Source organism: Delphinus delphis, chromosome 1 (genome assembly GCF_949987515.2).
Source record: "Delphinus delphis chromosome 1, mDelDel1.2, whole genome shotgun sequence".
Lineage (NCBI taxonomy): Eukaryota > Metazoa > Chordata > Mammalia > Artiodactyla > Delphinidae > Delphinus > Delphinus delphis.
Genome location: NC_082683.1, coordinates 117,288,134 through 117,358,132, shown reverse-complemented (window position 1 = coordinate 117,358,132; position 69,999 = coordinate 117,288,134). Strand labels below are relative to the sequence as shown.

The 69,999-nt window shown below is 38.4% G+C and overlaps 1 protein-coding gene across 1 annotated transcript; it reads right to left on the bottom strand.

The window, feature by feature from the left end:
* Positions 1 to 19,992: 19,992 nt before the first annotated feature.
* On the bottom strand, positions 19,993 to 46,500 carry UHMK1 (U2AF homology motif kinase 1). The gene is made up of 8 exons (XM_060033265.1): positions 46,082 to 46,500; positions 44,460 to 44,752; positions 43,634 to 43,825; positions 41,637 to 41,731; positions 34,980 to 35,056; positions 34,731 to 34,829; positions 30,913 to 31,001; positions 19,993 to 27,119 (listed from the first exon to the last, which is right to left on the bottom strand). The coding sequence occupies exons 1-8, from the start codon at positions 46,347 to 46,349 to the stop codon at positions 26,973 to 26,975; spliced, it is 1,260 nt and encodes a 419-aa protein (XP_059889248.1). The 5' UTR covers positions 46,350 to 46,500; the 3' UTR covers positions 19,993 to 26,972.
* Between the last annotated feature and the right edge of the window lie 23,499 nt (positions 46,501 to 69,999).

The following is a 69,999-nucleotide window of genomic DNA, read 5'->3' as shown; positions in this document are numbered from 1 at the left end:
AGAAGACAGCAATAGTAATAGTAGTAGTAGCAGGAAGAAGAGGAAGAGGAGAGGCACTACTAAAGCAGGCATACCCCCAAATTAGCAGAGACTGAGAAAATAACCAGGAAGAATACCGGCAGCTTCCCATTTTTGGTTCCAACCTCTGTGTAAGACCTGGCTGTATTGCTACTCTTGTATTTCATAAACTCAACTGTGTCCTTATGATACATTCTTTTGTTTTTTGGTCTGTTCAATTCAGCTCTCTTTTATGTGCCATACAGGGATAAAGACCGCATACTGGGTTTTGGACATATCAAAATTTGAAGTATCCACAGGACATCCAAGTGAAAACATCTAGTAGGATGTTTGATACATTAGTCTGGTGTGCAAAAAAGCGGTGGAATGGCTGGGATGAAATACATATTTGCCTGTGTTTGGCATATAGGTTGAGGTTGAGTGAGAATGGTTATGGTCACTTAGATCATGGGAAAGGAGATAAATATAAGCTATCTAGACATTAAAATGATTCTGGAGGAAAGTTAAAGGCTTGTTATTTCAGAGGGAGTAGAAAAGATCCTTTGGTTATTGTGGTTAAAAATAGAATCTTCCCTAATTCTTAGAATTATTAAGTATGATTAAGGTCTAAAAACATAATTAATCTAATAATACTGTAAGTGATGAGTAATAGCAGACATTATTAGAAAGAAACCTCTACATGCAAACTTGACATAGTAGTATTTACTCCAGTGGAGCAAGAATGTTCATGCAGTGCCTTCCATTTCCTTTCAGGAAAACCCAACTACTACCGGACAACTTTGATGACCCTATCACCTACTTCACAGAATGCAGAAATTCAGGATGCAATACAACTGATTTGCTAAAGAGATTGGGAAGGATTTCTTAGTTTAGCTACAAATGAGGACCAGAATGCCTCGTGGAGTCAAAACTTTACCACACCTACTAAATTAGCAGTGGCCCTGGGATGTGGTCTGGGATGATGTCCAAACAAGTGTTAAGCATTATTTGTCATGGACTTTGGGCAATAAAATGTTTAACTTTTTTATTAAAGATCACTAAGACGTTTGTCAGTTATGATGGTTCCTTGGATCTTACTTGTTCCTTCTTTTTCCTTTTAAAGTCACACATTCCATTAAAATATTGTTTTAAAGTTTAGGCCCTGAAGCATATGCCATTTTCAGCATGCCATTCTTCTGTCCCAAATCCATAGTTAGTGACATAGAAAAAAGACAGGAAGGAAACATTTTAATTCTTCCAAATTTTCTTTGACCATGGAATTTGTCATTAGAAACAGAATTTTTAAAAAAATCTACTGTTTTCCATACATTGTTAGCAATTAACACATACTAAATTTAAAAGGCATGGTTTTGGGACTTCCCTGGTGGTCCAGTGTTAAGACTCCCCCTTTCAATGCAGGGGGTGCGGGTTTGGTCCCTGGTTAGGGAGCTAATATCCCACGTGCCTTGCGGCCAAAAAAACAAAATGTAAAAAAAACAGAAGCAATACTATAACAAATTCAATAAAGACTTTAAAAAAATCGTCCACATTAAAAAAAAATCTTAAAAAAAATTTAAAAATAAAAGGCATAGTCCTGAAGATAGTTAATTTTTTTGTATGATATTTACTATTTTGTCAGGCATATTCAGGTACTTAGTAATGATAGCTCTGCTTTCCCCTGCAGTCATAATTGAGAAATCCAAAGGATAAAATATACAGTTCAGGAAATATTGTTTCCCCTAAAAAAATTTTTATTTTAAATTTATTTTTATTTTTTGGCTGTGCCATGTAGCTTGCGGGATCTTAGTTCTCTAACCAGGGATTGAACCCAGGCCCTGGCAGTGAAAGCACAGAGTCCTAACCACTGGACCACCAGGGAATTCCTGGAAAACACATTTTAAATGAAGTGTTAGCATTCATTAAATTACAAGAAAAGGGACAGATTTAAATATACAATCTAAGCTACTTTTTCCCAAACTCAGTTCTGCAGAACACTAACATCCCACAAATTCCCAACAGGTATTTTAAATACAAAAGAGTATTGATTGGGTCCTGGGGAGGAGGAAAAACATGTTATAAAAGACATTGAGACAATTGAGACAGACTGAATATGGACTGTATATTGAATATTTCTGTATCAATGCTAAATTCCAAGGGTGCGATAAAGGTTTCATGGTAATAGAGGACAATGTTTTTATTTATTTATTTATCTATTTTGGCCGCACCACGTGGCATGTGGGATCTTAGTTCCCCGACCAGGGATTAAACCCATGGCCCTTGCATTGGAAGTGTGGAGTCTTAACCACTGGACCGCCAGGGACGTCCCCAATGTTTTTATTCTTAGGAGAGTCATGCTGAAGTACTTAGGGGTCAAGTGTCATGATATCTTCAACTTTCAAATGGTTCAGAAAAAGAGAAATTACCATTCACTTATGTATATAAAGGGGGAAGAGCAAGAGATAAAACAAATGTGGCAAATTCCTAGAGGGGGCCGGATCAAGATGGCAGACTAAAAGGACATGGAGCTCACCTCCTCCCAAAAACACATCAAAAATACATGTGGAACAATGCTCACAGAATACTTGCTGAACGCTGGCAGATCTCATAAAACAAAATTGCAAGAAAGATCACCAAGTAACTGTGTAGGATGAAAGAAAAAAAAAGGAATCGGGACCGGAGGAGGAAACTGTGAAAGAGGAAATGTTCCCTCACCCTGAGAAGCCCCTTCACCAGTGGGGACATCAGCCAGGACAGAAAGGAAGCTTCAGAGGCTCAGAGGAGAGTACAGCAGCCAGCTTGCAGCAGGCAGAACAGAGAGAGACCAGCACAGAGGGTCTGTGCCACCTCTCTACACTCCCCAGGCCCAAGACGTGTCTGCTGGTGCACATGGGGGCTGGATGTTGAAACTCTGGCTTCAGCAGGCAGACCCAGGGAGAGGGCTGGGGTAGGCTGCATGGAGAAGTCTGAAGGAGCTGGAGTGTGGTCTGGGCCACACCCAGGGTGTGTGCAGGAAGGAGCCCAGGTCCGCCACTGAAGCCCCATTGTTAATTTGCGTGCTCAAAGGGAGGGGCTGGGCCCACCACAGCAGCCTCATTCTCGGCCTGCTCACAGCTGGTGCAGTTCCACCTCTAAGAGTTCTGGGACCATGCAAGCACTGGCGGCTGTCCCCATGCAGAAGCGGAGCTGAAATCCTAGCCCTGTCTCAGCGGCTGTGCAATCCATAGATTTATGTGCTGGCAGTGTTTTTGTAAACTCATTGCCCGCGGGACATCCAAGTGGATTACTGGTGCTCCTGCAGCTGCACGGGTCCAGCAATGGTGGCTGTGGGCTCTGTGGGTGCGCACATGCAGAGGCAGGGCTGGTGTCTGGGCAGACTCAGTAGCTCCCACTGCGGGTCCAGATGCGTTACTGCAGTGGTCCCTGTGCCTGACCTCAGCAGTTCCGTGCCAACAGATCTGCATTTGTGGCTTTGTGTACAGTGCCTGAGGGAAAACTAGTCCGATTAGCTGAATTCCCACAGTTGAGGCAGGGCCGATGGCAGTGCCAAAAACAGTGTACTTTGTGAGCCCACACAACAGGTGACAGGTGACACCACAGAGCACACTTCCCGGTGGACAACTCCTGTGAAGGAATACTCAGTGGCTCCTCTCTCAGCAGGAACACTCCAGCCCCACCTACCTCACACCGCAGCTCAGAAACAGACGTGGGGGAGTCTACTCCAACAACAGGAGAGCAGACCTGTCTCCACAGGTCTGTGACAACCACAGAGCAAAGAGGAGGCTCCATTCAACAACCAGTTCAGGCTCTGGTCATCACAACAACAATCACATCCCCTAACAAGGGGATAACGGCCAGCACACACTGAGGAAAAATGAGGCAGGCATCCATACTAAAAACAGCCCTTGCACCAAAAATATTGGACTCATGGAGGCTACACAGGTACACTCCTATATAAAAACAGCCCTTCAAGACCACAGTAGATAACAGTTTCTCCTAAACTCATATAGAGTCAGAGAAATATAAGTAAAATGAAGAAGAGGAACCACTCCAAGTTAAATGGTCAAGAGAACTCCCCTGAAACAAACAATGAAACAGACCTCTTAAGTCTGGTAGACACCAAGTTCAAAAAAGAGATAATTAAAATACTGAAGGAATTAAGAAAGGCTATTGAGGACTTCCCTGGTGGCTCAGTGGTTAAGAATCCACCTACCAATGCAGCGGACATGGGTTCGAGCCCTGGCCCAGGAAGATCCCACATGCTGTGGGGCACATAAGCCCATGCGCCACAACTACTGAGCCTGTGTTCTAGAGCCCGCGAGCTACAACTACTGAGTCTGCATGCCACAACTACTGAAGCCCATGTGCCTAGAGCCCATGCTCTGCAACGAGAGAAGCCACCGCAATGAGAAGCCCGCATACTGCAACGAAGAGTAGCCCCCGCTCACTGCAACTAGAGAAAGCCTGCACGCAGCAATGAAGACCCAAGGCAGCCAAAAATATAATTAATTAATTAATTAATTATTTTAAAACAGAAAGCCTATTCATAGAAATACGGATCACTGTAAAAAGGAACTAGAAACTATAAAGAGGAGCCAAGAAAAATTAGAAAACTCTGTTGCCAAGATGAAAGCTGAGCTAAAGGCAATGAATAGCAGAATGAATAACGCAGAAAAATGAATAAGTGATCTGAAATATAGAATAATGTAAATCACCCAACAAAACAGCAGACAGAAAGCCAAATGAAAAAAAAAAAAAACAAAGAAAAGCAGCATAAGAGACTTATGGGATAATACAAATTGTGCCAATCTGTGCATAATAGGAGTTCCAGAAGGCAAAGAAAGAGAAAATGGGACTGAAAATGTACTCGAAGAAATTATGGCTGAAAACTTCCCAAACCTAAAGAAGGAAACAGATATCCAGGGACAGGAAGCACAGAGGATACCAAACAAGATGAACCCAAACAGACCTACACCAAGACATTATAATTAAAATGGCAAAAGTTAAAGGCAGGATTCAAAAGTCAGCAAGAGAAAAACAGAGTTAATTACAAGGGACCCTCTGCCATAAGGCTATCAGCTGATTTCTCTACAGAAATGTTGCAGGCCAGAAGGCAAGGGAGAATGCCAAGGGAGTGGCAAGATATATTCAAAGTCCTGGAAGGGAAAAACCTGCAACCTGGGATCCTCTACCCAGCAAGATTATCATTTAGAATAGGAGAGAGGAAGAATTTCCCAGACAAGCAAAAACTGAAAGAATACAGCAATACTAAACCTATCCTAAAAGAAATATTAAAAGGTCTTTTTGAAATAGAAAAGAAGCAAGAATCTATAAGAAAAAGAAAACGACTATAGAGTAAATCACTTAAATAAGTCTGTACATAGATTATCAAAAAAAAATTTTTTTTCAAATTTTTGTGGAAGTGATGAAAACTACAATGAACAGCAAAAGGATAAGCATGAAGATGTAAAGGAGGGCATCAAAATCATAAAATGGCAGGGAGGAGAGTAAGAAAATGTAGATTTTCTTTTCTTTTTTTAGAATGTGTTTGAACCTATATGATTACCAGTCTAAAGCAAGTAGATATAGTAATGGGTTAACATACTTAAAAAACAGGGGAACCAGGAATCAAAAATATACAATAGATTCACAAAAACCAAAAAGCAAAGAACACAAGCATAGTACAAAAGAAAACCATCAAACCACAAAAGGAAAAAGAAAAAGGAACAAAGAAGAAATACAAAATCAACTGGAAAACAAGGTATAAAATGGCAATAAATACATATCTATCAATAATTACCTTAAATGTCAATTACCTGAACTAAATGCTCCAATCAAAACACATAGAGTGGTACATTGGATAAAAAACAAGAGCCTACAACATGCTGCCTACAAGAGACCCACTTCAGGGCAAATAACACACATAGATTAAAAGTAAGAGGATGGAAAAAGATATTTCACTCAAATGGAAATAAAGTGAGGGTAGTAATATTCATATCAGATAAAATAGACTTTAAAGCAAAGGCCATAAAGAAAGATAAAGAAGGACCTATATAATGATAAAAGGATCAATACAAGAGGATATTACACTCATTAACATATAATCACCCAATATAGCAGCACCAAAATACATAAAGGAAATACTAGCAGACATAAAGGGAAAAACTGATGGGAATACAATAATAGAAGGAGAATTTAACACCCCACTCACATCAATGGACAGATCTTCCAAACAGAAAATAAGGCAACAGAGATCCTAAATCATACAACAGAACACTTAGGCTTAATTGATATTTTCAGGACATTACATCCAAAAAACAAAAAAAAACAATACACATTCTTTCCAAGTGCACATGGAACATTCTCTAGGATTGATCACATACTAGGACACAAAACAAGCCTCAACAAATTTAAGAAAATAGAAATTATTTCAAGCATCTTTTCTGACCACAACAGCGTGAAATTAGAAATCAACCACGGAAAGAGAAATGAGAAAAAAACAATTATATGAAGACTAAACAACATGCTACTAAAAAACCAATGGGTCAACAATGAAATCAAAGAGGAAATTTAAAAATACCTTGAGAAAAATGGCAATGAAAATACAACCATATAATATCTATGAGATGTAGCAAAAGCAGTCCTAAGAGGGAAGTTCATAGCAATACAGGCCTTCCTCAAAAGACATGAAAAATCTCAAATAAAAAACCTAACCTACCATCTAAAAGAATTAGAGAAACAAGAACAAACAAAACCTAAAGTCAGCGGAAGGAAGGAAATAAACATCAGAGGGAATTAAATATTGATAAAGTAGAGATTAAAAAACAAACAACAACAACAAAAAAAAACCCAAGAGCTGGTTTTGTGAAAAGGTAAACAAAATCGACAAACCTCTGGCCAGGTTTACCAAGAAGAAGAGAGTGGACTCAAATAAACAAATAAGAAATGAAGGAGGAGAAATAACAACCAACACCGCAGAAATACAAAAGATCATAAGAGAATACTATGAACGGTTATATGCCAACAAACTGGATGACCTAGAAGAAATGGACAAGTTTCTAGAAATATATAGCCCACCAAAAGCAAATCAAGAAGAAATAGATAATTTGAACAGACATATCAATAGAGGTGAAATAGAATCTATAATAATAATAATAAAAAAAAACTCCCTGCAAACAAAAGTCAAGGTCCAGATGGATTCACTGGGGAATTCTACCAAAAATACAAAGAAGAAATACAAAAATATACTGATCCTTCTCAAACTCTTCCAAAAAATTGAAGAGGAAGAAACACTCTCAAAGTCATTCTATGAAGCCACCATCATCCAGATATCAAAATCAGACAAAGACACTACCAAAAAAAAAAATTACAGGCCAATATCTTTGATAAATATAGACTGAAAAATCCTCAACACAAAATTAGCAAACTGAATCCAACAACATATAAAAAAGATCATACACCACGATCATGCTGGCTTCATCCCAGGGTCACAAGTATGGTTCAACATACGCAAATCAATCAATGTGATACACCACATCAACAAAAGAAAAGACACACCACATGATCATTGCAATAGATGCATAAAGGCATTTGATAAAAATTCAACATCCATTCATGATAAAAACTCTTACCAAAGTGGGTATAGAGGGAACGTACCTCAACATAATAAAAGCTATTTATGACAAACCCACTGTCAACATAATACTAAAAGGTGAAAAGTTGAAAGCCTTCCCGCTAAAATCTGGAACAAAACAAGGATGCCCACTCTCTATTTAACACAGTATTGGTCCTAGTCACAGCAATCAGACAAGAAAAAGAAATAAAAGGTATCCAAATTGGAAGAGAAGAGGTAAAACTGTCATTATATGCAGATGACATGATACTATATAGAGAAAACCCTGAAGACTGCACACAAAAACTACTTGAACTGATAAATATATTCAACAAGGTAGCAGGATACAAGATTAGCATACAGAAATCTGTTGCATTTCTTTACAATAACAATATCAGAAAGAGAAAGTAAAAAAAAAGAAAATCCCTTTTAAAATTGCACCCAGGGCTTCCCTGGTGGCGCAGTGGTTGAGAGTCCGCCTGCCGGTGCAGGGGACACGGGTTCATGCCCCGCTCCAGGAAGATCCCACATGCTGCGGAGCGGCTGGGCCTGTGAGCCATGGACGCTGAGCCTGCACGTCTGGAGCCTGTGCTCCGCAACAGGAGAGGCCACAGCATTGGGAGGCCCGTGTACCGCAAAAAAAAAAAAAAAATTGCACCCAAAGAAATAGTTAGGAATAAACCTGACCAAGGAGGTGAAAGACCTATATGCTGAGAACTATAAAATATTAATATAGGAAACTGAAGATGATTCAAAGAAATGGAAGGATAGCCCACTCTCTTGGATAGGAAGAATTAACATTGTTAAAATGGCCATACTACCCAAAGCAATCTACAGATTTAATGCAATCCCTATCAAATTAACCAGACATTTTCTGGTTAATTAACTAGAACAAATAATCTTAAATTTAGATGGAACCATAAAAGACACAGAATTGCCAAAGCAGTCCTGAGGACAAGAACAAAGCTGGAGGCATAACCCCCGCCCCAGACTTCAGACAATACCAAAAAGCTACAGTAATCAAAACAGTGTGGTACTGGCATAAAAACAGACACATGGATCAATGGAACAGAATAGAGAGCCATAAATAAACCCACACGCCTACAGTCAATTAATCTTCAACAAAGGAGGCAAGAATATACAATGGAGAAAAGACAGTCTCTTCAGCAAGTGGTGTTGGGAAAGCTGAACAGCCACATGTAAATCAATGAAGTTAGAACACACCCTCATATCATACACAAAATAAACTCAAAATGGCTTGACTTAAATATAAGACACGACACCACAAAACTCCTAGAAGTGGACATAGGCAAAACATTCTCTGACATAAATCACATCAATGATTTCTTAGGTCAGTCTCCCAAGGCAATAGAAATAAAAGCAAAAACAAACAAATGGGACTTAATCAAACTAATGAGCTTTTGCACAGCAAAGGAAACCATATGCAAAATGAAAAGACAGGGCTTCCCTGGTGGCGCAGTGGTTGAGAGTCCGTCTGCCGATGCAGGGGACACGGGTTCATGCCCCGGTCTGGGAAGATCCCACATGCCGTGGAGCGGCTGGGCCCATGAGCCATGGCCGCTGAGGCTGCGCGTCCAGAGCCTGTGCTCCGCAACGGGAGAGGCCACAACAGTGAGAGGCCCACGTACAGCAAAAAAAAAAAAAAAAAAAGAAAAGACAACCTATGGACTGGGAGAAGATATTTACAAACGCAACTGACAAGAGCTTAATTTCCAAAATATACAAACAGCTCATACAACTCAATAACAAAAAAAAAAAAAATCCAATCCAAAAATGGGCATAAGACCTAAATAGACATTTCTCCAGAGAAGACATACAGATAGCCAATAGGCACATGAAAAGATGTTCAACATCATTAATTACTAGAGAAATACAAATCAAAACTACAATGAGGTACCACCTCACACCAGTCAGAATGGTCATCTCTACAAATAGAAGATGGCGGTGTGGGAAGATAAGAGTTAGCATCTCCCCACAACTAGGGCACCTGCCTGCCACTGGTGGGAGACTCTGACCCCCAAGGAGATGGGAGGAACCCCAGAGTGAACTGGTAGAATGTAGGAGGACCGAGGCGGGAGGAGAAGTGGAGGCCAGACAAGATAGCACCCCTGAGGCCAGGGAGATCAAGAGAGGCAGGTGGGAGGGACTCTCTGGGAAGAGCAGGAGAGGAGTGGAGGGCGATCTCCAGGCCCACTCGGGCCGGGGAACTTGCTGAGCCCCCAAGCCGGTTGCCGTGTCTCCAAAGCCCCATCCAGGCCACATGGGTCCTGGGGGCATAGGAGGGAGGCCAGGGGAGATCAGGAGTGGTAGGCAGGAGGGGACACCCAGAAGGAGCGGGAGAGGAGCGGAGGGTGACTGGCCTGCCCACTCAGGCCTGGGGAGCCTGCTGAGGTCCCAGGCTGATCCCCCGCCCTCCAAAGCCCCCTCCAGGATGCATGGGTCCTTGGGGGCACAGTAGGGAGGCCGGGGTGGGGGAGGGGGTTACTGGATCAGGAGAGGCAGGTGGGAGGTGCCCTCAGGAAGGAGCAGGAGATGAGTGGAGGGCGATTGCCCCACCCACTGGGGCCCAGCAAGCCTGCTGAGCTCCCAGGTGGATGCCCTGCCCTCCAAAGCCCCCTCTAGGCCATGCAGGTCCTTGGGGGCATAGGAGGGAGACCAGGGAGATCAGGATAGGCAGGCAGGAGGGGCCCTCCCAGACCCCAGACCTGAGAATCAGGAGAGGAGGGCATCTGCCCCACCCACTTAAGCCCAGGAAGCCTGCTGGGCTCCCTGGTGAGGTACCCTGCTCTCTAAAACCAGGGGTGGGGGGCACGCCTGGGCCCCTTATGTTCCTTGAGCCTAAACTCCATCCCCCACATCCCCCAGGGCCTTTTCCAGCCCTGTGGGTCCTGACCATTGGCCCCACCGACCATCCAAACCTTGCCCTTGCTGTAGGCCCCACCCTCCACAGCCAAGGCCTTCCCCTCCCCACCCTTTTTTTTTTTTCCTTTTCCCTCCTGCTCTTTTTTATTATTGCATTACTGATGTACCTTCTGGTTGTTGATTCATCTATATTTTTATTTTTACATTCTTTCTAACATATCTGTTAGCTTCCTAGTCTAATTTTAGTTTTTACTTTGCTATTGTTGTCTTTTTTTTCTTTTTTGCTGCCCCACGCGGCTTGCAGGATCTTGATTCACGAGCCTGGGGTCGGGCGGAAGCTCCTGCAATGGGAGCTCTGAGTCCAAATCACTGGACTAGCAGAGAACCTCAGACCCCAGGGAATATTCATCGGAGTGAGGTCTCACAGAGTTCCTCATCTCAGCACCAAGACCCAGCTCTACCCAATAGCCTACAAACTCCAGTGTTGGAAGCCTCAGGCCAAAAAACCAGTAAAACAGGAACACAATCCCACTCATAAAAAGAAAAAAAATGAGAAGGCCAAAAAATATGTCACAGATGAAGGAGCAAGGTAAAAATCTACAAGACCAAATAAATGAAGAGGAAATAGCAATCTACCAGAAAAATAATTCAGACTAATGATAGTAAAGATGATCCAGAATATCGGAAATAGAATGGAAGCACGGATTGAGAAAATACAAGAAATGTTTAACAGAGATCTAGAAGAACTAAAGAACAAACAAACAGAGATGAACATGAAATGAAAAATACACTAGAAGGAATCAATAACAGAATAATGGAGGCAGAAGAATGAATAAGTGAGCTGGAAGACAAAATGGTGGAAATAATTGCTGAGGAGCAGAATAAAGAAAAAAGAATGAAAAGAATTGAAGACAATCTCAGAGACTTCTGGGACAACACTAAATGCACCAACATTTGAATTATAGGGATCCCAGAAGAAGAGAAAAATAAAGGTTCTGAGAATACATTTGAAGATATTATAGTGGAAAATTTCCCTAACATGGGAAAGGAAAGAGTCACCCAAGTCCAGGAAGCACAGAGAGTTCCATACAGGATAAACCCTAGGAAAAACACACCAAGACATGTATTAATCAAACTAACAGAAATTAAATTCAAAGAAAAACATATTAAAAGCAGCAAGGGAAAAACATACAAAGGAATCCCCATAAGGTTATCAGCTGATTTTTCAGTGGAAGCTCTGCAGGCCAGAAGGGAGTGGCAGGATATGCTTAAAGTGATGAAAGAGAAAAACCTACAACCAAGATTACTCTACCCAGCAAGGATCTCATTCAGATTCAATGGAGAAGTCAAAAGCTTTTCAAACAAAAGCTAAAAGAATTCAGCATTACCAAACCAGCTTTACAACAAATGCTAAAGAAACTTCTCTAAGCAGGAAACACAAGAGAAGAAAAAGACCCACAAGAACAAACCCAAAACAATTAAGTAAATGGTAATAGGAATACACATATCGATAATAACCTTGAATGTAAATGTATTAAATGCCCCAACCAAAAGACAAAGACTGGCTGAACGGATACAAAACAAGACCCATATATATACTGTCTACAAGAGACACACTTCAGACCTAGGGACACATACAGACTGAAAGTGAAGGGATGGAAAAAGATATTCCATGCAAATGGAAATCAAAAGAAAGCTGGAGTAGCAATATATATATTAGATAAAATAGACTTTAAAATAAAGACTATTACAAGAGATAAGGAGGGACACTACACAATGATCAAAGGATCAAGCCAATAAGAAGATATAACAAGTATAAATATATATGCACCCAACACAGAAGCACCTCAATACATAAGGCAAATGCTAACAGCCATGAATGGAGAAATCGACAATAACACAATAATAGTAGGGGACTTTAACACCCCACTCACACCAATGGACAGATCATTCAAACAGAAAATAAATAAGGAAACACAAGCTTTAAATGACACAATAGACCAGATAGATCTAACTGATATTTACAGAACTTTCCACCCAAAAGGGGCAGAATACACTTTCTTTTCAAGTGCACATGGAACATTCTCCAGGATAGATCACATCTTGGGTCACAGATCAAGCCTTGGAAAATTTAAGAAAACTGAAATCATATCAAACATCTTTTCTGACCACAACGCTATGAGATCAGAAATCAATTAAAAGAAAAAACTATAAAAACCACAAATACATGGAGGCTAAACAGTGCGCTACTAAATAACCAAGAGATCACTGAAGGAATCAAAGAATAAAGAAATACGTAGAAATAAATGACAACAAAAACAGGACGACCCAAAACCTATGGGATGCAGCAAAAGCAGTTCTAAGAGGGAAGTCTATAGCAATTTGATCTCACTTCAAGAAACAAGAAAAGTCTCAAATAAACAATCTAACCCTACACTTAAAACAACTAAAGAAGAACAAAGAAAACCCAAGTCAGTAGAAGGAAAGAAATCATAAATATCAGAGCAGAAATAAATGAAATAGAAACAAAGAAAACAATAGCAAACATCAATAAAACTAAAAGCTGGTTCTTTGAGAAGATAAACAAAATTCATAAACTCTTAGCCAGACTAATCAAGAAAAAAAGGGAGAAGACTCAAATTGATATAATCAGAAATGAAAAAGGAGAAATCACAACTGACACTGCAGAAATACAAAGGATTATAAGAGACTACTACAAACAACTATAGGCCAATAAAATGGACAACCATGAAGAAATGGACAAATTCTTGGAAAGGTACAATTTTTCAAGACTGAACCAGGAAGAATCAGAAAATATAAACAGACCTATCACAAGTAATGAAATTGAAGCCATAATTTAAAATCTTCCAACAAACAAAAGTCTAGGACCAGATGGCTTCACAGGCAAATTCTATCAAACATTTAGAGAAGAGTTAACACCAATCCTTCTCAAACTCTTGCAAAAACCTGCAGAGGGAGAAACACTCCCAATTTCATTCTAGGAAGCCACCATCACCCTGATACCAAAACCAGAAACAGATATGACGAAATAGAAAATTACAGACCAATATCACTGGTGAACATAGATGCAAAAATCCTGAACAAAATACTAGCAAACAGAATCCAACAGCACATTAAAAGGATCATACACCATGATCAAGTGGGATTTATCTCAGGGATGCAAGAATTCTTCAATATACACAAATCAATCAATGTGATACACCACATTAACAAATTAAGGAATAAAAACCATATGACCATCTCAATAAACGCAGAAAAAGCTTCTGACAAAATTCAAAACCGATTTATGATAAAAACTCTCCAGAAAATGGGTATAGAGGGAACCTACCTCAACATAACAAAGGCCATATATGACGAACCCACAGTAAACATCAAACTCAATGGTGAAAAACTGAAAGCATTTCCACTAGGATCAGGAACAAGACAAGGATATCCACTCTCGCCACTCTTATTCAACACAGTTTTGGAAGTCCTAGCCACGTCAATCAGAGAAGAAAAAGAAATTAAAGGAATATAATTGGAAAAGAAGAAGTAAAACTGTCACTATTTGCTGATGACATGATACTATACATAGAAAATCCTAAAGATGCCACTGGAAAACTACTACAACTAATCAATGAATTTGGTAAGGTTGTAGGATACAAAATTAATGCACAGAAATCTCTGGCATTCCTATACACCAACAACGAAAAATCAGAAAGAGAAATTAAGGCAACACTCCCATTTACCATTTCAACAAAAAGAATAAAATACCTAGGAATAAACCTGCCTAAGGAGGTGAAAGACTTGTACTCAGAAAACTATAAAACACTGATGAAAGAAATCAAAGATGACATAAACAAATGGAGAAATATACCATGTTATTGGATTGGAAGAATCAATATTGTGAAAATGACTATACTGCCCAAAGCAATCTGCAGATTCAATGCAATCCCTATCAAACTACCAATGGTATTCTTCACAGAATTAAAACAAAAAAATCTTACAATTCGTATGGAAACACAGAAGACCCCGAATAGCCAAAGCAATCTTGAGAAGGAAAAACGGAGTTGGAGGAATCAGGCTCCCCAACTTCAAACTATACCACAAAGCTACAGTAATCGAGACAGTATGGTACTGGCACAAAAACAGAAATATAAATCAATGGTACAGGATAGAATGCCCAGAGATAAACCCATGCACATATGGGCACCTAATTTACGACAAAGGAGGCAAGAACATACAATGGAGAAAAGACAGCCTCTTCAGTAAGTGGTGCTGGGAAAACTGGACAGCTACATGTAAAAGAATGAAATCAGAACACTCCCTAAAACCATACACAAAAGTAAACTTAAAGACTTAAATGTAAGACCAGACACTATAAAACTTTTAGAGGAAAACATAGGAAAAACACTCTTTGACATAAACCACAGCAAGATCTTTTTTGACCCACCTCCTAGAGTAATGGAAATAAAAAGAAAAATAAACAAATGGGACCTAATGAAACTTAAAAGCTTTTTCACAGCAAAGGAAACTATAAACAAGACGAAAAAGACAACCCTCAGAATGACAGAAAATATCTGCAAACGAAGCAACAGACAGGGTATAAATCTCCAAAACAAACAGGTCATGGAGCTCAATATCATAAAAACAAACAATCCAGTTAAAAAGCAGGTGGAAGAGCTAAATAGACATTTCACCAAGGAAGACACACAGATGGCCAAGAGGCACATGAAAAGATGCGCAACATCACTAATTATTAGAGAAATGCAAATCAAAACTACAATGAGGTACCACCTCACACCAGTCAGAATGGCCATCATCAAAAAATCTTCAAACAATAAATGCTGGAGAGGGTGTGGAGAAAAGGGAAGCCTCTTGCACTGTTGGTGGGAATGTAAACTGATACAATGACTATGGAAAACAGTATGGAGGTTCCTTAAAAAACTAAAAATAGAACTACCATATGACCCAGCAATCCCACTACTGGGCATATATCCTGAGAAAAACATAATTCAAACACAATATTCATTGCAGCACTACTTACAATAGCCAGGACATGGAAGCAACCTAAATGTCCAACAACAGATGAATGGATAAAGAAGATGTGGCACATATATACAATGGAATATTACTCAGCCATAAAAGGAAACGAAATTGAGCTATTTGTAGTGAGGTGGATGGACCCAGAGTCTGTCATACAGAGTGAAGTAAGTCAGAAAGAGAAAAACAAATACTGTATGCTAATGCATATACATGGAATCTAAAAAAACAAAAATGGTACTGATAAACCTAATTGCAGGGCAGGGATAAAGAGGTAGACATAGAGAATGGACTTGATGACATGGGGTGGGAGGGCGAAGCTGGAGCGAACTGAGAGTAGCATCGACATATATACACTACCAAATGTAAAATAGTTGGCTGGTGGGAAACAGCAGCACAGCACAGGGAGATCAGCTTGGTGCTTTGCAATGACCTAGAGGGGTGGGACAGGGAGGATGGGAGGGAGGCTCAAGAGGGAGGGGATATGGGGACATGTGTATGTATACGGCTGATTCGCTTTGTTGTGCAACAGAAACTAACACAGTATTGTGAAGCAATTATACTCCAATAAAGATGTATTAAAAAGATAAAAGTCTACAAATAATAAATACTGGAGAGGGTGTGGAGAATAGGGAACTCTCCTACAGCGCTGGTGGGATTGTAAATTGGTGCAGCCACTGTGGAAAACTGTACGTAGGTTCCTTAAAAAACTAAAAATAGGGCTTCCCTGGTGGCGCAGTGGTTGAGAGTCCGCCTGCCGTTGCAGGGGACACGGGTTCGTGCCCTGGTCTGGGAAGATCCCACATACCGTGGAGCGGCTAGGTCCATGAGCCATGGCCGCTGAGCCTGTGCGTCCGGAGCCTGTGCTCCGCAACGGGAGAGGCCACAACAGTGAGAGGTCCGCATACCGCAAAAAAAAAAAAAAAAAAAAACACCTAAAAATAGAGTTGCCATATGGTCCAGCAATCCCACTACTGGACATATATCCAGACAAAACTATAATTCAGAAAGATACATGGTCTCCAATGTTCATGGCAGCACTATTCACAACAGCCAACACATGGAAGCGACTTAAATGTCCATCAACAGATGAATGGATAAAGAAGATGTGGTATGTACACACAATGGAATATTACTCATCCATAAAAAGAATGAAATAATGCCATTTGCAGCAACATGGATGGACCTAGAGATTATCACACTAAGTGAAGTCAGTCAAAGAAAGACAAATATCATATGATATCACTTATATGTGGAATCTAAAATATGGCACAAATGAACTTATTTATGAAACAGAAACAGACTCACAGATATAGAAAACAAACTTACGGTTACCAAAGGGTAAAAGGGGTGGGGGAGGGATAAATTAGGAGACTGGGATTAGCAGATACAAACTATTATATATAAAATAGGTAAACAACAAGGTCCTACTGTATAGCACAGGGAACTATATTCAATATCCTGTAATAAACCACAATAGGAAAGAATATGAAAAAGAATATATATATATATATATATATAACTGAATCACTTTGCTGTACACCAGAAACCAATACATTGTAAATCAACTATACTTCACAAAAAAATTTTTTAATGTGGCAAAATGTTAACAATAGGTGAATTTAGGTGAAAAGTATATTGGCATCAACTTATACTATCCTTCTAACTCTTTGTTTAAACAGGCTTCTGTTCAAGACTTCTCTAATAAAATTGGGAAAATGTATGCAGCATATCCAACTTATTTAATCATGGAATATTTTCATCCTACCCTGCTCCCCAAAGCTTCTCTTAATATCATACAGCATGTTAGTGTTCCAAGGATATAGTCTGGGAAATGCTGAACTAAACACTAATAGACTCTTCTCTAAGTTCAACTGTTCAGTTCCTGATTAACTAAACTTTGGCTTTCATTCTTAAAGATGAGCCTTTGTATGTTTGATCCTTTCTCTCATAACAGTTTGTCTAAACATGCTCTGAAATGCAGGTTTGCCTTTTTAAACAAACAAAAAATATGGCATGGAAAATGGGCTTTTGGAAATGGTTTAGTAATTATGTGTTGCAAACTCTCTTGTTCTATCCTGTTTTATAAGTCAAGGATTCTTATTAAAAATTGCAGAATGGTGGCGAGAAGTACAAATTACAATGAAACACCTCATGTTTTTAAACTGGAAATTTGCTTTGCTTTTTAATATAATCATGCTAAGACTCAAGGATTTGGGTTTTTCAGACATACAGTTTTATGCAGTAGAAGGAAATGAAAAACCCAAATTCCTTAACTGTGGGACCACATACACTCTTTCACAAAAATAATTAGCCATATCTTTAAAAAGTCCAAAGAAAGTCTACCCTTCCAAATTCAATAACGTGATTCATTGCCAATGTTATTATTCACGTGTCAATAGGTTAACATTTTATAACTGTTCCCTTTTGCTTTGTAATTGAAGTAGAAACTACCAAATTGTCATTCTTTGAAATCTTGAAGTCATCCATAACCAACTGGCCGCCAGTTCTACAAACTCATTTTCAAATCAACAAACGTTTATTGGGCAATTACTGTAGTCCAGCATGGTGCTAGGTGCTAGGGATACAGATCAGAATATGGTGACCCAATGTCCTCAAGGAATGCACTTTGGGCAAAACAAAATGGTAAGTCTAACCACATTGGAAATACATGTATACAAGTACGAAGTTGGCACAGAAGCATTAATGATATTTTGGGGGGAGGTGGGAAGTTGGGGGTGGAGTTTAGGGAAGATAACTTGAGAAAGTGACAGTTGAGCTGTTTTAAAAGATGAGCAGGATTTCATCACACAGGTAAGGTGGGGGGACAGAGAATTGAATGACATTTTGATAAGAAGCTCAGATACAAGAAAAAGGTCTTTGTAGAAAGATGGATAATTTAGTCCAGACGAAGCATAAAGTATAAACAGAGAGGAAATGCAGCAAGATTTGTAGGAGGAGCCAGATTGTGAAAAATCTTATATGCCAATCTGAGGGAATTAGATATTATTTTGAAGGCAAATGGGCAGGAAAAGAAATAGGAAATAATGTGAAGAATTTTTGAAGCGGGGAGTAGCATGATCAGGTTTATTTTTAAGAATGAAAACTGTCAGCATTGTGAAGCAGAGGCTGGAGGGCATGAGACTAAAGATGAGGATCTTGTGAGAAGCTAGAGTAAGGAGGAGAGATCAAGGACTAAACTAAGTAGTATCAAAGGAAATGGAAAAGGGAAGATGGATCAGAGAGGAATTACTGGGTTGACTAGAAGGCAATCCAGCATAGTGGTGTTAAGAACATAATTTTAGAGCCAGACATCCATTTACCCACTATGTAACCATAGGAAGTAAGATCATCTAAATGTTCATTTTCCCAACCATAAAATGAAGTGAATACCAGTACCTTCCTCACAGGTTTGTGATTAAGGATTTAGTGTGGGGGAAAAAATGATAATGAACAAAAAGCATTTAGCACAGTGCCTGGCACAAAATAAGTGCTCAATTAGTTACTATTTTTACTGCAACTATCAGGGAGAAGGAGGGATTGAGAACGACGGACTCCCAAGTAGCTTTTCAATCCTACAGCTCAAGTCCTTTGTTTAGATCAGTGCTCCTCAAAGTACGGTCTCCAGACCAGCAGCAGCAGCATAATCTGAGAACTTTGGTAGAAGTGCAAATTCTCAGACCCAGCAAGAACTACAGTTATAAACTTTAGAGGTGGGGGACCTGCAATCTGTATTTTAACAAGCCCTCCCAGGTGATGCTGTTATATGGTGACTGTGAGAATTACTGATTAAACATTCATTTTCTCAACTCTGAGCTCTTAAAACAGTCTCTTAGGGTATCCGTCTCAGCAGTCTCTTTCCCTTGAATTCATCATACAGAACAGCCATAGGCTTCCTAAAAAACATGCCACTACTAGAGAGACCAGTATATGATTACCACCTCTAAGTCACAGGAAATGTTGGGCAAGCTTATTTAACCTATTTGGGCCTCAGTTTTCATATGTAAAAGGGAACATTAAACATGACATAAACTATCTAAAATAGTACCATCATCTAGGAGATGCTCCACAACTGATGGCTGAACCTACTATCTCACACTGTTGTCAGAAATCAAGTCACTTGATTAAAGTCATCCAACTTGATAAAAGAACCAAGATTAGAACACAAGTCTCCCAACTATGAATTTTGGTTCTTTTCCTGAAACAAGGCTGTTTCTAAATTATCAAGAACATTTATTCCAAAAAAAAAAATATGTTTCAGTATTGTCAGTTTGATGTACTATTTTCAAAGATGAAAAATCACATTCTTTAGAAATGAATGAATGAAGCTACATGGAAATTTTTCAATGGTAGCTCTCAGTAAAAATGAAATCGTAAAGTAAGTATACTTACCTGTTATCTAAACTTGAATATTTATACTAAATACAGAAATATTTGAAATAAAAAAGCAATTCCTTTATTTTTAAGCTTTATTTTATCACCCTTATCAAACAAACACACATCAGAAAGCGTATCAACAGTGCATCTTATGGTAAGTCAGTTTACAACAAAACTGAACAAGGCAATTGTGTTTACAGATAACGTTTGCAGCAAAAAACTATATGCAGTACAATTAATTGAAACGCAGTGTCCATACTTTTTAGGTATATAGGAAAGTGGAAAATAAAAGTTCTTTGCTACTCAGCAAGAAAAAACAGGTTTAAAAGACTTGAAATCAGAAATATAGGGATTTGAGAAAAGAACTTCTTGGTACTGATACACATCTACATTTATAGTCCCACTTAGTTATTAAAAAAAAAAAAATCACAAAATAGTAAGACATCACCAAGAACAGAGAACCATAGTGCCAAGAAATGCCAAGACCAATACGCTATTGAAACAACTGGTAGAAATGTTACAGACAACTATGCACTATGTACTGTAATATTCTTGTAGTTCTGAGGTGAAGGTAAACCAACAGGAGAGAATACTCCTTATAACTGGCTTTGGTTTAAGTGATCGTTCACATTTTTTCTAACCATACCTTCTAATCAAAAACATAGCAATTACATGTTATTGAGGGAAAATAGTAGTAGGTTTTAATATTCACAACCAGACACTCCAGTGCTGATATGGGAAGCCATAAACTGTTAAAAATCTATTAATCATAACTGGATTTCAAAGAGTGACCAAAAGATAACAAAGATGGAGCCCTTTGGGGGGAAAAAAAAATCCCTTCTACCCCAGATTTGCCACTGTTAAGAGGATATAAAGGAATGTTAAATTACTGAAGATTTTTTTTTTCAAAAAAATTAAGAATGAAGGAGTTAAATCCTACTGGAAAAAGATATGACAGCTTTACACTCTGCAAAGTAAATATTCTACAGAGATGCAGCTTAACTTTTTTTTTATTATAATAAACACTATTTACTTCATAAGGTGCTATAACACTGCAGCTAGTGCATACTAATGCCACCCACTGTACCCACTGTGCAAAGGGAAATAAGGAGATGGCTAATCCCGTTTCTTTCTGATCCTTGATTTGCATAAGTGTTGATATATACCAAATACACAAAAGATGGAGTTTAACTTAGATATGTATTTTAAAAAATTAGACCAAACTGAATATGGATATTTAGTCTGATCTCATACACTCTTAAAATAATTTTCTGGGGAAACAATGATGAGGAATGTGTAGAAACAGCAACATTTCTATGTTACAGGTACCAAACCTGGATTTTTAAAAATAAATATCATTTTTAGGTCATAAACTATATGAACAATTAATAACACCAATAAGGAAGCTATTTTCCTCCCCTCATCTATTTTTATTACTTACCTTTCTCTTCTTAACTCTTAAATTTGGCAGACTTCTGACAACTCATGCTAATAAAATAACACAGCTCTAGATAATTCGAATAACTGAAAAGACTTCTTAGACCACAAATGCGTGATTTTGGATGTGTGATTTAGAACACCTCACTACATTTGCTTTTACATACTCACTGTCCTGACATCATGAATACTATTAAGGAGAGAGCTTAGAAGGGGAAGGCAATTCCACCCTGGGATAGAAGTGACTATGAATAATTCTCTTGCTGACAATCAAGAGTTTATGATAACAAATAGCTCTGATGTTTACATAAGGGTTTCCCAAAAAGGAACAAAAATTTTGACAATTCCAGTTTTGGGGTTTTTTTCCTTCAGAATGTGACTTATTTTCATTATACAAGGTAGTATAGCAAAAGAAGCTCTTTTCTGCACAACACAACAAGGATCAACAGTCATATAAGGCAAAATAAGACACAAAGCTTCTCTTTGCTTTTAAATTAAAATACCACAAAGCTAGGTCATAAAACATACATGACTTTCAAAAACAAAATCAATTTTCTTTAGGATATTGTGACAGCTACTCAGGGAAATAACACTCAGGCAATCATTTGATAGATTTCCCATGAATTCCAGCATTTATGGTGTCACAAACGTAACTGCCATGATTATGACAACTCTCTGAAAAGCACAAATAAAGCAAATAAAACATTAATCGTTCTAAACAGTATAAGGGACAACGAAAGTGCTGAGTTGTAGGAAAATGAATAAAAACTTCATATCAGGAGAACAAAGATTGTGTAAACTATACATCTGATATCCTGAAGATCACCTTCATGACTACCTATAAAATAAACAATTTCCTAAATGCTCTCTGGTTTATAGATATTTCTTTTACAGCCCATTTCTCCTATAAAATTGCAGGAAAAACAGTTAAAATTGTTTACCTTCTTAAATATCCATAAGTACTTGTCAGTTGCATGTCAGTGTGTAAATCTATTGGTCATTCACTGTGTGAATTTAAAAAGCAGTGAAAGACACTGGAGAAGGGGAGGTGGCTAAGATAACAAACATGATACACCCTGTGGTGTCAGGTAGAGAAGCAGCTAACCTAACACAAAACAAAATCTTTAAAATTTGGGGTACTTCAAAAACTAAAACATCCATGTTCCTCTATAACTAAGAAAATATAACTTACCCAAATATACCGTAAGAGGCTCAGATGAATTCCATATCATAGAGATTCAACAGTCTTATATTCATTGAGAAAGCCAGAAAGTAATACTAACCTGAAAAGGCTAACATCTCAAAGTAAAGGTGATTTATTGAGCACCTTAAGAAGAAATGGAAATTCTTTTGAGCTAATTGTGACCAAAGGCTGGTCTGTATTGTGACCACACTTGACAAGAAATAAATAAATTTTATCAGAGCTAGAGTAATAAGATTTGAAGAAGGAACCTAATATTAAAAATGGAACTAGATCCAAGGAAGAATTTGATTCTGCCAGATAACTCTGGCTTTCCATTATATGTAATATTGGGGGGAAAAATCAAATATGAATAGTTTTACACATATAAAAAAAGGCAAACCCAGGCAATTTTGGAGTTTTATATTAAGTGACTCAATCCAAAAGTTATTCCAAGGAAAAGGCAAAGGAGCAATAATTATCATCATTTGGGAAGCGTTCACCCAAATGAGTTTTAATATTTTCCAGGAAACACAAGGCACTTGCTTAAATCTTTGACTGTCTACACATCCACCAGACTAAAAGTCATGATGCAATTCCATCTCTACACTTATCTGAATAAAGCCACCTAGCACGTACCTTTGCATAAAAGTCCAGGTAAAACACGTGGTTACTGAGTGTCTCCCTCACTCCCTCACCCAGTAACTATGTTATCATACTTATCATCAGTTACTATGGTGCTGATTTTCATTAAACTATAAAAAATAAAATGTCATGCTGCCAAGTATAATAGTAGAAATTAGGTAAGATAGGCCTAATTTTATAAGGTCAGAATATAAGTCTAAAAAGATAATGATGCCAAAATGCCAGTTACCTGCATTTGAGAAATAACTCAAGTGAGCCATAAAACAGCATCTGAGTATTGTAACTCTGACTATAATTTATTCCATAAAGGTAACTGATTCCCTTACCAGGGTGAAAGCCCAGTGTACTAAGACAGAAACAAACCTTATGCTCATAGTTTCTTCAACTTCCTTTACATGGCAGCACTCTTTCTGGCAGCATTCCTTATAATAAATTTGTTCAAAGGTTAAAATATAAGTACAAGCAATATGAATCTAGAAGGCAAGTTAAATAAGAATTGAGAGATTTTTTAAAAAGGTTAATTTAACATAGCTCAGCCCTCTTTATTTAGCAGCTGGAATACCAAAAAGAAGGCAATACTTGTCTCAATGAAAACAGGGAGAAGGATGAGTAAAACTATATTTATGGTTTTGTTCTAAAAGAAGCCTAGTATTGGCTCAAGGAATAGCAGAGAGGGAATTTTTCTCTGAAGAGTTTCTATACTGATGGCCACAAAACAAGGAAGACATTCAGTAATAATAAATGCAATCTCTTATTGTAAGAGGCTCATTTTGTTACTCCTTTAAAATGCAGCAAATAGTTTCTTTTAGCAGTGCTATCTTTCACTGAGGTGTCCAACTCTACTTATTCTTCTCTAAATACAGCATTAAAGTTTTGAAAGTAGCCAACTAGCGACCTCCTCCAAATATGTTTCCAAAGAACCAAAGATTTCCTATAGAATTATCAATTTACATGCCTTTTCTGGGACAAAAATGTACCATGAAAATACCATGGAATAAGGAAGAAACTGGAAGGCAAGAGGGAAGGAAGCACAGACATTAATTTAGGGAAAGAAAAACTACCTGAGATAAAATTTTCCCAAAATGGTAGGGGTTAAGTGACATGAACCCTCACATGTTTACCCTACCTCTCAAAAAGAAAATTTCTGTCTTTAAAACTTCAAGGAATCAAAATCTCTGTGTATATATTTCATCCTAAAGGATCATGAAAATTGCATCATTCAATATTTGGTTCAGGTTTAAAAAAGATAACAAGATTAAACTTCTTATAATATCAGAAGAGGGAGGGAGAATCTGCAAATGTCATCTTTGGTAGTAATGGGCTAAGAGCTATAAAATAACAATTTAAGTCAAAGGAGGCACCTCCATTCAATTTTGTGGCTTAAATATAAAATATTTAATTCGATGCATGGTTACTTAGGCTTATCAATTATTCCCTCAGCTCCCTTAAAATCTAGTTAGCATCTTCTATAATAAAATTCTACAGTGTTAAACACTACATATACGCATGAATACATCAGCAATAAGAAGACGATCAAAGAATGCTGTGAAATTCAGCATCAAGATGTTAGCAGCATACTGCAACATTAAGCTTAGAAGCCTACCTGCAGTTTATTTGTAAGGATTTTTCTTTTTGGTGGTAGTCGGGGGAGGGAGAATGAGAAAGGTATATGTGCTAACCTAGAATACTTGCCCTTAAAATGAATTCATTTGCATTCTGTGTTCATCAGTATGTATGGAAAGACCTGGTGTTTTTAATCACCATGGAAGCTGCTACCATCCAAACGGTTATGTTTTAGGAAAGCTTTGGTCTCCACAATACTCTCTTGAATTTTTATTTGAAACCAAACCAGCTAATCAACCTCTGAAAAGGCCGAAATGAAAAATAATAGCTCTTCCTTCTAAGGGCACACATTAGAAGCTTACTCTACAGTTCTCCCTTGGGCGCCACGCCACAGATCTTTTGGCAATTCATTATACCGAATTTGGCTTCATAACAAATATTAAGGAGAGTCCTGAGTAATTAGGTAACTGTGACTAACTAAAATATCAAATGGTAATTGTCTGAATAGGGTAAAATAATTCATCCTCTGAGACGTAAATTCTTAATTGGGCTCTCAATAACCTGCATGGCACACACAAGGGAAGACTATATGAGGAGGCTTCCAGCAGGGAAAGATATAAAAGCTTTTTCCTTAGGAAAATAAATAAATAAATAAAATTTTCATTTAGTTAAGAAAACAAAAAATTCATAACCTGTATACCTTTCTTTTTTTGTATAATCAGTGCTTTATAAAGGTTTCCTAAGATTTAAACCTTTGAAGACAATCTACTGTAAAGTGGGAGGAATCCATAATTATAATTCCTGAAACCATGTAGTCAACCTGTGCCCGTGAACTCACGAATACTAGTTTCCTCTACTGGGGGACACATTAGATTGCTATGAATCTTTTTAAGAATTCTTCGTAAGTTTTTCTTCTTTTCTATTTCTACCTTATTATAGCTACACCTTTCTTAACTTCCTTGTAATCAGAAGTCAGATCACCTGACCACCTAGGATGCTTTCCTCTAACGTCTCTTCAGCTAAGGATAGAGGTAAAGAATGGGGGAAGAGGAAAAGAAGGAGTGGGAGGGAGATGAGAGAGAGAAAGAAAGAAACAAATAATCCTTGACTATGCACCCTTTGCCTATTTTTTTTCCTTTTCCCTTCGCTGAACAACTAATTCTTTCTTTCTGACCCAAGTCAATTTTTCATCATAGTAGACAGAACTCTACCTTGAGAAATTTTACAGTGATCCTAGAAGATTCAGTACAAAACAGATGAGCTAATGCAGGGTCTAAAGCAGACTGAAAAAAGGGGCAATTTATGTGTACCAAAACTTTTACAAGAGTTTTCTCACTTTAAGAGAGTTTCAATGTAACCCAGTTTAGATTTGTGTGTTCTGGGCCTCTCAGGAATGAACTATTTTCTCATTTCACTCTATCAGACAGACCGACTCCCAAAAAACTTGTATCCTAAATCTTACAGATATTAAACAGGTAGGGAGGAGATGGGCATAGACTGTATTAATTCACAAGATTCACACTATAAAGAAAGCTACTCAAATTTTCTCTAATCTTTCACACCTGCACACTCACTCGAGCATACATACCGGACATAAAAATTGTGCAAGATCAAGCATTAGCTTCCTATTTTAAAAGCCTTAATTAAAAAAAAAATGTAGATAGGCTCACTGCAGTTTCTTTAAAGGAATATTCAGTACTACAGTACTCCTTTAAAAAAATTCGTAACTCAGTGTTAAGAACACAGTAGGGAATTGCTGCTTAACAATTACTTAACATTACTGAGAGCATCCAGTGCCAACTACAGATATCAATAAGGAAGACCCCTCTGACAACATAAGGGAATAATCTGTAAGTGATGTCACCAACTCTAACAAATTTGTTCATAATATTCACTACAACATGATATTATTCATCCTTGCTTCATGATCACATGAAAGAGTTAATATCTTTTTAGGTTACGTACTGGAGAGCAGCACTTGCCCTACTGCACAAAAATAGGTTGCCCACATGGATGCTCTAAAACCCCTCAATGTATAGCTGAGAGGTCTTGTCCTACTCAGTGCCAAATGTCTGCAATGCAGTCACTGCTTGAGCAATGGCTGCACGTCGGTAGGATGGAATAAATATACAAAGTATTCCCTTAAAATGATAAGGGGGTACTTCTGCATTCAGATGTAGAATACAATAACCCAGGAAACAGAAGAGGAGAAACAGGAAATAGTCCTTAGGTTACTGATTAAAGCAAAGTTTGATACAGATATCCCCTCTTGTAGGCACTCAGTGGGTAAAATGTAGCCACAACAAACTTCCCATCAAACATCCTTCCAGTCAGTAATTTCTGAGCAGCTTTGGAATCACCAGCATTTGCATACTCAACAAAGACCTGTAAGAGGACAGAGAAAACAAAGTAACTTCATTTTTATCAACATTGTTTTAGAACAGTGCTTCTCCAACTTTAATGTGTGTGTGTATATATATGTGTGTGTGTCTGTGTATATATATATACACACACACACACATATATATATACATACATATATATATACACACACATATATATACATACACATATATATATATATATATATATATATATATATATATATATATATGAATCACTTGGGGACCTTGTTACAATGCAGATTCTACTTCAGTAGATCTAAGGTGGGGCCTGAGTCTCTGCATTTCTAAACAGACTTCCAGGTGATGCCAATGCTGCTGGTCCAGGGACCACATTTTTGAACAGCAAAGTTTAGAATACTTCCTTAGAACTCATTTCAATTCTGAAAAATTCCATCAAAACATACATCCTTTTGTCAGTTTCATAAAAGAGTGCTGAATAGTGCTAGACATTTGCTGAAGACAGGGCTGAACAGCCCAGAGAACAATGACATTTTGACAGTGTCTCAAAGAAGATTTGCAGAAGCCACAACTATAGCAAGGAAGAGGTTTAAAACTAGGTAATTTCCTTTCCCATAGGTAAACGAAATAGCATAATAATTTATTAGTTCTTTCTGATGATCTAAAGCAAAAGTTACAGGGAGGCGACATGACTTGAGATGACTTGTCCTCAGTTACCCGTAAATACGTGAGCCAGGAAAAGAACTGCCTTCCCTCCTCAGTTGTATGCCTCATTTGTTACATCGATATTCTCAGGGCTTCACCGGTGGCGCAGTGGTTGAGAGTTCGCCTGCCAATGCAGGGGACGCGGGTTCGTGCCCCGGTCCAGGAAGATCCCACATGCCGCAGAGCGGCTGGGCCCATGAGCCATGGCCGCTGAGCCTGCGCGTCCGGAGCCTGTGCTCCACAACGGGAGAGGTCACAACGGTGAGAGGCCCACGTACCGCAAAAAAAAAAAAAAAAAAAAAAAAAATATATATATATATATGAATATATATATATATATGAATATATATATATATATATATATATATATATTCTTCAAACTGAGGTGCGAGCATCCTAGGACACTCAGAGACTTTCAAAGTGGAAGCAAGAATAGACAGTTTTAAGGACATCAACTTCCAAATTCTTAACTTTCATTTGTACCTTTTCCTAAAACTGGATCTACCTAGAAGTTCAGGCAGGTTATTCCTTTTCATTTCCCCTTTCATAGGAGCCCTTTTCCCAGCTGACGAAGCAAAGTTATTACCAAATGGCATAAAAACCTTCAGGGCATAAAAAGAAGCAATTTCAAATACAGTACTTTTTTTAATGGACTGTTTCTTCATTGATAAACAAAGCTCCATGCCCTGCCTATGACTGGTCACTCCCTGTCTCATGCAAATATTTCTGTTAAGGATGATGTGTGACATTAGACCTAGGATATTTTGGCCTGTGATGGGATTTTCTGAATTCATATTTATTGTAAAATGGACAGGTAGAACTGATTTTGTCTCTTCCATTCTATGACATTTTAAGCTATGCATTACTCTTGAACACAAAGTAGAGACCATCCAGTGCTAAAAATTGATGCTCATCTTTTCACCTTAGATATACTTAATATTTTATATCTCCTTTTCTTACCAAAAAAAATGTGCTTAGCTGTAGTTTCTAGCAATACATACTTTTTCACTAAATACAAAAGGAAGATTACATGATGTCCAGTGAGAAAAATGAAGCTCTTTCTGACTTTTTAAAATTGATTCATAATTACTCCAAAATCCATACACCAAAGTTCAATAAATGAGTAGACATGCAATTATAGAAGGAATACCAAGCTTTCTATCAGATTCCTTGCTTCATAGATAACCTATAATTTTACACATTATATAATTCTGAACTAAATAAAGAGGAAACATATTTTATAACTTACTATGTAATTAAATAATTATATTAGAGTTCTATCATTTTAATCTTGACCACTTTTATAATTGTAAGATGCATCCCATAGTCTACTTTCCAGTATTTTTTTAATATTCCTTAAAAAAAATAACATGTTAATTTGAACTGAAATAGTCAAACTGGCTTTACCAACTAGGCAACAGACATTTTCAATAACCCAAGGAAGTTAAATCTGTGATTCTAAGAGTTTATCAAAAGTTGCTTTCACTCTCCAGTGAATATCAGTAGAAGCTTCTTATTTCTTTTGGTGATAAAGCAAATGTCTTCTTGCTCATAAAGACTTATTTTTTTCATATCATCTTAAAGATGGATACTTCCCCCCTGAAAATACTCCCACTGTTTCTCTATGCTGTGTTTCCCATTCTATTTTGACCACTCAGATTAATATCGAGTCAGATCACATTAGTCCTCAATTCAAAATCTTCCAATACCTTCCCTTCTCATTCAGAGTAAAAGCCAATGTTATCTCAAAGGCCTACAAGGCTCACTCTACTTGATTTGTCCCTTACACTCCCATACTTCCTTGATCTAATCTCCCACTACTCCCCATTTTTCTCACTCTGCATAGCCACACTGACCTCCTCAAACCTACCAGGCATACTCAGGGCCTTGGAACTTGCTGTTCTCTTTGCTGAAATTCTCTTCCTTACCTCCTTCAAATTTTGACTCAAGTGTAATCCACTAGTGCTTCCTCACCTGCCTATTTAAAACTGCAATCCACCCCTCCACAGCACTCTTTAAATCTCTTCTCCAATCTCTTTTTCCCCATAGCACTTTTCACTATATATTCTTTTATGTTTTGATCACTGTTGTATCCCAGTGCCTAGAAAATAACAGATGCTCAATAAATACTGGTTGAATAAATAAGCAGCAATGATGTATTCAGTATGTTCCTGACACTGAATGAGGTAAGTGCCGTTATTACTAGACTGGCAATAACTTTTCACTAAGACTAGAGTGAGATTTCTTTTGTTTTTTTTTTTTTCAGTTGCCAAGAATTTTCATAATATTGAACCATGAAAAACAAAATCTACAACCAGAAGTGATTTCACCCACCAGGGGACATTTGGCACTGTCTAGAGACATTTTTGATGTCACAACTGAGGAGGAGGGTGGAGGGAGGGCATCTAGTGAGTAGAGGCCAGGAATGCTGCTAAACATCCTATAATGTACATGACAGCTCCCCCAACAAAGAATTATCCAGCTCAATGTTAGTGGTGTTGAGGTTGAGAAACACTTAGAGTAAAAAATATTCTGTTTTCTGAAAAATAAAAAAAAACTACAGATAAAAGAAAGATTTAATTTAGGATACAGAGTTTTCTTTAGAAACTGTGATCATAGTTTTAGCCTATACATTTTATAGATGAAAAAACTATGGTTCATCACAAAACCAGTCAAGTTGAAACTGGAACTCAGCTTTCAGGATTCTCAGTCCAGTGTATTTTCGTTGTTTAAATTATCACTGATAATTCTATTACAATCAGAATCTAACCTAAATGGTTTCCTAACTATACTTAATTAGAACAAAATTGGGCCAAATATTTCTGTAGCTGACCCTGACCTAAATTAGCATATGATTCAGCTGGCCTGTATATAATGGCTTAAAAGTAGGTTAATATTTTAAAAAAACAAATTTTAACAGATAAAAAAGTACATGCATATTATAGAACTTTTGGAAAAAGTGAAAAGTACAAGAAAATAAAAACAGCCATAATGCAAAATTCATAATCCCTAGCAACATTCTGTGTACATCTTTCTACAAAATTAAAACATTTTGTACAGGATTTTAATAACCTCTGAATCATTCTGGAATTATGAAAATATTCACTTACTTGTCCTCTGCCAGGATTTTCTTTTGGAACAAGCAGAGATACCACTGGTCCATATTTTTGACACTCCTCTTTTACATCTTCTACAACGTCTGGTTATTAATAAACACAACAGTAATCAGATGTAATTAATGAGCATTCATTATTTTCATATTTTAAATTAAAGAATTCAGGAATCCATATCTAAGTAATGAGGTCATTTTATATAACTTCTAAAATTAAGCTTAAGTTAAGAACAATAGAAATTCAATGCATTTAATAATTCTTTTTATATTTTAATTCTTTTTGAATAGTTAATACATTCAAGTGACTCGAAATCCAAAAAAATAGTCTCCTTCCCACTTTCCAAAATGTCATTCTGTTCCTCTCCCTGAAGACAATAAACATTATCAGTTTCTTCTGTATCCTTCCATAAATCTTATAAGCTTATACAAGCAAACATGATCATATATGCTTTAAGTAAAAAGTTCCAATCTTGCTTTTTTAAAATTAACATTACATTTTTAGATCTTTCAATATCATTACATGAAATTTTCTCATTTGTTTTTATGGCTGTGTAGTATTTCACTCTATACATGGTTGATAAACTCTCTAATGTGTCCTACTGCTGAATAATTAAACTATTCCCAAGCTTTTTGCCATTATAAACAATATTGCAATAGATAAACTTGTACATATCTCATTTCACTTGTGTATTTCTAAATTAACTTTCTAGAAATGGAATTGCTAGGTCAAAATTGATATGAATTTGTAATTGTTAGAGTTACCAATTTGCCTTTCATAAAGGTTCACCAACTTAAACTCTCCAGGGATGTATGAGAATATGTTTTCCTGTACCTCACTCACAGGAGGGTTTTCATATATTTTCTTCACTGTCAATGTAACAGGTAACAAAGATATCATAGTATGGTATTAACATTTCAATAAATGAGAATGAAATATGTGTGTGAGATATATTGTACATCCTTTCATATAAATTGTCTATTTGTATCCTCTACCCATTATCTACTGGCTTGATTTATAGGGGTTCTTTCTGTGATAAGAGCTGTAAATATTTTGTCTTTGGTGGTTTATGCAAGGTAAAATTTGTTGAATTAAAATTTTACCTCTTCAGAGTTTTGTGCCAGACTAGTAAAAGGCCTTCCTCACTCCAAGAATATATATATTTTTAATCTCCCATGATTTTTTAGTTCAACTTTTTTTCCTTTATTCTCTCCTTCCTGCCTGCCCTTCTTCCATCCTTCCTTCCTTTTCTCCTTTCTTTTTCTTTTTTCCCTGTTTTACTCCCTCCCTTCGTTTTGCTTTAAACTCTAACCTGTACATGATTTGCAATTTATTTTGGTCTAAAGTGGAAGGTCTGAATCTAACTTCTTCCCCACCACCATCAAGATTACAAGACAGCTGTCCTAACACTTACGATTTCTAGCAAGGCAAACTTACCTAAAACTAGTGTTATTTGAAGATGACCTTGCTAATTAGAACTAACAAGGCATTTAATGGTACTATATCATCTGTTGCACTTTAGTTCACATAAGACTCTTAAACAGTAAGATTTAAGAGCAACATTTAAACATTTCAATGCTCAATGTATTTAGAAGTAGAAAAAAGGTGTTGCATAGCAATATACACAGAAAAGAGTAAGTATAGTCTACCCTAACGTTTATTCAAGGAAGTCCAAGCTTGACTTTTACAGCAATAAAAATTATTAGGAGGAGACAGAATTAAGTACAGTAGGTAGACAGACTTAAAAGACTTAAGTAGTGGGGCTTCCCTGGTGGCGCAGTGGTAGAGAGTTCGCCTGCCGATTCAGGGGACACGGGTTCGTGCCCCGGTCCGGGAAGATCCCACATGCCACGGAGCGGCTGGGCCCGTGAGCCGTGGCCGCTGAGCCTGCGTGTCCGGAGCCTGTGCTCCGCAACGGGAGAGGCCACAACAGTGAGAGGCCCGCATACCAAAAAAAAAAAAAGGACTTAAGTAGTAATTTGAATTAGATGTCGAGATTATTTAGAACTACTTTACCATAAGGACCTGATTAAAACAATGCTGAGGGCAAGACTATTCTTTCAGATAAAAAGGCATCCTAAAAAGTAGAGACTGGAGATTCCTACAACTGTCACAGATTCAAAGAAATTATGTTTGTTTCATTTGTCAGATAACTATATAGAGCTGATTTACCCTTACAAGAGACAGTATGGTAAAATTAGCTTTATCTGTAATGGTTTAATTTTCCACAAAGAAAATGTTTAATACTAAGCAATTAATATTTTTATGTTTGGTCCTGCTTTTTTTTTTTTTTTTTGCCGTACACGGGCCTCTCACTGTTGTGGCCTCTCCCGTTGCGGAGCACAGGCTCCGGACGCGGAGGCTCAGTAGTTGTGGCTCACGGGCCTAGCCGCTCCGCGGCATGTGGGATCTTCCCGGACCGGGGCATGAACCCATGTCCCCTGCATCGGCAGGCGGACTCTAGCCACTGCGCCACCAGGGAAGCCCCTGGTCCTGATTTTTAGTCCATTCATCACTCTGCTTCCAGAATGCTCTTATTAAACACAAGTTTGACTATATCACTCTCCTAGTTTAAATGTTAATGGCTCTTTATTACATTTAACAAAGAACAAATATTTATTGAGTACTTATCAGAAGCCAGGGACTATTCTACCCCGATGCAAAGTTCTCTTGTGTAGTTTATATTCCAATATTACTATCTGTGGGATTAAAGTCCAAATTCTTAAACACAGCAAACAAGTCTATTAGATATCTGTATTCTGGCTACCTCTTTAGCTTTAACTGACTGTTCCCCAATAAATATCCTAAGATACAGCCATACCAAACAATTTGCTGTTCTCTGAACATGACACACTTTCTCTCATCTCTATGTCTTTCAGCTACTTTTAGCTCAACCTCAACTTTTAGTCAAGCAATTCTAATTACTAACAGAGCTCAGATATTACCTCTGTAGAGATGCCCATTCATGCATCACTCAGATTGTGTTAAATACCCCTCCTCTCCGCCTCAGTACATTACCCTACCTTCAGATTTATCAAAACTATAATTGTTTATATAACTGTCTCCCCTATCACACTAAAGTCAGGAAATAATTCCACAGTGGCAAGTATATACTCAGTAAATATGTCTTGAGTGAATGAATTATTAAAAGCAAAACAAGAGAGCTAAAAGGAGAAGTGAAAGATTAGGGCAGGACTAGAATAGACAGGGAGAAAGAAGTTGCTGGGAAAGATAGCCTTCTTTATTAATTTTGTAAAGACCTATGAGATGTAAGAGTTGAAAGGACCTTAGGAACTGTTTTAGTGTACTCAAACCGCTATAACAAAATGCCACAGACTGAGTGGCTTAAACAACAGACATTTATTTCTCATAGTTCTGAAGCCTGGAATTCCAACATCAAAGTACAGGCAGATTTGTTGCCTGGTGTAGACAGCTGCCTTCTTGCTGTATACTCACACAGCAGAGACAGAAAAGAAAAAAAGAGAGGAAGGAGAGAGACACCTCTCCTGTCTCTTCTTTTTTAAAGGGCATTAATTCCATCATGAGGACCCCACGTTTAAGACCTAATCTAACCCTATTACCTCCTAAAGTCTCCAACTCTAAATACTATCACATTGGGGATTAGGGCTTTGTCATATGAATTTGGTGGGGGACATATTCAATCTATAGCAGGAATCAAAAGTGAGAGTACTTTAGAGATCATATAGTTCAATACCCTCACTATATAAATTTGTAAAATATGAGAATCTTACAAATTGGTATGACTATTCCACACAGTTAGGAAAGACACATTAAAATATAATTTAGGAAACGCTGACCTTCATATTCTTCTTCATTCTCAAGATAATCATCATCCAGCACATTCAGCAGTCTTAGCACTGGAGTAGGAAGCATCACCAAATCTTCAATATGAGGGGCTGTTAAATTCATTATAACATGGTTAAATGTAAACTCTCCCAAATAAATTGACGACTACCAGGCAAAGGAGCTTGGGAATACAAATTAGTTCTGATGTCTCATTTGATTGTAAAATAACCAAGAAAAAAATAAAGATGTATACAACTTACCAAAAGGAATGCTAAAGAATGGGCTGCACAATGCCATTTCAGCAGGAATTCTTCTGCTTGGATCATCATGAAGCATGCTAAAACACAAAAACAGGTATCTTTACAATTTTGTCAAATCTTTTGAAAATGCAACCATTAAAGAAAATAAAAACGTCTAAACGTTCACCACAGCATTAATCAAGTAGCATGACTTACTGAATCATTCATCTACAAAAAAAAATGCTATTTACGAGTAAATAGTTCAATAAATTATTATATATACCTAAGACATAATATATTTTAATTTAAAATCTTTTTGATTAATAAATACAACATGGGAAAGTGATCCACACTCTGTAACACTAAGTGAAAAACAGCTAGACATAGATTTAGGGTAATCCAATTAAAAAAAAACAAAAAGAGGTGAGATGACTTTTGAGCCTTGTCAAATCCCCCTAATAATAAAGCAACTTGATAGCAAAATCAAAAATCTATGGACAACATCTCTAACAAAAGTAGGTAACCCCACTAGACTCCAAAATACAAGAGGCTAGGGAGAAACCATCAATAGCAGTAGGACTTGCACCACATTGGCATGTATGTAGAAGGAAGCAGACAAAAATAACAGTTAATGTGATGAACCAGAGAAAAAAATAATCCCAAAGAACCAACAGGTATTCACTGGAAAGCACAGTTAGCCAATTTGAGAAAAGCAGCTGAAACTACCAGGGGTTATACATTCTAATTCCAAGTGAATGCAAGGGGTCCTCTGTAAGACCTGAGGGGGCTGAAGTAATCTAGACACTAGAACCTCTCAAAACCAACCAGCTGAAGCTCCCTTCCAGGGCAGAGTCCTGCAAAGAAAAGAAAACTTGGGAAGAGAATCCACATTGATGGGGTAAATAAATTGAGAGAGAAAGAGACAAAGACACCAGGAAAAAAGCAGGGAAGGGGAAGAGCCATGAGATCTCAGGAAAAGAAAAAAAACACTTTTTCAAAAAAAATTACACAAAACAACAGAGGAAGGAGCCCTGTGTAGTTAGAAAAGGTACACCTTCTTCTGTAAGTTTAGGAAAATGTATTTCATATAAAAATGAACCACATGAAAAGTATTATAACAAAGTTACTACACAAGAAAAGAGAACTGCAAAATAACTGCCCTCAGACAACGAATGCATGCAAGAAAGACATGACCACAACACAGGTGAACACTATAACCTACCATTTCAAATGAGCTAAAGGCATTTTTTACAAAGATACAAGATATGAAAGAGTAACATAAATCAAATTAGAAAATTTCAAACATCAGATAACAGAACTCAGGAGAAACAAAAGGAAAAAATAATTTCATAAAATAAGCTTAAGCTAGAAGAGACATAAGGATGAATAAACACAAGAGATAATGTCTCAAAGACAAGGCAGAAAGGAGAAAAAAATTTTAAATAAAAAAAATGAAATAAAAAAAGATTCAAGAAAAAGTGATAATACTGAGTAGAGTCAAAGAAAATCTAATATATATAATGGGAGTGCCTGAAGGAAAAAAACAAAACGAGGGAACAAATACTAAGAACTAACTTAAGAATACTTTCATAAAACAAACAAAAAGATCTGAAACTACATATTTCCTGAGAATACAGACCCTAAAAAATCAAAATCTATTATTCTGGTAAAATCACTAGACTTTTAAGAAAATGATGACATCCTCAGGGCATCTAGGCCAAAAGACCAAGCGACTTTTTTTTTTTTTTTTGCAGTACACAGGCCTCTCACTGTTGTGGCCTCTCCCGTTGCAGAGCACAGTCTCCGGACGCGCAGGCTCAGCGGCCATGGCTCACAGGCCCAGCCGCTCCGCGGCATGTGGGATCTTCCTGGACCAGGGCACGAACCCGCGTCCCCTGCATCGGCAGGCGGACTCTCAACCACTGCACCACCAGCGAAGCCCCAAGTGACTTTTAATACAAAGACAGAGTGTCATCAACACGCTGTTTTCAACAGCAGCACTATATGCTAGAAGAAAACAGAGTACAGTTGACCATTGAACAACTCCAGGGTTAGGGGCATGCCCCCTCCCCACAGTGTAAAATCCATATAACTTATAGCTGGCCCTCCATATTCACAGTTCCTCTGTATCCACGGTACTGCAGCCGCAGATTCAACCAACTGCAGATCATGTAGTAACATACTATTTACTACTGTAAAACATCCATGTATAAATGGACTCTTGCAGTTCAAACCCATGTTGTTCAAGGGTCAACTGTAATTTAAGACACTCAAGAAAAGTGTCTGCTAAGGATTTTTATACCCAGGTAAACAGACTTTCAAGTATAATAAGCACAGTTTAACTATGATTAATATGCAAGGGACTTCCCTGGTGGCACAGAGGCTAAGAATCTGCCTGCCAATGCAGGAGACACGTGTTCGATCCCTGGTCCGGGAAGATCCCACATGTCGCAGAGCAACTAAGCCCATGCGCCACAACTACTGAAGCCCACACGCCTAGAGCCTGTGCTCCGCAACAACTGAAGCCACCGCAATGAGTAGTCCCCGCTCTCCGCAACTAGAGAAAGACCACGTGCAGCAACGAAGACCCAATGTAGCCAAAAATAAATAAATAAAACAAATAAATTAAAAAATAAATAAAACAGTATTTAAAAGAAAAATGTTAGGGCTTCCCTAGTGGCGCAGTGGTTGAGGATCCGCCTGCCAATGCAGGGGACACGGGTTTGCGCCCCAGTCTGGGAGGATCCCACGTGCCGTGGAGTGGTTGGGCCCATGAGCCATGGCTGCTGAGCCTGCACGTCCAGAGCCTGTGCTCCGCAACGGGAGAGGCCACGGTGGTGAGAGGCCCGTGTACCGAAAAAAAAAGAAAACAAAATGTTAAAAGAAAAAAACATGTAAGAACTCAAAGAATATTAATCCTATGATCAAGAGAACAAGCTTCAGTAAACTAAAATGACTAGAGAGACATCAACACAAGGATCAGTGATGAACATTAAATATCTAGTTACACATAGAACTGAGATTAAATGAGAGTGCTTGAAAACAGAGTGCATAGCATGTAATAGCTATATAATTTGACAATGCAGATATAACTTTTTCAAATGAGGGAAGAATGGGAAAAGCATATGCAAAAACAACTGTTTTCAGTAATCTTACTATACCACTATTATTGAGACTGTTTTAGTGTAATGTGGAATGAAGCAAATGAGTAATTATGAAATATTCTAATCTGGCATTCTCTTTGTCCTTAAGAACCAGAATTCTTGACATAAAAGAAAAGAGAAAGAGATGTAAAACAGAAGAAGTAAAAACATTGTGGTTCTGAATTTAAATTGGAAACATCGGTATGAACTCTGTCCACTTAATAGGCCTTGAAACAATGACCGCTCCAGTAGCAGTCAGTATTCCTAATACCCAGATTGTGGTTTTTAAAATACCATTTCCTACTAAAAGAAACCAGGCTTCTTGGAGAAATGCTACTTCCAGGTCTGGGGCAGGAAATGTGTACTTTGAACTAGGAACATCTTACCACACCAGATAAAAATGAAACTATTACAGATAATAAGGTCTGCCAAAACCAACTTGCAGAGGCTCACATTCCTCAAAGATGGGATAATTTCAGCTTCAATTAGGATAAGAACTGCAATGGATTGAAATATACCAAATATATTTAAATTCACTAGTTAATAATGATACTTTGACCTTTCAAAAAGGGGATGGTCTGCTTTGGAAGATGACAGGGAATCAATTCATTATGAAAACAAGTCAAGAGAATCAAGCATTTATTTCGTCTTAACTAAATGAAGAGAAAATGACATAATAAGAACATCACCACTCTACGACCCCTAACAAAGTCATGGATCTAGGCACTAAGTATTAACAGTTCTTAACACATAAAATGGAGATGGCCACATTATGTGCTGACATAAAAAAACAGAATACCATCTACAGTCTGGAAAAAAAAAACCCTCTAGATACAAATATACAACTACCAATTTACAGAAAATAGGGAAATATGCTAGACTATACTACAATAACACAATCTGTAAAATTCAGACTGTGGACAACTATACTGAGTCAACAACCCAGGCTGTTCAACAAATAAACAAAGGAACAGGGAGAGTAGGAGATGGAAAGGGACCTTTTAGAGTAAATGAAACTTAAAAGGGATTTGTTTTTTTTAATAGAAGGGCAACACTAAACCATAGTGTTTAGGAATGCACACTTAGGTAATAAAACTATAACGAAAACAAGGAAGTAATAACCATGAAAGTCAGGGTAGCGGTTACTTTTAGGGAGGAAGAAGGGGCTTGAGATTGGGATAGGGTACGTAGAGGACTTCAGGAGTAGCTGGTAAAGTTCTAATTCTCAACCTGAATGTAGTGGATACAAGAGTATTCCTAAGCATTCACTAAGCTACACATTTGTTTTCAGTATCTATGTTTCAGTCTACAAAAAAAAAAAAAAGAAAGTTCAAATAATTTGCATGCATACACAACAAAATACGAAGAAAAATACTGAAAAGAAATACACCAAAGTGGTAACAGTAGAAAATGAGCTTATAATTTTTATTTTTCTTGTCACAATTTTCTATAGCTTCCAAATCTAGTATTACTTGTAGAAAAAAGGGAAAAAAAAAAGTATTATTAAAAACAAAATAAAACCAAACCCCTCAAGCTTAAATAACAAGGTCAATTAGACTTTTAAGTCTATCCCAGAATCCATTACATAATTTGACTTCTATCCTAAAATCCGTTATATAATTTTACACTGCCTCTTTTCAATATAAAATGCAACATTTAATATCTAGTATCAATCAGACACTGACAGCTATTTAAAACTACTGTAATTTGTAAGACACACACACACACAAATAAGTGCAAGTAAAACTGGTGAAGCTGACAATGGCACTATGCATCTTTGGGACTGGAGAACTGGCTACAATTTCCAGAGAGTTCATGCAGCAGTGCAGCCTGGGTCTTTGGACAGTGAGTCAGGAATATTTGCTTGTGCTTTTGATCAGTCTGAAAGTCGGTTATTAACAGCTGAAGCTGATAAAACCATTAAAGTGTACAGAGAGGATGATACAACTACAGAAGAAACTCATCCAGTCAGCTGGAAGCCAGAAAGTATCAAGAGAAAGAGATTTTAATGTGGCGTTGTCTTCATGGTGGTTCCAGTTTTGTTTTTTGTTTCTTTTTTAGCTTGGTGTTGATGAGAATATCCAGTCATTTGTGCTCTGGCTAGGAATATAAAGCAAAAACTCACATGCTTGAATCATTGCTTTTTCATATTTTACAATGAACTGTCCTCTCCTCATGTTTTTATTTCTAAAATAAACAGTTTGAGATGCTAGGAGGTAAGATGCAGATATCAAGCATATGTGGGTTTGTTGAATATAACTATCCTAAAGATAGAATGATTTATCACTTTTATTAAAACACTTTTTTTTTTTTTAACTTACAGAACTGCTTACTGTAGTAGGACATGTTTTGAGGGGAGTAGTCTTTTTTTTTAATCCTTTAAAAACTGGTATCTATGACTGATAATTTGGGATTAAATGATTTGAAGCGTTAAAAAACAAAACAAAACAAAAAACTGGTGAGATGTGAGTTCCATGGACTGTAATGTCAATTTCCTGATTTTGATATTGTACTAGTTTCATAAGATGTTACCACTAGGGGAAACTGGGTGAAATCAAAACACTACATCTGTATACTTTAAGCAAAAAGCTCCATGACCGCCTGACTCATTTCATTATATACACATGTGTAATTTAATTATCTCTGATCAAAAACCGCAGTGTCATTTCCTTAGACACCAAGATTTATAAAACAATCAATCATGCCAGATAAAAACAGACACCTTCACTTACAATAACTGACGCCAATCAGAACACCCTGCAGAGCAACACCTGGCCCAGGAGTCACGTGGACCAGCTTTCTCAAATACGTTTGACAACGACTATCATAAGGGCATGACTAACTTGCCACCAAATCTGAATGGCCGTAGGTTCACTCTGAGAAACAAACATTCCTGGGTAGAAGGAGTGGACTAATGAGCAGTTTTAATGAAGCTTTAAAAGCCAGTTTGGAGAAAATTTAAGAATAGGGTTACACATCCTTTTAATTAAACCATTTGTCAGAAATCATGTTTTGTCAATTCAAAGAAAGTCTATTTTATGTCACTACATTTTTAAAGACAGGAATTATTTTTATATTAAAAAACAATTTAAAAATTAAATAAAAAACACTGTATCTGTCCCCAGAGTTTTCAATGGTAATTATTTAAAGTATAATATATAATTACTTTACTTGAAACTTTTATTTGGTAGTCCAAAGTAAACTTAGTCTTTAGTTAATAAACACCTATTCTCTATCATATATAGAACTGTCAGAGCTACGAAAGGCCCAAGGTACAGTGATCCATCATCTATCGTCCACTCAATAATTGCTAGGAAGAGCCTAATACCTGGTACTCACCAGGAAAAAAGAACACTCCTTTGAAAATAAATTTAGTAAACAACTTGATTGCTTTCTTATTAGAAGCTAGACTGTATAGAATATCTAAAGATTTTTGATTCTAAGGAAGGAAAAGTTCTACATGATTACGCAAACCAGAAATAATAATATAAATCCATTCAGAAAAAAAAGCCAGCTTAAAGTACATGTAACATACCTTTTGATAAGGTCTCTTAGGTGATAGGCTGGAATTGCGGCATTCACCACTGCTTTACTGGCAAATATGTGATCAATAATAGCAGAACTGTTTGCCTAAAAAGACGGAGAAAAGTCTTCCTTTGGTTATTCAATTCAGTCTGTATTTACTAAGTACTGGACACATAGCACTGAACGGTTTGGTAAATTAAATGCAACAGAAAACACTCTCTTCTGAGAGCTTACAATCTTAATGAAGGAGATTGGTACATTATTATAAAACTTCTCGAGAAGAGGAACATCTTTTCTCCATTCTCAGTACCTGACACTCTATGAAGACTTACCAGATGAATGAATAAAGAAACAAATACCAAAGCAACCACACAGAAATGTAGTTTAATGCAAAATGAGAAAGTAAATGTGTGCTAGGTGAGTCAGTGTCTTCATGATGAGTCTTCAATTGGTTTTCAGACAGAAATAAAATAAACTATCAAAGAGAAACCAGGACAGTATTTAAAAATTTCATCTGTCACATTATTCATACCTTAAATCCTTGTGGAACATAACATTTTCTCCCTGAGTACTGTGGAAGTGAGTACATGAGTAAAAAGACCCGATATCATCATCATCACCTAATACCACAGGCCACACTCTATGCTAGGAACTAGGTATCATCTCTTTTTTAACCTCAACACTGTTATCCTCATTTTACAGAAAGTAAACCATAGCTTAGTAAACCTAAATAAATAACTTAGAGGTGGGGGAAGATATAAACCCTAGAGGTTTAACTTCAGAGCCTATGTTCATACTCGGCAATTTTGCCTCTATAGAAAGTGATAAAATACAGAATAATGATGCTTATATCTAGGAGACAAATAATGGGGAATGCTTTAGTACACATCATGCCTCTAAATTTCACCAAAAAAATGCCCAAATGTGATCTAGTTCTGATTGGCTCTGGCTCAAGAAGAAATAGTCCAAAGAGCTCAAAGTTAGTCAAAGCTAAATGTAGAAAATTGATCCGTTTATCTATATTAGCACTAGAGAAAGAACGGACTGTTTGGAGTACTAATGATACAGAATGATACTGGTTTTACTCACATGGCAGTACTTTTTTTGCCAAAAGTAAGCATTAGGTACACCCACTAGGCTATTAAAGTATTTATTCCAAGAGCTGCTTCACCAGGTATAGATGACTAGGGGTTTAAAAGAAATAAAACTCTGTATGGTATAATGGCCATACACTATGCATTAGATGCTCAAAAAAATACTTGTTTAATATCAAAACCAATAATAATTCCTAAACATTGTACTGTTTATCAAACCTCTAACCTAAAGGATACTGATATCATCACAACATTAAAGCCCCAATGTGTTGGAAAACATAATGTAGTTAATTCCTAACTCATGAATATGTGAAAGGTTAATTCCTATGTCAGAGGTTTGGAACTTAGAACCCATGTTCCCAAAGAAACAATGTTATTAGCAGCACTTTCTCAGGATAGTTCACATATAGAATACAAATAAACACGAAGCAGAGTGGAACTGTGGACAGAACACTGAACTTCTGAGTAGGAGGGACAGAATTGGGGGCCCAGGTCTAGAACATCCAGTTGCACTATCTGGAGCTAGTGGCTTTACATAGCTGTGCCTCCAAGTTTTCATTTGTAAAAGAATAACCAATATCCATTCTAACAATCCTCATAGAATAGTACTATATTAGTAATATTTTAGAATATAATACTACCTTACTAAACAAATCACTGTTGCTTCTTTGGGGAAATGCATTCATTCAAGCACTTACGACACGCCAGGCCTCAGCTAAAAACAGTGAGCATGCAATGCTCACTAGCACATCTGTAGCTATGGGAGTGAGGAATGGCATTGAAGGTAACATGAATACAGTAAGAGGAATATGGAGGAGATGAAGCAATCAGTGTCTTCAAAGAGAATCACTATAAACTGAGTACACTTACATTGGGATTAAGGGCCCCAAAGCAAAACAGTGGTAGAGTTTACCTTCCATTCCTGAGATCTGACTGTATGTTTCAGTTTCATTCCTGAGAACATTTCCAGTAAAATGATTCCTAGGCTCCACAGATCAACAGCTGAGGTACATTCTGTATCACTCTGCAGGCCAGCCTGGGCCAAGCAATTCTGCAGTTCTGCTTCCGGAGCCCGATACCCGTCTGTCTGAATGTACTTTACATCCTAAAGAAGATGAGTAAATATTGTAACCAATCAAAAACTGCCCACTTTCCATCCAACCAGTGTATTTACCTCTCTGAAAGTGCAATGAGCCACTGCCAAACCGAATGTCAAAATTTTGAGTCCTTGGCTACCACAATGCTTTGGTTCATTAACTGGGTACTTGTCAAAGGCAAGCTGTACACTTTCCATACAACTGCTCATTTCTTTAGATATTCTCTTGCCTGTCAGACACTGCTGATAAATAAGGACACTCTGCAAAGAGCTGATAAACCATGGAGAATGGAGCATTTGCCAGAACTGTCACATGAGTTCTGCCATTAGACAGAGTCCCAACATTGAAGACACTAGTAACAGTAATTCAGCAATTAACCAAATGCTCAAAGAAAAAAAAGCGTTCTATGTAGGTAAAGTACTTTTAATAATTCCACAGCCCTCTTGTACTAGCTCCCCCTACCTGACCCAAACATATATCCCTTTTTAATGATTATGGCAATGAAATTCTTATTTGCTTCATCCCCAGGCACTTCAGTATTTTACATAGAAATATCTCTTAAGTCTCTACTAAATCACCTCTGTTATTTAAAAATATTTTGTTTAGACCATTGAGGGGGTGGGGAGAGAAAGTATGTCTTACCTGATTGCCTTCTTTGAAGCTAAGTCCAAAGTCAATGAGTTTAAAACATTCATTCTCGGCACTCCACAATATATTACGTGGTTTGAGGTCTGCATGGACATAACCCTCATGATGAAGAAAAGCAAGGGCCTCTAGAACATCTCTGGCACAATGCTGTATCATCCACATGGAACAACCCTGGTGACTGGAATATAAAAGCAATTCCGAAACACTGACATCCAGGAGTTCAAGCAACAGACAGCGTGATGGCACATTTGGAGAGAAGTGGATTGTAAAGACTCCATATAAAGTCACTAGAAAAAGAAAAGAATTATAATACTTTAAAAACCAGACTCCGAGTAAGTGACCATTAAAGTAGATACAAATTGGGGGTAGTCTAGATAAGGATAACTTTGATGAGCAAGCAAGCCACTGTAATTTAGTTTTCCCATGAGTAAGATTTTTGGGCAACTGGGTTACTTTATTTTAATAAAATGAGACGACCTTCAACAGCGGATTACTATTCAAAGATATTAAACATGGCACAATAATTCAAATTGTGTTTCCCAAGCACTCAGGGATGGGTGAATAGGCACTTAGGGTGCCAAGCAAAAATGATCAAAAGAAAAATCCAAATACTAAGTACTCTTACGGCAAATGTCACAACATGCAAAATCAAAACTGAAGACTGTTTCTTGATCCAAAATAGCACTCTATAATCTAAATATTAAAAGGAGAGATTGAGACTTTCAAGATGACATTTTAACCTAATCATGTAAAGATTCAACAACTCCTTAGGTCTGCAAAAAATTTCCATCTTAAATACCTGGGTTATACACACCATTTAGCAACCCTTAAAAAATTAAAAAAAATAAAAACTAAAAAAGCAACACTAGTGTTAAGAAATTCTTCTCCAAATGGTAATATTTAAAAGGTCACCTTCAAATTAAATATGGATCATGCTTGCCAGGAAATAAGACATTTCTTTATTAACCAAAGCCGTTACTAATTATAAGCTCTCTGTTGGTATAGTAACAATGAAAACTGTTTTCATACATCAATCATCAGTAACCATCACATATTTTACATTCCGAATATCTGAATCATGAAACATGGTCTTACCTGGGTAAAAGTATAAAGTGCTTATGTATAATTTTCACACTTCCATAAGAACTACTATGTAAAATTTGGGAGTCATTTCTCCCAAATCCATACTAAATATGTATCAAGTAACACCTATACGAGTTATTAGCATTGACGTCACAAGTACTAGCAATATTTCCCATTTTTCACTGGTGTGCAAAGATTAAAACATTTCCGTATAAGACATGACAATCTAGTAAGGATATGCCTCTTTTCACTAGAGAAGATAATTCTCTGTGCTAATAGGTGCGGCATTCTCCAACGAGAACTGAATCAGAACAGAATTTATTGAGCATCTACTACGGCCAAAGCAGACCACCAACTCCACCGTATTGCAGAGTGAAAGCGGGACGGGAAAGGGCCCTGGACCGGGTGATAAGGACAGGGCCAGACCCACTTGTCCAGCCTAAAAGACGGAAGACGGAACGCCAGGCTGCAAGAGGGGGTGCATGCCTGGACTGGGACCTGAGCAAGACGAGAAGGGAGACAGCGGCTATTACCGATGTTCCTGTGACCCTGCAACTGCTCCAGCGCCGCCCTCTCTTTGCGGAAACCGTACTCGGCGGCCGAGGCCGCAGCCCCGGTGGTGCCCGGCGGTAAGAACTGCTTCAGAGCGCCGGGGGGCGAGCCGGGTGTGCCGCAGCAGCGCACACGATACACCGAGGCCGAGGAGCCGCTACCCAGGCGGCTCTGTACCTGCCACAGCCGCCCGAAGGCTTCCAGAAACCGCGGCGGCTCCGCGCCCCACGCGCAGCCGGATCCCGCCATCGGTGCGGACTGAGGGCGCTGACACGGAGCTGACGCGACGCCCAGGGCAGGCCGGCAGGGCCCGCGGTCACATCCCCGCCCGCCGGACCAGCGGCTCCGCAGGGAGGGGCCTGCAGCCGCCTCACCGACTGCCGGGACCTCGGGCCGCCATGACACCGGAAACCGTAGTTGCTGGGGGGGGGGTGGGGGAGGTGTGGGGGGGTGGTCCCAGAAGCCGGAAATGGAGGAAGAGCCAATCCTGCAGGCTGAAGGAGGCGGGCCCAGAAGGGGCGGGGTCTAGAGTTGATTAGAGGAATTAAGGTTTGGAGGAAGGGAGTGAGGTTGAGAGTTGTGAAACTTTCTTGAGTTCTCACTGTTCCAGGCCCAATGTAAACCGCTTTCACACACGTCACCTGAATTAAAACTGATCCTTTTTCTTGTTGAGGCACCTCACCTCAGCACTGGGAACCTAGGAAAATAAAACCCCGCCTACATTTCTCATAGCCGGGATCCCAGAGGAAATATCCCAGTTACTAAAGGAAAGGGTTTAACACCACTTCCACACCTATGGGCACTAGTGGCTATAATTCTGGACGCTCAGGCCTCTGTCTCCTCTTAGTCTACTTTGCCTGTGGCTGCCTCAACAAAAAGCATCCAGTCCCAGGCAAGTCTTCAAATGACTGTAGCTCTGGCTGAAATCCTGACTGCAAACTCTTGAGAGACCCCTAAGCTAGAACCACCTATCTAAGCCACTTCTGAATTCAATCCTGCAGAAATTATGACAAAACATGTTTATTGTTGTTTTAAGTTGCTAAGTTGTGGAGTAATTTATAATGTAGCAGTGAAAAAACTAAACTAGAAAGGAATAAATTAATGTCTGCAAAATTTAACATTGTTGAAAAATTGCTTTGTAGACTAGTTGTATACATTTATGCTCTAATTAGCAGTCAGTGTGTAACTTACCATACCCATATCATTATAAAGTATTATGATTAAAATTTTTTCTTTTTAATTTTATAAGTAATAAATGATATTTTGATATAGTTTTTATTTATTTATTTTTATTTATTTTATTTATTTATTTTTTTGCAGTATGCGGGCCTCTCACTGTTGTGGCCTCTCCCCCTGCGGAGCACAGGCTCCAGACTCACAGGCTCAGCGGCTCAGCAGCCACAGCTCACGGGCCCAGCGGCACGTGGGATCCTCCAGGACCGGAGCACGAACCCGCGTCCCCTGCATTGGCAGGCAGACTCTCAACCAGTGTGCCACCAGGGAAGCCCTAGTTTTTATTTTTTGTTGTTGTTAGTAGTGTACACCTTTTTCATACTTTTATTAGATATTTTAATTTTCTCTTCTGTAAATTTTCTTGCAAGATCACCTTGTAGATTTCCTTTTTCCCTTTACTTTCCTTACTCCTATTGTCTTTCTGATTAGATCCTTTTCTTTCCACGTGGCTGGTAAACGGCAGGAAATACCAGAGGCTCACTTGGAATTGCAGGCTCTAACTGTAAGGAATCTACTGTCCCTCTCTAACCTGTTCTTTCTTCTCTCCTGAACAATATCTCTTTGCAGTGTGCTACGGATTGAATGTCTGTGTGCCCCCAAATTCATATGTTGAAACCCCAGTCATCAGTGTGATAGTATTTGGAGATAAGGACTTTGAGAGGTAATTAGGTCATGAGGGTGGAACCCTCATGATAGGATTAGCGCCCTCATAAGAAGAGATACAAGAGAGCTTGCTTTCTCTTTCTGCTTTCCATTGTGTGAGGGTACAACAAGAATTTGGCAGTTTATAAACCAAGAAGAGGGCCTTCACTAAGAACCTGACTATGCTGGCACCCTGATCTCAGACTTCCAGCCCCCAGAATCATAAGAAATAGATTGTTGTTTAAGTCACCCAGTCTGTGGTTATTTGTTATAGCAGCTTGAACTGACTAAGGCACAATGATTGTCATAAACTTTGGCCACTTGAGGATTCCTATAATAGAACCCATTTCTTCCTGGTATTTCAAGAGACTTTGTTCTCATTTCCTTGTTCTACACCCTGAAGTAAGTGGACCAGTTGGTGGTCTGTCATGACACTTCCCACCTTTTCAATTCCCACATCCCTGTCAATGTCACAAGCAGCTTTAGAAGGAGGCTGAGCCAGGCCCTCTGACTGGTCCTTTTGCTATAGGTCTAGAGACCAAGCCCTAGCTTCAGAGTCAGACCTGATTTCAGTCTACCACTTACTGTCTATGTGTCCCTGAGTAAACTAGCCAAACTCTCTTAGACCTTGTTTCCTTGGCTAATTTTAAGATGGGATGAAATGTCTGCTTTGTTATAATTAAATAAAACAACAAATGTAGATTATCTTATGAAGTACCTGAGACACAGCGGGCTCTCAGTAAGATTTGCTCTTTTCACTTACCTATGCTTAGACTTAGAGTGCCCACTAGAACAAAATAGAACCTTCTTATCATCTCATCATGACTCCTCCTCAGTGGACTGCAAAGATGCTACAGATAACTAACTGTGTTTCTTGATACTACTAAATACCTCCTCCAGGTATTCTGTCCCCTTGTGGTATCTGAGGGACCTGAATCACACTTCTTTTCCTGTTCAAGTTTACTGCCCTTCAGATGGAGGAGGATAATGTGGTGCAGGATGCATCTTGCAGGCACTTTCGGGAAAGTCAGTGTGAGCCAGATATGACAGGGAATTCCATCACCTCCAAATATTTGAATTTGAAATCTTAATGGACTAGAGGCTACTGGTGACTCAAGAGATCTGGGAGGAACTTAAATTTAGAGGGTGCATTGGTTCCCTCTGTTACAATGGAGAAATTACAGCCTCTGAGGCCCTAGAGCCATGTCACAAAGCACTGCAGAAATAGTCTCCCAAACTCAGAGGAAAACAGAGATAGGAAGGCTTTTTTTCTCCAGGTTGTAAAACAGGTAGCTGAGAGGGACAACTGATTCACCCACCAGGTCTAATCCCAGGGTCACTAGGATTACCGTCCTTGGCCAAATGGCACAAGAGAGCTAGGCAGGTCCATTGACCCTGGAGCTGCAGCAGCAGAGCCCAAGGAGAGGTAGAGTGACTTGGGGAGAAAAAGACTAACCTGTGATCAAAAGGGAGAGATTGTTTTGAGAAAATATGGAAACTAAACTTTATAGAGCACTTACTGTGAGCTGTTACATCATGAAGGATCTTTGATAAACAATAGCTCTTTATAGAAACTGTACAAAATTATTGTTTCCTATCTAGAACTCTATATTACCCTTTGAAGTTATCTTCTCAAAGGAAGCATGTCAAAACATAACAGGGATGGTTTTTTCTTCAAACTACTTTGGGATCAAAAGTCCAAAAGAATAAATTGAAGGGATATAAAAGGAGAGAAATCAACTCAGATATGCCTGTGGTGAGGTATGCCTTTTCCAACTCTCATTCCTGTCAGGATACGACAAGATACTATGCTTGAAAAGAGTTTGAAAGCTATAAAACATGGTATTATTATTATTTTCCTATAGAGATGAAGGCAGCAGAAGTGGAGAAGTCACAAACAGAAGATCGTGTAAGTCTCCAACCAACTCTTGTATGAAAAATGGGTGCTTAATAATATGGGTGGGTCTAAATAGTAGAAACACTTATTACTCAAGCATTAATGAAAATCAGTCTAGTCTTGGCCTTAACATCAGGAGAGAGAGAATATTCGAGAGAGAGGATTGTGGGACCCGAATCCAGAAAGCTTGAAACCATTTATTCATTTATTCCCGACTTCAATAAAAATTTATAAAGAACTACTATAATTCCCTGGACAAAGAACTCAGAGTCTGGTGAGGGAGACAGACAAGTTTAACGAGGAAAAAAAAAAGCACAAGTGAAGAACTATGCTTAGAGCATAAGGAAAAGTTCATTATTTGAGATTGGAGAAAGTTAAGAAAATGATTGTGGGAAAGTGATCTGATGAACTGAAAAATGCTGATGACCCCAAGCTTTACCATTAAGGTGGTATGGTATCATCATCCCAAGAGGGAAGAGAAAAGAAGTCAAAGTTGGAAGAGAAAATAACTTCAATGAGAAGTGTATTGAAAAGGAGGGTCGATTTAAATGGAATGGTATATAGATGTCCCTCAGTATCCACCAGGGGGCAGAGGAATTGGTTCTAACACCCCGGCTGATACCAAATTCAGGAAGCTCAAGTCCCTTATATAAAATCCTGTAGTCCAGAGGACCTGCCGTATCCACGGGTTCCACATCCGCAGATTCTACCAACCCCAGAGAAGACTGAAAATCGTGAATGTGAAACCGTGAATATGGAGGGCAGAGTGTTTATCTATCTTCAAGATAGATCTTGATTTCTTGATTTGAACTGGCTTTTAGATAATATTTTGCAGGCAGTTCTGCACTGTATACACTATTGAGGAAAAGGCTAGGTAAGGGGAGGGGGGTATGCCTCAATGTCACTCTTGTCAACTGGCCCCAGCAACTATTTGTCCTGAAAATTTTGACTGGGGAATGCCAAGTCAACACTTTATTAATATCTCGAGATTAATATATTTAAAACTATATTCCTGATCTTTATCCCCAGTCAGCCCCAAAACCCTGGCCTCATCCTTTGACTCTTATCTTTCTACCATCTTCAAAATATACTCAACCACTTTTTTTTTTTAACCATCTCCCAGCTACCAGCCTGCTCTAAGCCTCCATCACCTCTTGCCTAGATTATTGAAATAACCTCCTAACTGGTCTTTCTGCTCCCACTCTTGTCCTCCTACAGTCTCTTCTCAACACTCTCAGGCCATTCATTTCACTCTCTTCCTTTCCTTTCTCTCCCAGGTCCAGCTCTTAAAAAGCCACTTTTGCAGACAGTGACGTTCAGGTGATGTGGACTTCCCAGCCTCTCTGCTCTGTTCTCCACCTTCTGGTGGGAGTGTTAATAAACAGTGAAAAGATAATCAGACAAACCAAGGAAAATCAGAGGCCTTGATAATCCAGAAATTGCATAAACAGTTATATAAAATTAACAATTGTCTCTAGATTCAAAAGTGATGTGTTTTTATTCCTGATCCTGAAATAATGAAAATCACAAAAGAGAGATATAAATCATCACTTGTCACTATTTTACTTAATATAACAAACTGCCTTAATTACTAATTTGCACTGAGCTGCATTAATATTGCTTCAAGTACTAACAGTTTTCCTCTGAAATTTTAAGACACTGCTTATGAATTATTATTCTGGTTCTTACAGCCTGAGCAAATTTCATTAAACTCTTTTTGTTTCATGGGTTCATGTGTGATATTAAGCTACTGATCCTTGCTATGCCCATATATGGGTACTATATATTTTAATGTTATATCTTTTAATACAGTTTTATATCGTATTTATTCTTTTGGGGAGAAATGGATGCAGAGTGAGAGCAGTTTGAAGTTTTGGGTTTTTTTTTTTTTTTGGTTACACTGGATCTGTATTTTTAAAAAAATTTTTTTAAAACGATGCATTTTCTTTTTTTCTTCTTCTCCTTTATTTATTTACTTGTTTTATTTTATTTATTTTTGGCTATGTGTGTCCCCGCTGCCACGCGCAGGCCCCCTTCTCACTGTGGTGGCCTCTCTTGTTGCAGAGCATGGGCTCCAGGTGTGCGGGCCTCAGCAGTTGTGGCATGTGGGCTCAGCAGTTGTGGCTCACAGACTCCAGAGCGCAGGCTCAGCCGCCATGGTGCATGGGCTCAGCCGCTCCGCAGCATGTGGGATCTTCCCAGACCAGGGCTCAAACCCGTGTCACCTGCACTGGCAGGCGGACCCTCAACCACTGCGTCACCAGGGAAGCCCTGGATCTGTATTATAATACAGAACAAATTGATGAGATTTTGACAAAGAAACCTAATTGGTGTCCAGTGGAAAAAGATAGGTTTGTATTCTACCTACACCCATCCCAAGCCTAATGAGGAACAGCAACAATCCTTAATTATGATAAGGATGAGTGAAAGACGAGGAGAACGTTTTCCTTTTCCTCAAAGCAGATCTTGCTCCTCTCTTACTAAAGCGTTCAACCTCTCTCCACATGGTAGCAGGGCAATTCCAAGCTCTGACCCTCAGCCCATTACATAGGGCGTTAACAGAGCCTACCTTAAAAAGTCAGAAAGGTAGAGGCAGTAAACTTTTCTAGTTGGAGGATGTGGGGTTGGGGGAAGTGTGGGGTTAGCAAATTCTTAAAGAGAAAAGTCCATAAATTAGCAAATGAGATTTCTCAAGAAGAAAGTGTCTCTAATATATTCAGTAATCATCACCTAAAATCTCTGCCCTGCAAGCATTTAGCAGACCTCAGCAGAACTGATAGTCAGGTAATACCATTTCTTTGTAGATGACGTATTAAGATATCCAGAGTGATGGTTGAAAGCCTAGGCTCTGGAGTTCTATTGTCTGGCTTCTAACCCTGGATTCACCACTTTGCCATCACGTGTGTGATCTTGGTCAAGTGACTTCTCCTAACTAAACTTCCGGTTCTTCAACATTAAAACGTCATTGGGTTACTATGGCGACTAAAAGAAATACTGTGTTTAAAGAGCTTAGCATAGTGGTTGCCACAGAATAAGCACGCGATAGATGTTAGTTATTCTTCTCTGGATTTCAAATTATTTACCACGTTGACCCCTAAAATGCCTGGGAGAATCAGATTGAAGATTCTAAAACTGTCTTCCTGGTTGGGACCTACAGATGGTGCTATGACCTCATCTGTTCTATTTTCTAGAATGGTGGTAAGCACTACTAGGACCCCCTCAGCAGACCCAGTGAATAAGGATGAGAGCCAGAGACGCAGATGGTGTAGTAGGCAGGCAATTAAACTGGTTCAGTGGGAAAACCTCTTCTTTTTTATGTTTGAGCCCCATCTTGAGCTGTTTTCTTTGAGATTTAGCCAGTGTGTTTTATTGAATGGGTATACTTGATCCCTCCAAACCCCTCCCCTCCCCAAGTGATCATGAACCTAAGATATTACCCTTAAAGCTATTCTGTTTTTAATGCCACTAGTATGATTTTAACTTGCCACATTGGCCCTGTCAGAAAACTACATTCTCCAAAAATTTTCTCACAAGACATGAAATCTTCATTAGTTGCTACTTGGTGGCCATAGTCACTTTCCACACCTTTACCAAAAACAAGGATTTTTTGTAGTCTTCTGATTGTTGTTACTACCAAGGCTCTAGACAAAATTCAATGACAAATGATTTTAGTGAATTTAAAAAATCAGAAAAACTGCTGATTCTGAAACAGACACTATTAAAGCAGGCACCTTTCTATAAATTCTTACTTTTATATCAAAACAACTTAAATTTTTAGACGTATGATTTTTACATGTAAATTTTACTCTTTTTTTTTATAGACCATAAAGATTTCCTGTATTAGTCTTCTGTATAAAGAATTTTGCAAGCCTAAGGGAAGATACTTTCTGTGTATGTGTTTATTTTACACATGTGGTATCGGAAACTAATGGAATAACACACCTACACATAAATTAGGCAAAATATAATGGATATCAAAAAGAGCATGAGAGAAATATTCTAGTAAATCAGGTATAAAAAGCAAATATAATATAAAAATGCGAGAGCCACGTGAGTTACAAATTAGTAAGTTCAGGTAGGGCTTCACAAGAAACCCCTTGGTGAAACTACTGAACAGTGGCGCATCGTAAAGCACTGATGTTCAGTGTAGACTAGACATGATTCTTTTGGAAGTCAATACTCCCTAGCTCTTTTATTTCACACACAAAAAAATCTCAAGTCATCAGGTATTAAAAGTATTCTCTTATTACTTGAGAGTAAAGATGAAAGTGAAAATTTTAAGCTGTTGTAGCTGTATCATGTGCAAAATCATATGGCTTTAAAAGCTTGAAAATAACACTTCCATAAAGCCTTCAACTTAAGCTGTCTGTGAAAAGAACAAACTACTTCATATCTGATGGTTTTCACTGATCAGAATAGAAATATATTAGGAGGATGGGAAATGTATTCGGTTAAGGAATAACTACATTCAATTTATTCAGCTAGAAAGTTTATGAAGATATAATTATGTGATGATATATGCTTGGAAATATTCTTCATGCTCTGTTAACAGAAATAGAATGTACTAAGTAGTACACTTGGGAGACAATGCCTTGCTTAGCAAGATACGTGAAGATACAGTGAGATGTGCCAGTTATCAATTTATTGCCTCTGATTCAGATCCATCCTTTTTTGACCTGCTTTGGGACACTGGAGCAGGACCCTGTGAACATTTCTCCATTGCCAGCTGTCTCTGTTAATAACAGAGGGCACTTGGAGGGACGCTGCCAGAGAATGGGGCTTCTCTCCCTGCTTCTGGGGTGCTTTCTTTTTCTCCTCCAGTGTGGCTGCAAGTGACATGAGAAAGGCCGGAAAGAACGCACCCTCCAGTGAGTTTGCCCAGCGAATTTCTCTGCTGCCCTACAGGTAAGCTGTGGCCGTGCTCTCTCCAACAGTATCTGAACCTCAACCTTGTATGGTGGGTACCCTCTTCCAAAGTCTTTGTTTCCTCCTTGGACATTCCTTCCCTTAACCCTGGAGGTGGTAGCTGCTTCCTGTATTTTCTATTCTTGTGTTCTTTAGTGTCCTCTTTTCCCCCTTTTAGTTAACTACCTTTTACTACTTAATAATTCTTTACGATAAATTTTCTCTGCTCAAATTACTAGTGTGGTGTCTGACCCCTAACTAGATCCTGACTAATACATGAGATCAGGGGGAGGAGGCCAACTGACTGTTGAGACCAGCCTTTCTCAGTCTTCTTACCCTGGAGAAATCCCGGAAATAATTTTCAGGTCTCAAGGAAGCCCTACTGAGAAATTATTAAATCTCTGGCTTACGCCATCAGGAAGGTGTAGATAATAATGGTCAATGCTCTGTTTAGAAGAGAATGATGTTTTCCTGCAGATTTACTTATTTTGGTCCAATTACTACTGTATTTTTTGTGTGGTTCTCCCTCCCCACAAAGGATCACAACTCTACTGAAAGTCATTAGTGTAGATAGAGAAAACTTCCCAAAATTTCCAAAGTTTTTCCTTTGTTTAAATGCCCTTGACTTTTTTTTTTTTAACCTAACCCAACTTGGCCTAAAAGTCTTATAATAAATTCCTACTGTGTGAGATGCTAATGAGGTGTACTCTGTGGAACAGTTCCCGGAGAAGAGTAGTTTTCCACCTATTTAAAACTAAAAATTACTTTTTAGCCAAACTTTCTTGAAAAAAATAGGGAGTTAAGCTTAGCTTATCTTTTTTTAAATCAATCTTTCTTTTCTTTTCATAATTTTTTAAAATTCATAAGGCAGGCAATGAATTTTGTTGAATAACTGACTTAAGCCAAAATGAGACAATTTTTCTAAAGGTAGGCTTGGTTGATTTAGTTTAAATAAAAGCTATACATTTATTTTAATTAACATCATCCACAACATGACATTTTATTAACACTTATTGAATAGTTAAGCTATTAAAATCATAAGCCAAACAATCTGAATAAAAATCTAGTTTAAGATACAAATTTACACAAGAATTTAAAAATACTTTCTTACCGAGTGCCATGATCTGGCTCAAACACAAATGTAGCAGTAACAAAATTATTATATACATGATTGGTTAATTTGTTTTTTTGTATGAACGTGTTATTTTTGAAACCACAAATGCAGAAAAAATTTTCCTTTTTAAAAAAAATTTTTTAAATTGTAGTTGATTTACAACGTCGTGTTTTGTGATAGTTTCAGGTGTAAAATTTATTTCTTTAATGTCTAATCTGTGCTAGATTTTTTTTTTGCTAAACAAATATTTAATTCTCAATTGAACTTGAGACAAGCATGAATGGATTTCATTTTTAAATGAAATGAGATCATTTTTTGATTTGTGGTGACCTAAATGAGAAGGAAATCTAAAAAAGAGTGGATATATGTATAACTGATTCACTTTGCTGTACAGCAGAAACTAACACAACATTGTAAAGCAACTATACTCCAATAAAAATTAATTAAAAATAAATAAAATAATATCATTTTTGTCCCTCCTCTTGATGCTTGGCATACCAGAAAAAAACATTCTTACCCATGTAAGTAGTTGAATACTGCAGCAAAATGTTTATTGTTTTTCTATGAATGGCGAGATACCCTTATTTTGCCAAAATCCAAAACTTGTCTAGGGGTCAGACAGTACATCTCATCTTTTGTGTGTGATCAGATTGTGGATCACAAAGTACTTTCTCTTCTCTCAAAGCCAAGCACAGAAGATTCAGAGGGAAAAAAAAAAATAGTTCCTCACCCAGTCATCCATTTGGATTGGAAAAAAGAAAAAAAACTGTTCAGTTTTTTCTCTAGTACTTCCAGGTCATTTTTAGTAAGACTTGAAACTCGCTGGTTTCTTCTAATCCCAAGCAGCAGTGAAAACAGTGTGAAATTTCCTTTTACAATGTGATTTTTCCAAAGACTCAATTTCCTTTTAAATACAAGAATCTTGTCACCTAAGTCCATATATTTTCTTCAGGACCTTAAAGAGACTTAATTCACCTTGCTCGTGGGATCAAAAATGTCTGCTAAGAAGGTTAGTTTCTGTAGCCATTCTTCATCTTCAAAGCCCCCAGCAAAATCTGGCCTCCTATTTTCTTGAAAGCGTCCTGCAATTCACCTTTCAGCTCAAGCCCCCTGTTGAGAAGTCTTCCTTTGCCAGCTAACAGATATCTGTGTGTAGCAGGAGATATGTTCTTCGTCTGGGTGTTTACTCAGGCTTTTAAACATTTTTGAGTGAACAGGTCTCTGTTTAATAAAATTAAGCATTTTTGTAACATCACCATAAGTTTTTGTATCATCTCCAAGAGTTTTTCAACAGCACCTCTCTTTGAAGAAGGCAGTCTGCTGTGATAACATCAGCATTTTTCTTTTTAAACAACAAAGGATGAAACCTCATATGGAACCAGCCATCGATGGGACACCACTAGTTATACTGGCCAATAGAGTGCCTCCAAGATAACTATCTTTTCTAGACACAAAGACACAATATTTCCTGGCCTTTTCCTGTTTTGTTCTACCCTTTGCAGCAGAAAATGTTTTCTTAAATATATCATTAAAAAAATCTTACAAGTGCTACAGCATATTTATTTCTGAAACCTGTTAACTCATCAACCTGGATAAAGATATTCTCATTCTTCAGTTTTTTACACAAAACCTCTTCAGTATCATGTGACTTGTCATTACTATGTTGATTTGTTGTACTGTTTGAGAGTGGAACCTTCTCAGTTTCTCATACTACATGCGGTAGACTGAATAATAGCCCCCAAAGATATCCCTGGAAACTGTGTATGTTAACTCTGCTCGGCCTTCTTATCACCTTCTCTGTATCAACTCTCCTTCTTGTCTCCCTCTTACAAGAACATGTGATTGCATTTAGGGACCACCATATAATACGAGATAATCTCCTCATCTTAAAATCATCAGTTATGTTTGCAAAGACCCTTTTTCCAAAGTGACATTCACAAGTTCTGGGGAATAGAAGTGGACCTATTTTTAAGAGTCATTATGAGCCTACCAAAACGGTCTAGGCCAACTTGGATTACCAGCCTATGTAAAACCCACTGATAATCAGCGTTTACTGTAAAGATGGACTTCTTTTATGTCCTTTATTGCACCAGTGCAGTGAAATTATTCAAATGACTATAATTTTTGTCACTGACCTCAGCCGAACTTTCCACAGGCCTAGGTCTAAACCCTTACTCTTTTATCTTATGACTCATCTTCAAAAATTGTCATGTGATCATTGGTCGTGTTGGTAAAACATAACTGTTAATATAATATAAAATGGAAGGGTATAAAAATATAACTAAATGAGAAAATTGCAAGAAATATGAAAACTTTACAATACAATTGGCTTCCAACAGATAATCCATATTTTGCAATGTTTACAACAGTAGCAAAGCTGCAGGGAACAGTTGAGTTGTGACATACCAAAATTCCTTCTTTAAAATGAAAGTTTCCCTGTGATTCTCTATTACGCTAGTAGAGTTTGCTCACCACTTTTAAGGCAGCTGGTGGCTTGGTGGCTTATAAGAGGAGGTTGAGGGGGAGGCAATTTGGAAAGGAGAGGCTGACATCATCAAGCCTACAGTCCTCCCTTCCATGTGGTCAGCACTCACCAATTACCACATTGAAAACCGAGAATAAGTCAATTTAATGAATATGGTCCTACTGTGCGCCAACCAGTGGGACCAAAAGACCTCTTAATGAAATTGCTAGTAGGGCTGTTGGGTCACCATCCCTCACTGTAAACACTAGTACTGAGCAGCACACGACATACAAAAATGATAAGTTTTCGATCACAATTTCTTGCTGAAGCCACATGTGAAGTCTCCATGGAACCTAGTTGTAAACTCTGATTTAGATTTTTGTGACTACAAGAGTGAAATAAGCCAAGAACACCTACTTTTTATTTTTCTTTCTTTAAAATACTTATATGTGCTGGGCATTGCTATACACACTTTATATATTGCTACATTAACTAATTTAATCTTCAGATCCACTCCTTAAAGTGGATATACTATTACTGTCTTCATTTTACAGACGAGGAAACTGTGGCATTAAGAAGCTAAGTAACTTGCCCAAAGTTACACAGCTAGCTTATACTGGGCTCCGGTAACACTAATGATAAACCAATTTATTCCAATTTGTGAATGACCAACCCCCTTAAGTCTTCTAGAGATGTAAAGATGATTTTCTAATATGTAAATTAAATGAAGAAGTATTTTGAAGTAAAATTATAGATTAAAATATAACATATATAGGGCTTCTCTGGTGGTGCAGTGGTTGAGAGTCCGCCTGCCGATGCAGGGGACACAGGTTCGTGCCCCGGTCCAGGAAGATTCCACATGCCGTGGAGCGGCTGGGCCCGTGAGCCGTGGCCGCTGAGCCTGCGCGTTGGACCCTGTGCTCAGCAACGGGAGAGGCCACAACAGTGAGAGCCCCGCATACCGCAAAAAATAATAATAAAAAAATAACATATATAGAAATATGTCCAAGTTGTGTGTCTATAGATGAATGAATTTTCACAAAGTAAAAACACCCTTAACTGATTCACTTTGTTATAAAGCAGAAACTAACACACCATTGTAAAGCAATTATACCCCAATAAAGATGTTAAAAAAAAAAAAAACACCCAGGTAAGTGACACCCAGATCAAGAAGATATTTTCACACTCAGTTCATTTGGCAGTCCACTTATCTTCTTCTAGGTCATTCTAGTTCTAGGTCATTCCATTTTTTCAGTCCATGAGTTAGGTAGCCAGGATAGAAGCCTTCATAGTAATGAAACCTACCTCACAGGTCTGTGTATGAAAGCACTTTGTAACTGTGTGTTCCTTGGAATCTTCTGTGTACCACAAAAGCTTAAACACTTTCTAAAGGCTCAGCTCCAAGTTCTCCTCCACCGTGAAATTTTCTGTCTTTGATGATGCCATCCTGTCAGGGTCTCCCCTCTTTAATCTTTTGCAGGGCTCCTGCTAATATTATTCCATTGATATTCATTCTATGTAGCTTTTTATATCTATGCTCACATGAATTGCCAGGGAAGGAAGTGTTTCTTATAGCTGATAATAATAGAACTCAAGAAATATCTGTGGGCTTGTCTGTTATATATTCACCACCCCCTTTGCTTTGGGTATACAGGGAGGGAATGAGTGCTGTTATGGACTGAATGCTTGTGTCCCCCCAAAATTCATACGTTGAAACCCTAACCCCCAGTGTGTTGTATTAGGAGACAGGACCTTTAGGAAATAATTAGGATTAGATGATGTCATAAGGATAGAGCCCTCATGCATGAGATTAGTGCCCTTATAAGAGTCACAAAAGCTTGCTTCCTGTGCTCTGCTCTCCACCATGTGAGGATACACCAAGAACCTGGCAGTCTACAACCCAGAACAGGGCTCTCACCAAAACCTGACCACGCTGGCACACCGATCTCAGACATCCAGCCTCCAGAACTGGAAGAAATAAATTCCTGGTGTTTATAAGCCATCCAGTTTATGGTATTTCGTTACAGAAGCGTGACTTGACTAAGACAGATGTCAGGAAGGACTGGGACACAAAATAGATGTTTGCATGAGGTTTATAGAACAAGATTATTGACTGGACTAAAATTTCAGGACCCACTGGTGACTTCTGCCTGACATTTTCCATGTGCGATAAGTTACAGTCTCAGAAGTTACCAAGCAGTGATGGACTGTATGGGAGCTTTTCTTTCTCTTTTTTTTTAAAATTATAATTGACATATGACATTATATTAGTTTTCAGATGTACAGTGCAATGATTCAACATTTGTATATATTGAGAAATGATCACCACAATGTCTAGTTAACATCTGTCAACACACATAGTTACAAAAAATTTTTTCTCTTCCTTGTGAGGGAGATATTTTTAATCTGAATAAATATCTGTTTTGTCCTGGTTAAAATGTTAAAATGCACTTCAAAGTGGCCACTGCTTTAAAGGTGTTAACCATGGATGAATATTGTGTGACAACTAGTAGTGTAAGCTGCAATATATAGTAAAAATGTTTTGTTTATTATTATTAAAATTATAATTTGATTGTTATTAACAAGTTTGCCATAGGGATCTGGTCAAGACTAACTTTCCAGTGTTCAATTTAATGGTATTGCCATTCTTAACTGAGCAGCCTTAGAATTTTTGTTTTTTTTAAATTGGGGTATAGTTGTTTTACAATGTTGTGTTAGTTTCTACTGTACAGCAAAGTGAAGTAGAGTTCCCTGTGCTATACAGCAGGTTCTTATTAGTTATCTATTTTATACGTATTAGGGTATATATGTCAATTCCAATCTCCCAAGTCAGCCCACCCCCTTTTCACCCCGCTTGGTGTCCATATGTTTTTTCTCTACGTCTGTGTTTCTATTTCTGCCTTGCAAACTTGTTCGTCTGTACCATTTTCTAGATTCCACATACATGCGTTAATATACAATATTTGTTTTTCTCTTTCTGACTTACTTCAATCTGTATGACAGTCTCTAGGTCCATCCACATCTCTACAAATGACCCAATTTTGTTCCTTTTTATGAACAGCCTTAGAGTTTGTCACGGACTATGAGTTTGCTAGAGCAGAACAACTATGAAATTATTATAGCTCCATTTATTTAGATATTTTTTCATTCACTATGTATAAATCATTGTATTAGCTGTTGGGCAAAAGGGAGAAACCAACATGGGGAGAGAAGAAATAATCTTTATACTAAAACCAGAAGAAGGACAGTTCAAGAAAGGAAATTTATGTCTCATTCATGAACATAATTGCAGATATCCTAAATAAGATATTGGCAAAATTATACTGAATGAAAAAAAGCCTTACAAAAATGCATACTTACCTTATGATTCCATTTATAGAAAACTGTTGAGCAGTCAAAACTAATCTATAGTAAAAAAAGAAAGATCAGAATAGTGATTGTCTCTGGTGGGCATGGGGGCAGGAATTAACTGAGATGGGACACAAGTAAACTCTTAGGGATGATGGTTAAGTTCTATATATTTTTAACAAATATTTATTTATTTCTCTGGCTGCACCTGGTCTTAGTTGTGGCACGCGGGATCTTTAGTTGTGGCATGCATGCAGGATCTAGCTCCCTAACCAGGGATCGAACCCAGGCCCCCTGCATTGGGAGCACGGAGTCTTAGCCACTGGACCACCAGGGAAGTCCAGTAAAGTTCTATATTTTGATAGGAGTTTGGGTTTCAGAGGTATATGTATTTAGAGTTGAGGTCCTTCAAGGATGCTGAAGCCATGCACATCAAATATGTTGTAAAATCATTCATGTGGTATAATGCAGAAAATGTACTGAAAGAGGGTGAGACTCCGCTCATGCATTCAGTGAACTTTTATTGAATACCTGCTCTGTGCAATATCCTGTATTAGGTGTTAGGGATTTAAAAAAAAAGTAGTACAATAGAGTTCTTACCTTTGAGAAGTAGTTCTTAAACTGGAGGTTCTCAGCAGATGCCTCGGGAAACTAAAAAAATCATAGAATCAGACGAGTATAAGCACAGCATAAATACAGTCATTAAAGAAACAGAAGCTGGATTGTAAAGTGTTAAAGAGAGGAAGAAATGGATACAGTGGGTGTAGAATCTATGTGAATGGTTTGGCTGAACATTCTCAATTCACGGAGTTTCACAGTAGCACTGCTCAAATGATACATCTTGCAAGTTTCTTGTGAGTTTGGGTAATAAGATATGAGTGGTTTGTGTTTTGAGCTTTTTCTGTGAATATAACTCCTTTTAGTGAGTATCAAAAATGTATTCTAGGGTCTTCCCTGGTGGCACAGTGGTTGGGAGTCAGCCTGCCGATGCAGGGGACGCGGGTTCGTGCGCCGGTCCGGGAAGATCCCACATGCCGCGGAGCGGCTGGGCCCGTGAGCCATGGCCGCTGAGCCTGCGCATGCGGAGCCTGTGCTCCGCAACGGGAGAGGCCACAACAGTGAGAGGGCCACGTACCGCAAAAAAAAAAAAGTATTCTACCACTGCATTCTGCAAATCCATGTCCTCTTTGCTCTCAGGAGGACCACTGTGAAAAAGGTGTCAAAAAAAAAAAGGTGTCTGGATAATCCACTCATTCATTCTTTCGTTCATTCATTCCACATGCATGTATGATACACCCATAGAACAGTCACTATTCTAGGACTTGGGATATATCAGTGAACAAAATAAAGATCCCTGACTTTTTGTTCAGCTTACGTTTTACCCCACTCAGACAATAACAATGAACTTAATAAATAAATTAGTAAATTACATAGTACATGTGAAAGCTATAAGTGCAATGGTAAAAATGAAAATGAAAAAGAAAAATCAGAGTAAGGAGAACCAAGAGTTCATGGAGGTGGTATGCAGGAAGCTGCAGTTTTGCAAATAGCAGTAAGGGTTGGCCTCAGTGAGAAGATGACATTTGAACAAAGACTTGGAGGAAGTGAGAGAATTATCCGTGTGAATGAGGAAGGAGCAGTCCAGCAATGAGAAGAGCCAGTACAAAGGCTTTGGTTCAGAGGCGTGCCTGGTGTGTTTAGGAGTGATTAGGAGGCCAGTGTGGCTGAAGCAGAGTGAGCATGAGGCAGAGTAGGAGGTGAGGCCAGAGAGATGAGGTGTAGGGGAACAGGTCATGCAGACTCTGTAGCCCGGTAGGGTCCTTGACGTTTACTGTGAGTGAAAGGAAAAACCATTTGCAAAATTTTGAGCAACAGAAAGACATGAATCTGACTAAACTTTTAAAAGATCACTTTGATGAGTGTATTGAGAATAGGCTGAAAAGGGGCAAAACAAGAAGCAGAAAGATAGTAGGAGGCTATCGCAGTAATCCAGTGATGGATCCAAATTTATCCTCCAGCCTGGTACCAATGCCCATTAGAGACACTCAAAGGGCAGGCAGAGAGGCAGAGACATTATCACTGAAGGACATGGTGAAAGAAATAAGCACAAATCTGGGAGGGGGACTTTACCACTAGCACTGGTAAGTGGATTAGTTTACCTGGAGAGTTACCCAACTAGAGAAATAACTGCTCCTGGGAGTGATACCCAGTATAGGTCTTATACCGAACTGTGATAATACAAGGTCTGAGGACCAGCAAGGCAGCACTGGGTAGCCTGGCCAGGGCTAGGAAAACTAGGCAAGGGGAGCCTACAAAGTGAGGGGAAACAGTGATGTTGAGGGCAAGCTTCATTCATTCAAGAGAATAGTATGTTCTAGGAATTCTACTAGGCAGTAGAGAGAGAAACAGAGAAGACATAGACCCTGCCTTCTAGGAGCTCACAATCTTGTTGAAGAGAAAAAGAAAACAAATAATTGCAAAAAAAGTGAGCAATGTTTGAAGTGTGAACTAGGTACAGTTATAGCCACAGAGGAGTTATTGGTCAAACTTGTCCAAGAGATCAAGGAAGGCTTCATATGGGAGAAGGTATTTAAGTTTGATCTTGAAGGTATGTTTGTCAGTTAAGCAAAGGAGACTGGTATTCCAGGAAGTGGAAAATATATGGCATAAATATAGACATAGATGTAAATGTAAATATAAATATATAAAAATGGGGTCATTTGAAAGACCATGTTCTCTTTGGGGAAGTGCAGGTAGTTCCATATGGCTGGATCTTATGTATGCAAAGAAAAGCAGAAGGGAAATAGTCCTGAGAGACATGCAGAGGCCAAAACTCAAAAGCCCTTTTCAGATGGGCTAAGGAATTTGCATCCTACCTATGCTAATGATCTCATGATTTTCTATTCAATATCAAATTTGCACCACCTCCATCGTGTGCCATCCAAATGGCATGAAGATTGACCCCTGTCTCTGGGAGCAGGTCATGAATACTCTAAGCTATTTTAATAACTCCATACACCTTGCCAGTGGTTGGTTCAGGATCTCTAAACCAATCCGTGGATGGATTCCCTTAACCAGAGAGAGAGGTTCAGGAGTTGTACACATGATGAAATAGGTTCTAATGAAATTTGAATTTGCTGAAAGCTTCTGGGTAAAGTTTTCTCTCTCCTAAGAAAGGAAGGAAGAGGCAGTGTTTTTCTCTCTCCATGAACATCATATTGTAACTGTGAGTACCAAAACTGCTGCAGTCACCTTGCAACCAGCCTGAAGAACAAAATTCACGGTGGGAAAGGCAGACATAAGAGAACTGCAGGGAAACAGTACTGGAACCACCAGAGTAAGTCAACACTGAAGTCTGCCTTCCCTCTGAAGTTCATGTTACATAAGCCAACATTCCCTATTGAATTTCCTTATTGAATCAACTTGAGATAAGTTTTCTGTTATATGCAATGTAAACCATCTTAACTCATACATTCCAGTAGGAAAATAAATATCATTTTTTAATTTCAGAAAGATCATGCTGGTGATTTGGAAGGGGTAAAACTAGAGGTATGGCTTAGCAGAGAGATAATTGAACCACTCAGAAAAGATGATGAGAGTGTACATTTAAGTTATGTCATGCATATGGATGGCAAGGAATGGATACAAGACTATTTAGGTGGAAAGAACATGATTAATCATTGGATGTAGGGATAAATGAGAAGGAATTTTGAATAATCTCCAGCTTTGGGGAGACTAGCTCGACAGTAGTAACATTTAGAGAGAGAAAAAAACTAGGGAAATATAATATTAATGTAATGGAATTCCTTCTTAATCTGAATAATAGGGGTAACCATGCCCACTTCCTACTATTGTTGGGGATATTTATTGAGTTAGCACACAAAGCACCTGGAATATAGGAGATGCTCAATAAATAACAATAATGTTATCCATTACCTGTATTCCTCCTCCTATTGAAAAAAGCCTTTCCATCTTTCAAGATCAATATCTCAAATGCCACTCCTTTGTGAAATATTTTCTGCTCTTACAAATTAGATGCAGTATTTTGTATCATGCCACCCTTCCTGATCCCATCCATGCCCCCATCCTATTCATGAGACAGCTCCATCAACTGTACCATTTTATCTTGACACCTGCTGCAGCCTTACACATATGATATACACATGCCAGCTTCTCAGGATGCTCCTAACTCCTTCTGCTCTCCAGGAGAAAGTTCTTGGGGATTTGTAGAAATCTTGGGGATGTTTCCCCAGCTCATTAAATTAAAGGATCGAGGAAATTCTATCTAAATTTCAAGTGCTAGAGAGAGCTTCAGTACAACCTGGAGTTATCCCTGGGTTAGTCAATGAGGCAACTGAACTGTCTCTGAGGGCCCAGGCAAAAAAAAAAAAAGGTTTTATACTTGGGAGATGCTATATTTTACTTGGGAGAAAGTCTCCTATTCCCCTGTTGTTAATGTACATTCCAGTATCTCAATTCATCAGGGGAACTATGGGACAATTCAGAAGACAGACTGGTGAAGGAGATGAGTAGTACAACAGTGAGATATGTGTGTCAAGGAAATGCCTGAGACAGGCCCAGTGAGGGTATCCAGGACACGAGAGGAGAAAGTAGGGTTGCTGATGGCAAACTTCGCTAAGCACCTACTGTGTGTATGGAACTATGCTAGCTGGGCACCAGGGGATATAAAGAGAAATTTGGTCTTGAGGCATTCAAAACTTAGGAACGGAGAAAGACAAAAAGGAGATTAACTTGAAAACAGTAAGAAAAGTACCACAAAAGTAATTGTGGTATGAAATAGGAGTGACATGAAATAGAGGGGAACGCATTTTTTTTTGAGTGTAGAACTGAAGTGAGTTTTTTATTTGTTTCAATCAAGCATGTGATAGAGTGATTAACCATTCTATCAAGCATATGATAGAATGAATGCAAAGTAATGTGCTCAGATACACCTTAAAATGTGAAAGAAACCCAACCCAACTCGTCCACTGATGGATGAGTGAAAATACAAAATGTGATATATATGATACACACACACACACACACAAAATAGAACATTATTCAGCCTTAAAAAGAAGGAAATTCACCAACTTGGATGAACCTTGAGGACTCTATGCTAAATGAAATAAGCCAGTCACAAAAGAACAAATAGTATATCATTTCACTTATCTGAAGCACCTAGAGTAGTCAAATGTATAGAGACGGAAAGTAGAATGGTGGTGGCCAGGGACTCAGGTGGGAGGGGGAATGGAGAGTTACTGTTTAAGGGGTACAATTTCTGTTTTGCAAAATAAAGAGTTCTGTGAATGGATGATGATGATGGAACACAACACCATGAATGTACTTATTGCCACTGAACTATATACTTAAACGTGGTTAAGATGGTAAATTGTAAGTACTTTACCACAATAAAAAATTATTAAGGACATTTTTTAAAAGTGTTCTCTGAAAGACCTTCCCTAATCCCCTACAGTAGATTAGGTCCCTCATCGTACAATCTTGTTCTGCACCACATATTCCTCCAACACCACAGTTCCTCCAACATATTACTTATCACACCCCATTGGAATTTCTGTTGAATTGGTCACCATCCAATGCTAAAGTTTAGCTTTTTAAGAGAAACATTATTTTAGTATGTTTTAGCCACCAAAATCAACTTCCTCTTTGGGCATACATTTAGATGACTTATCAAACTCTCTTTCACTTAAGTATGGCTATATAATTATGTTGTCTTTAATGAAATTTGGTCCAAAATAATGTGTGCCACTTCCAGGCTTGGTCCTAGGACTCTCCCAGGTGTGGCCTCAGTGCTCACTTTCCCCAGATTGCAGTATTGATGCCAAGGGTGCCATGGGGAGCAGTGTGTTGAAGATGCAATGTCAGCAGGGGTCCCTGAAAGACCATGTGGAAACAAGCTGGTCTGCTGATGTGAACTTCCATCCAGGACTTTTATGTTAGCAAGACATAAAATCTACTGTGTATGTTACTGAAACTTTAGGAGTCTATTTGCTGCTGCATCTTAGACTTAGATTAGTAAGATTTGCACCTTACTAATCCACTAAGTCACTCAACCTATCTAACTTCATCACTTATAACTGTATGAGTTGGGCAAAGTTACTCAGTCCCTCTTAGGGTCGTCTTCTTTTTTTGTTCTAATTGAAGTATAGTTGATTTACAATGTTGTATTAGTTTCTGGTGTTCACCATAACATATTATAGCACTTACCTACAGTTGGAGCTTATTGATGATTATGATTTTACTCCAATGGGCTAGCATGGCCCTGACTGGCCCCTCTTCTCTCGTCTCCAACCATCAGCATTCTTGAAAGTTCACTTAAAATGCCCTATACTTTAGAAATTTCAGTCCTCAAATCTGTATGTTCCTCTATAGGAAACTCTGCCTTTGGATTACAGCTACAGTATTTTAAGAATTCTAAGACACCATTTATTTTTAAATGCAGGATCATTTTAATAAAAGCCCTTCAAGAGAAAAGCACCCTATCTCTTTTAGTTATACACACTAATATTTTGACTCACCTTGATTTCCGAAACCTTAAATTATTGGGGAAAATTCTTCTTAGAATAGATGACATAGGGTTTTTATGAAGTTATTTTATCCTTTCTTACTCAAACTTCCTCATTCTCATGCAATGTGCATGCACATGGGTTCACACATGACAAGATATGAATGGGATAAAAATCCCATTGACCTTTGACAATCTATAGTACCACACCTTGAAAGGACTACATGTCAGTAAATGTGACTTAACTGAGCCATGGAGGAGTGATGGTCTCATCCAGGAAACAGCCTGGCTCTCCTTGGGGCACTAGCAGTTTTCATTGCCCTGAGGTGACATAAAAGGTTTTCTGAGCACCTGTGTCTGGATGTAGCAAGTTCCTAGTACCCCCAGGAATATAAGGAGAAGAAGCCCCTTCCCTAGGAGAGTCCATGTCACTGGGAAGAAAGTGCCTGCAGCTGCCTCAGAACCTGAAAGAGAGAAAGTAGAGTGAGAGGGATCAGAGCATGTGTGTATAAGTGGAAGGGGTGTTGTTGGTAGGTGCTGAGAGGTGGCATCTACTCCCTCCAGCTCTTTCTAAAGATTCTCAAAGCATTTCCCAGAAGCCCTAGAAAGGCTAGAAGGGGTCAGTTACCTGCACAAAGCTGCCTAACAAGGTTGAGGCTAGAGATACTCTTGCTAACGGATTCATAGGTGTGCAGGTATAGGTCCAATTCAGATCACAAGAGTTCTGGGAGTCACTGAGGACTGATCCTTCCTGGGGCAGAATGGCCCTTGGTCCCATTGGTGTCCACCCATATATGGTGTTCTCTCCTCCTGCCTCCACAGAACATCTCAAGGTGACATTACAGGTGCTGTGCTCACAGATGAAGGAATCCACTTGAACTTGAGGCCTTGGCAGTCACTCTGCTTGAAGCAATAGTTTTAAAAGATAAAAATAGCAATAAGGGGCCTTACTAGGCCATCCCAGGAGGAGAGGACACGGGGAATAAATGGGAGAGAACATAGCAAGGAATCCACAACCCTTTGGAGAAAAGATTGCTGACTCTTCCAATTCCAGCCCTTAAGGGGCTGAATAGAGGAAGAAGCAAGTTGTGTGATGCTTTTTAACCAGCCACAACCAGGGCCATCAGCCAGACTTTGCTGACAACTGAAGAGGACAAAAAAGAATAAGAAAAGGGACGAGAAAGATCTACCTAAGAGAGGTTCTGGACACCCCAAAAGAGTGAAACCAAGGGACAATCTACCAGGGGCCATCTAGCCCCCAACCCCTGCAGCATAGAGGATGGCCTTATTCACCCTGACCAGTAGGGAATTGGTCCTCTGTGCCCTTACACACTGAAGATCCTCAGATCATAACTGGTAAACAGTGAAGAGGTCAGTGTGCTTATTATGACTCTGTAAGGTCCTGTGCCTGCCATCATCAGGTTGCTGAGCTGCAAGGAGTAGGACTCGGTGACATTCAATCGATCTTTCTGCTTTGGGTCAGTCACCTGGTTTAGCATTTCATTTGGTTCTGTGAAGACGATAGATTTTCCATCATGAAGCCAGGTGATGGACGTGATCTTCTCTTCCACAGGAAACTTCAGGGTGAGAGTTACAGACTCCCCCAGGACCCCGTTCACAATCAATGGGGTTGAGCTGGTTTGTGAAACTGTGAACACAAGGAAGGAAATGACTATAAAAACTGGCGCTGATACCCTCCCTTTTCCCTAAGTCTCCAAGTCAGTCACAGCCCTACCAGGTTGGGGCCCCAAAGAATGTGAGACCTAGCGGTGG

Bases quoted from the DNA above. Each gene is read 5' to 3' on its own strand.
- UHMK1 (XM_060033265.1), bottom strand. From the start codon at position 46,349: ATGGCGGGATCCGGCTGCGCGTGGGGCGCGGAGCCGCCGCGGTTTCTG. The intron at 43,826-44,459 runs GTAAGACATACT...CATCTTCTTTAG, and splicing joins GCTTCAAAGAAGGCAATCAG to GATGTAAAGTACATTCAGAC. The intron at 35,057-41,636 runs GTATGTTACATG...TTTGTGTTTTAG, and splicing joins CTAAGAGACCTTATCAAAAG to CATGCTTCATGATGATCCAA.